Source organism: Zingiber officinale, chromosome 4B (genome assembly GCF_018446385.1).
Source record: "Zingiber officinale cultivar Zhangliang chromosome 4B, Zo_v1.1, whole genome shotgun sequence".
Lineage (NCBI taxonomy): Eukaryota > Viridiplantae > Streptophyta > Magnoliopsida > Zingiberales > Zingiberaceae > Zingiber > Zingiber officinale.
Window position 1 is genome coordinate 132228658 of NC_055993.1, and position 70050 is coordinate 132298707.

The window sequence follows — 70050 nt, forward strand, 5'->3', positions numbered from 1 at the left end:
AAGTAGAAAATGAATAATCTCATCCAATGTAATACTTTATAGCCATACATTGGTCTAACCTCACTAGCATACAGGTATGAGCCTAAATATCAATAAGGATATAGTAAAATACTCGATATTCTACACTAAAGTATAATCTTACTAACATATAAGCATAAGCATACATAACAAATAAAGGTCTATTAGGATACTCAATATCCTACACTAAAGTATGATCGTCCTAAAATAAGCACAAACTCAAATCATCAACCAAGGGTCTAGCAAAATATTTAACATTTTACACTATAGTATAGTAATATCATACATATATAACAAAATTAAACATGAAGAATAATGAGACTGCATAGATAGAAAATAGATCATTTATAAAGTCAAGCAACATAAGTATCAAACTCAAACAACGATATGAATAGAGTCAAGATCATAAAATTATTAATTAAATCATAACTCATGCACTAAGATCAAAGATCTAAAAAGACAAAGTAAAAAATACACGCCTCAAAATGAAGATTGTCTTGAACCATCTCTACATCGAAACACTTATCTCAAATTAGTATCCTTGATTAATAAAGATACTTTCCCCGATCCCTTTGGCATAATTAATCCCAACTATGCTCTAAGAACAATCTAGCTAATAGCAACCATCATTGGCATAGTGACAATATCTATTGACAAAGAGCTAACTAGTAAAGGACATATTACCTATTGTTTGACTCCTTCCTCTCCTGCCATGACCCATGGATGCCAGCCAAGTAGCTGAGAATTGGATCAAGCATAGACATCAGAAATCAACTAGCGATAGCTGCAACTGTCGCCTAAAATCCATCGGCATGAAAAGGCGACAAATCGACATTCCAACTCTATCTCTGGTATCTAGCAACTCCCCAATTCCAACCCACTGCATAGATGGAATGAAATTGGAAGTGGTCAGTGCCGCGGAGAGGGTGATATCAGACAAGAGACGAGAGAGATATATTGTGAGAGGGAGGGCATCGACGACTCTCACATTGTCGATCTGCGGTTAGATTGGGTGAAGAGGACACGGTAGAGTCGGAGTGGGGTGATTGTGGACCAATCCGAGAGAAGAGGTGGCATCCAGGATGGACCTGCGGTGGGGGGAACATGGGACACCGACAGTGATGGTCGCGGTAGTCAGCGCGATGACAACAGTGGAGATTAGCAGCTGTATACAATCGGGGAAAGAGGGATTAGTGCTTGCGGTATTGATGTTTAGCGTGAGGTGACCGTGAGAATTGACTGGAGGTGTTCGGCCCTCGTGGTCACCAGCATCGTCGCCCAGCAACCGACGGTCAACGGAGCACGCGAGACAATGCGAGCAATATCGACACGGAGGCAGTAGAGCTTAAGTAAGGTATTAAATCTAAGCTTTAATATTTATACTTAGGTTTTGATGTAATTAACTTAGGTTAAATGATTTCAACCATAGGTTAATTAATCCAATCAACTCCCAGGATATCTAAACAGGTTTTCTCTTAGCCGAATAGATCTATCCCCTCAAACATATCATACGGATTCCGTTTAAATCCTAAAAATATATATATAAATCTTCAAAAAAATTCAATAAGGTTATTTTTTAATAACACTTATTATTTAATTAATATTTATTATCGTATCTGACAATTACAAGGCTCAATATCCTTATTTTTGCCGAGCAAATATACAAGGCAAATCTCAAAAGAGACCCGACCAGAATTCTCGAGCTTAGATATCACTTCAGGGACAAGCCTCCCAATACAAAGATGATTAGCGAAAAGTACTGGTCGGGCCTCTCAGGGCTTATTTCCCCATTTTCTAGAGGCAACTATCCCTTCGTATGGTTGGTCAGTCGTAAAGTCATCCAGGCTTAGGGGACTTGATTCTTTATTCATAATCAGATCTCTAGTATTACACAACATATATTCGAGTAGTTTTAAGGATCAAAATGCCCTACCATACTCAATATTTTGCTTTTATGTATATATACCCAATCGACCAAATATTCGACCAGGATATCTTCGATGGACCATATTGTTAGAGAATCACAATAGTCTGTCAGAGATTAATAACCATTTGTTAGAGAATATTCTTTATTGTTATATGAGTATTAGATGGAACCGTTTTTGAAGGTGACTCTACGCTTTCTATCAGCCAACAGATTGTGATAGCATATTCCTTCAATCGTCGCATTTGATATAAGTTACAAAAAGAGTGCGCACGGATAACGAAAAATTCCTCAGTCGATGACTGTATGCCTCCCAGGCCATACATATTTTCTTACTTGACAACTTCTGACACTCAACATTCTCTATCATCTCATGATTGAGGAGGTTATTAGAAGTGGTATATAAAGGAGGTCCTCTCTGCTAGCAAAGTACGCATTTTATAGCAGTCTCATTTACGCTCAAGTCTTTATGATTCATCTATCCATTATTATGTTGGGTCACTACATTGACTTGAGCGTCGGAGGGTCTTTGTCAAATACGTCTTCCCTGATTTTTGGGCATTGACGTTCTATCTGTTCATTTGAGTGTGTGCAGAGAGGATCTCTACTCCCGTTCGCAACCTTTTCTCTGATTAGAAGTCTTCCTCCAATTAGCATCCGAGCCACCTGTCCAACACGCCATCTCTCTAGATTTCAGACAGAATCAGTCGACATATCATCTCTCTCTATATATATAGGGGTGTTATCTCGTATGAGCGGCTGAGCCTCCTCTTCCGCCGCAACACTTCGACAAGGATTCACGTTGGTAGAGCCTTTTGTTCTTGATCATCACACTATCTTCCTACCAACTCTTCAATGCTCCTCTATTTCCATCTTCGAGTACATGGGCTCCCAAACCAAGAGCCTAAATAGCCAAACTAACATCGGTGAGCGGGAGCCAGCGTGATTGATTTGCCCTTCCAATGTCTAACTGTCTAAGTCAGCGGTAAGTTGAAAGAGAAAGTTGCCTCCCGCAAAGAGAGCTTGCATTACAAAAGAAAAGCTTTCCATGGATGGGAGTCTTGGCCCACTATGGACTGTGGTGCCTTCCACCGAGGGAAGGACCTCAGTTGAAGTTCTTCCGATGAAGAGCAGAGAGGTGTTGTAGAATGTAGGAAGAAGGAGACGAAGGTGAAGATGATCCTCCTCTGTCCGAACTTTTGTCACCTTTTTGTAGAGGATGAAACCTCATGTCCTGTAGACCCCTTATCGGCGTCCTTTCACCGTTACGTAGCATGGGTCGCAGACCATTTCAAAGCCAGGTGTCGATACCCTGATATCAGAGACACGCCCTGACAAGTCTACTGCACCCTGTCGTCCACAATGAGGGAGCAACCCTTGAGTGCCATATAGCGGCCTGTCTTTTCTAGTGTTCCCGAATTGATCTCTCGATTGCTTTGGTAGTCCGTTTAGTAAAATCCACTAACGCCTAACGGGCTGCTAGTGAGCATGGCACGATGGAAAAAAATAGAAGAGGATAGCTGGAGGGGCGGGACCCAAGGGAGATACTTGCATGAGAGATATTCTCGTGGACCTGAGCAGTGGGCTAGGGATGCCCCTTGACAGGGACGCTCCTGGGCCGAGTATCTTTACCGTCAAATCGTTTGAGATATTTTCAACAAAATTATTTCTAATCTCTTTACTTTAAAATCCATGAGGACCCAGGTAACACCGGGGATATACCTAATGACATTGGACCCAAGCCACACCTAAGATGTACCCAACAGTTGTTGGGTTATTTCTTATATTTGGAGTCCATGAGTATCCAAGCCCACATCGGAGATGAACCCAATGAGATTATTCCCAATCTCTTTCCTTTAAAATCCATGCGTACCCAAACCACACACCAGGGCTGTATCCAATAAAATTATTCCCAATCTCTATCTTTAGAGTCCGAGGAAACCCGAGCACCAAACGAAATTACTTTCAATTTTTGGACTGTGCTATCATCTCCAAATCACGTGCACCGACAGCGTACAAGGACCCGTGTTGCGGCCTGCAAGGGCATCCATATATATTATAGTATTGACTAAAATTGTTTGATAGTACTTTTAATTATACAAAATAATAAAATTTTAACCCTAAAAAATTTAAAAAGAACTAAAAAATAACTTATCAAGTAATTTTGATCAAAATCACTCAAAGCCTGTTTGAATAAGATATAACTTTTTGTATGTAGACTTCACTCTCACCAGTCCAATGATATTCTTATCGTCCAAGTTGACAAAATGTTGCCCTTACGTTTCCATTTCCCCTCGTATTTAACTAAAATAGTTCCATAGTAGCAATTCTACTCTTCCATGCATATTCCCCTATGCCATGGATGTTACACGGATATAGTGTAGGCATATCTTACGGGAGAGCAGAGTATTCCCGAATACAACATCAGCCAATAACAATCAACTTTTATCCCACTAAATGGGCTCGGCTATTCCCAAATAAATTTTTTAAAAAAAAAAGATAGAAAACTAAAAACAAAACCTCAAATCACCTATGTAACCTGTGTCACTCTATCAAATAGTTATGGAACGCAATCATCCATTCGTTTATCTTCCGAAGTCGATGAATTCAAGGCATGGATTTTTTTTTTTTTTTTGTGGTGTGTGGTTCTGTTTCTCATCAGGAAGGCCACTTGTTGCCACAATCCTTCCTGCTGGAACCTGATATAAACACTTTCTCCAAAGATCGAGCTTCCAGAAAAATTTGATTGCTTTTGAGTTCACCTCTGGTGTTATCAAGCTAGGGTTGCCTTTTTGCCCTTTGCATCCCTTGTCTGTAGTAGGAAAAAAAATCAGTGAAAATTTTCTGCCATGAGTAGTCTTGAAAGTGACAATGGTGGAGGAAAATATTCTACAAACAGAACAAAGAAGTGGTAGTTTCTCAATCTTTAAATCTGACTGGTAGGATTAAATTTAACTTGTTTAAAGAGAGCACCAGTTTTAATTCATTATGCTAGTTAAACCAAACAATCAATTCACATGCAATATTGGCGGGGGAACCATAAGCCAGTGAAGTAAATTTGTCAGTTTGTCTGTACTGAAGCAAATCTGTATTATAAAAGCCAGATCGATAAAAACATTCTTCCCATACTAAAACTATGTACTCAAAATTTCTAATAACCATATCTACCAGTTAATTAGCCTCATATTTATGTGCATGCACTTCGAGAACAAGGTCAGAAAAAAACCTGTGCAGAAACAGATTTCTTCAACTCCAGGAACTGATTATAAATCCTGGATAGCCTGCGTTTCTCGTCTTCTGATACGGAAGGTCGAGCCTTTGAAGCAACAGACATCAGAAGCTGATTACTGATAACAGGTGTTTTCCCAGGCTTGTCACTGTTTTCACTATCCAGGAGCTCATGAACTGATGCAAGCTGAGCATCTGACAGGAGTGCTTGAAGATCTGCACCACTAAAGCCTTCGGTCATTGATGCTACCGTTTCCAGATCAATATTCTTTTCCAAAGGAAGCTAGGCCCATCAACACAAAATTGTTAGGGTTCTTCAAAACAATATGAGTAAGGCTAAACATAGTTGAGAGTATAACACATTCATTTCAGTTTTAAATAAAAAGACAACTGGAAAATGGAAATATTAAAAAAAAAAAACTAATCAAGCTAGTTAACAAAATTAGTCAGGCAGCTGAAGTTTGCTATTTTCGTACTCATGCTATGGCACTTGTCCAATTATTATCAAGTTTTAACTGATCCAATACTTAAACTACCAAACACTATTTCGGTATCAATCTATCTAGATGGCAAAAGAAAAGTAATCCTATTCCTACCCGCAATTTAGACCTCAGGTGTGGTTTCCTAAATAGTGGTTAGCTTTATCAGGAACAAATAACAAATCAGTTCATGTACAGGCTCCAGAAAACCCCATAGAATAAAATAAGCAATGTGACATGACTGTTTTTTTTGTTTATTCTGCTAATACAACAATAATTTTTTTTTTAATGACATGGTATAAAGCTAACCTTCTTAGACAGAACCTTAAGAATATCCAATCGCTCATGCCAGGATGGAAAATCACAGTAAAGAAGTCGATCAAGCCTTCCAGGTCGCAAAAGTGCAGCATCAAGTAGATCTGGCCGACTATTAGACCAAAATATATGAAAAAACTAAATAAATGAGACCATAATCACAATCAAATATGAAAAAAAAATAAGTCTACTGAATTTAAGAAATTACAAAGAATTTTTGAAATGATTGCTCCTCTCAAGGTGAGTTTGTAGCCAACTATCCACTGTTTCTACCGGATGATTACTATTTATTCATTTTTAACACTATATTAAGTTATATAGAATTATAATTTCCAAAAAACAACAAATAATTTTAGACCACTTATAGAGAAAATGCAACAACATTTCATCTAAACATTAACTTGAAGTGCCAACAAGTTCACGAAGAACATCATTCTTAACTGATAAAGACTTGCAGTTATAGGGGATGCAAAGTGTATAGACTACAATTAGTAATTTGACTATATTTAAGCTTGTCACTTTATCAAAAAATACATAGTTCAACTAATATTAAGATTGGCAAATAAGCATGAGTTCATGGCACATTGTGTTTGTTATCAGTAGTACACTTAAGCTATAGCTTGAGCTCAAAACATGCATGTCTAAAAAGAGTAATTTTAAACATTAAAATGGAGCAGATAAAATTCAATTCAGTAATTGAGCCATTGTTCAAACAGAAATTAGCCATGAAGGATCGACTTAGATAACAAGGAATCCATATGATCATAATGATACAAATGGCCACCCTTGATTAGAATGCCTGAGCTATAGATACCATTCAGTTCCATACTTCATGTTCCAGGTATCCAATGTATCAATAAGTCAGATACAATGACTCAGAGAAAGCAAATCTTAATTTTAACAATGTACTAAAGTGTATGAATTCCAAGGACTAAAAGAGAAAACAAAAAAACATGATCATAAGTTCCCATCAGCATTACTGAGGCATGAGAAAAACTAACACCAAATTGTCATTTGTATAAGAGAACTCACCTTTTTCCTCGAATAACATAGTTAACTTGGCAATTCAATATATCAATTCAAAGAACACTCACCTAGTAGCAGCAAACACAAACACCCCTGTCAATGCTTCCACGCCATCCAATTCAGTTAGCAACTGAAATTTATAAGACAAATATAGCCCAATAGTAACAAGTTCCCATTAAAAAGAATAACACATATTTAAGATAAGTGCTATTGAGAACGATGTTCAATCACCTGCTTGTATGCCTAAAACTAACCTGATTAACAACACGATCTGTCACTCCAGTATTATCATGCCCCCTCTTTGGTGCAATAGAGTCAAATTCATCAAAAAATAGAAGACAAGGAGAAGCAGCTGCTGCCTTGGAGAACAGATCGCGGACCTAAGAAACAATTAAGCATGTTCTTGAATTACCAAAAGAATACTGATGGAAAACATAATAGATGGGTACAAAAATCAATCAAGCTAATAAATAAAGAGTAGAATAACCATAGTAAAAATGCTACTGAATACAGAGTAGAATAATCATAGTAAAAATGGTATGTGTACATTCTTGCTAGCAACTTCTATAATTATCGCATACAAGATTGGTAAAAGAATATATTGACTATTTATGTCTTACAGCTTGCTCAGAAGCACCAATGTACTTATTCAGCAACTCAGGTCCCTTGACAGATATGAACCTCAAGGAGCAAGCTGCTGCTGCAGCACCGACAATGTGAGTTTTTCCACAACCAGGAGGCCCATACAAGAGGACATTTGACCTCAATCTTAATGGTGATTGAGAAAATATCCCAGGAAACTTTGAAGGTAATTCAATCATCTGGAGTATCATGAAAATAGATGATAACAATGTGAGGGCAACAAATCATTGAATTTTCTTGCTAGAATGAAAAAATATGTCTGATTACCTCGGAGCACAAATGAGGATGAAGGAATAAGACATACTATAATAAGATGATATCAATCATTCTCTCTCAAACATGCTAAATAACTTTAAAATACACACTAGAAATCAAGTTTGGAAGGAATTGAACACAAAATCCAAAATGAATTATGAAAAGTGTCATTCCAGCTCCCATATTAAAACTATATTCCTGCCCTGTAATGAAAATCCAAAAATAAAATTAAAAAAAAGACCAGACAGACCTCCTGAATAGCATTTCGGATATCTGCAAGTCCACCAACATCATCCCAACCACTGTGTCCGCCTTCAGAAGCAGCTTTTGTTAGACCACGCATTGCAATTGGAACAAACTCATGCATCGCCTGCGAGAAGTCTTCTTTCTGCAGAACAAGTTCTGTATCTTTATCAACCCTAGAAGGCAAAAAACGACTGACAGCAGCATGTACAGCCCTATCAACCAAAATTTCCTGCACATATTTCAATGGTTTAGCATAAGTATTCCAATACAGCATGTGCTGGTTAAGAATTAGTGGCAACAGAAAACATTGTGAAACTTTCAGATCTTGACAAAACAGTATGGGTAGTTACCTCATTAGTCATGAAAGGTTATCTCCAAACTTTGGCAGAAAAATAAAAAAACAAAATCCCCACAACTATCTCTAAGCAACCCCATCAAAATAAGGACATATAAATGAATAATGCTGTATTTATGGAAGAAAAATTGTTAGGATATTGATAGGAACGAGTAAAGAAATATATTAATTTGGAACAAGGATAGCCACTAATCAAACAAGTAGTATTTCGGCCCACCAGCACTTATATAACAAATAATTACTTAATTGATAAAGGAGAAGAACAATTTATTATGGTTGCTGTAACAGAAGGATGAAGCAATTTTTTTAAAAGAATTTTTTTTTGACTGATCAGTTTTGGGTACAAGTTGTTGGATATGGATCACGTAACTCTTGCATTGAAGTCCAGAAACATGCAACAGGACAAAACATAGGTAAAGAAAATTAATTCCATAAAAAAGAAATCAATACCAAGTCATAGGCATCATATCCATCACATTTTGAAGCAATTTCAGAGACTATGTCATCAGGACACAGTAAAGCACGTTTTTCAATTTCATGCTTTAATATTTGCCCACGTTCAGAGACAGCAGGAGAAACTAGTTGAACATGGAAGTCAAACCTCCCTGAGAAATATGATAATAGAAATGATGGTTCAATCAAACAAAACCAATACAAGGTTTTAAAAAATAAATAAGTAAATAAATTAGAATTCCAGAAATTATTGAACCTGAAGAACTCAAAGATGGGGGAATATTCTGGAGAGACTGCACAGAAGCAACAAAAGCAACAGGACCGTATCCACAAGAACTTCGGCTCCTATTCTATTCAAAATGGATTAATGCAACAAGGAAGAAGTAACAATAATTTAGCCTTGTAAGTCATACTATTTGGACTTGAAAACAACAATTAAATTGCTCAGTAAGATAATTGGACCATAGATCAAAACTTACCCCATATTCATCTACAATATCAATAACATAGTTAACCAAAGCAGTAGCTGAACTGGATGGTCGAGATCCCTCGTCCGAAGAAAATGAAATGATATTGTCTAGATCGTCAAAAATGACAATAGATGGTGAATAGGATAGAGCTTCAGATATATATTCAGAAATTGCTTGTTGCACAGTCAGACTCTTTTCAAGAGCAAGTTTTGAACAGCTTATGAAAATTCTGTATGTGACAACATTCAACACGGAAACCAGTGAAAACATTATTCAGTGAGTTCTCTAAATGTTTACATATTCGTGAGATACATTTCACTTCCAACAAGAATTAGAATAGCATTCAAAGAACAATACAAACTAAGCATGTTCATTCACTTACATGTGAGCTAAGATTTCTTCGTGCTCTTCAAAATGCCTAGCAACAGCCCTGGCTAATGTAGTTTTCCCAGACCCCTGAATCAAATGATACATATCTGAATTAAATAACAGTTATAATTAAGGCTTCACTTCCCATACAAGATTAAAGATTCAGTAGCCCAGAATAATAATCCATAAACATATTAAACAAGATAAGACACTTTTTATAGTGAATGGATTAATAAGTACAAACCCATTTTCAGTAAGGCAATGTCTTAGGCTCTTAGCTACCATTTTTAGATGGTGTTTGGTTGGTGGGTTTGGAAATGAGGGAATAGAATGATAGTAAAAATAGTGTTTGGATTGTGGGTTTGGGAATGATAATTTTGGAATGATTTCCAGATTTATAAGAATCAGCCAAACCCGGTTTCATTTTCATTTTCATTCTCATTCCACCTTACTATCAAACTCATACCCATAGTCATTCCAGTCATTTAACCAAACGCCGCCTTAGTCTAACATATTAGTTAGCATTATCTTCTAGAGTGATAGAATATGATCCTCCTTTCAAGAAAAGTTTCTTTTTAAACAATAAGCATACTATAAGTTTTTTCACCTTAGAATACGCACAAACATTTCCAAACTGTCAAGATTTCCAAATTTCATGAACAATCAATGAAGTTATCCAAAAAAAACATCAACCTACAGATTCAAAATAATAAAACCTAGTCATTTGTGAGTGACTGACCTACATGCCTAAACATGACAGAGGTCCTATTCTCTAGATGCACATAGACACTTGTTAAATTCAATCTTCACCACATATTATTTAAAATCTATGACATACTGAAAAGGTACAACTTTCATCTACCAAGGACCACCTATAAGTACCGTATTGACATTGCCTTTGACAATCAAAAGAAACTAAGCCTTTGAAGTTAAGCGAACCATTAAATAGTTATGCACTGATATATTCAGGAGCTCTGGTGCCTTTATCTAATCTCAACTTTCTTGTGGATTACAAAGGATGATAAACATGGAAAACATAGATTGGATCAACATGGCATGCTCATGCAGAAGAACTGCTACAGATCTAAGTCAATAGAAAGATACATAAGATGCCACCTAATGATGGCTCAATCAAAAACCATACATCCTTACAGGAGGTCCATAAATAAGTATGTGCCCAGGAGATGGAATATCATAAGCAGAAATCAAATTCATAGACTCTGGAGATAGAAGGATGAGCAATCCTGAAAAGAAATGAAAGTCAAAAAGAAAAATAATCTCCAACTTTTCTCTGCAAATATACTAATTTATTGCTGGTATAGTTTGAAATTACTTACTATCAGTGACATCAGAAATGGATGCCTTCAACCAACTTAAGGAAGATGCAGTTAGATGGAAGTTTCTTTTGAAAACACTCTCTGAAATAGAATCAAAGGATAGAGGTTCCCCAACTTCCAATTTTCCAAGCGCCAATTCCAAATCATGCAAATTGTCGCTGTTTTTGCTGCCAGCAGTGATGTCAAACTCAAAGCTAGCATCTACATCGCATTTTGATGAGTCAATATAATTGATTCTGAGTAGATAAAAAATCTCAATCTTGCGGTTCCCAACATTTCCCCTCTCATTAGTACCCTGCAAAGATAGCTCCTCTTTCTTTTTACCAAATTTATGATCTATGATTTCAATGTGAAGCAATGTTTCATTTGTTAAAACAACAGAGTTAACTTTCATCTGACTATTTTGAGATGCAATGGCCCCAATTTGTCCAATCATCCATAACTTTACAAGTAACTTATTCTCCAATTTTATACCAATACCAACATTGCTAGAATCCTCATTTAGAAGAGTTTCATAGGTCAAAGGAGAGAATGAGGATTCTTGAAGTGACCAGTCTAAGATACCTCCAGTGGAAGTATCTCCATCAGTTGCCATCCCCTCCTGCTTGAGAATTGTGTGGCTCTCAATAGTATTTCTTTTATCATCATTAACCTTACCATTTCCAACCAAATTAAATCGAAGAGGAGAAGCTGTCATTGAAAAAATGTCTTTCTTTGGACTTCGGAAGTGCTTTTTAATGAAAACCCCTGCGAGTAAATAACAGCTGCCTATTCAGCTAATGCTGTAGAAACTGTATTTTGTTGGCAGATGATCGTGCTATATATGTGACCTAATTTGTATTGTTACTAATTTTGGAATTCAAAATAAGGATTACAATTATGGAAATGATTAAACTGAATCAAATAGGTATGGATACTAGAAACCAACAAAAATTTGTTTGATATGAAAATATGTCTCAAATTAAACCAAACAAATCCATGTCCACCCCTAGTTTGGCATTGACCAAGAAGAGAGAAAAGAGGGTATGCCTGGTAGTTTGCACATAATGCTTCAAACCTGATATCAGAAACTCACATTCCTAGAATTCCCAATAACTGCATGATTCTTAATATATGAAACAAACAGAGCCATGGCATATTATTGATAAGGATAATGACATTCAGTGATAACACAAGAAAAATCTCTTTCCCAAGACAATTGAAATCGACATACACAAAAGGGCAGAGCAGAAGATTAAAAACAAGTTGTATTTAAAGGGTAGTGAAGGTTTGAGATCGCAGTATATTTCAATAAAATCAACAAAACAAGAAGCTTGATCATGTCCTTCATTTAGTATAAAAAAAAGGGCAGCCCGGTGCACGAAGCTCCCGTCCCGAGAAAGGATTCATTATACGTAGCCTTACCCTACTTTTTGCAAGAGACTGTTTCCATGATTCAAACCCGTGACCTTTGGTTACAAAGCAACAACTTTACTATTGTACCAAGGCTCCCATTCTAAAGGGGCAAGAAACAATAAAATAAAAAATAAAAAAATAAAAACTTAATCAACTACTCTTCTAAAACTATATGACAATCATTCAAATGATTCATTGATGTATTCATTTTCATTTGCATGAAGTATGGTAGACAGACAACACAAGCAAACAGAGGAGATTTATCAATTATTAACTGCTACCTAAAATGTAATTTTAAAACCTGACAAGCAACAATTGTCAAATTCGCATTGTGTTGCACATCAAATATATTAGTGTCAAACTTAACAATGCAAAAGAACTAACGACAAATTAGTAAGTAAACTAATCTTGTAAACTTCCACCAAACTAGGACTTAATAGCTTCTTTGAAAGAAAATTTAATGCTCCATGGATGCCCACAAGTGGAAAATGATTTAAAAAACAAATGTATACTAAAATCTGAAACAATAGCAGACTTGCAAAGGATGGGTTATAAGTTTGCCCCCTCAATTCAACAATTTTATATGTCATTCTTCTTAAGAATGCTCTTTTAGCCTTTGTTGTCTCACAAAACAATAAAAAGTAACCAAATTTCAGAAATTATAGAAACATATCAAGCTTGGTATGCTTACATGAATGCAAACCAGATCCTATGAAATGACGAAGAGATTGAGGAAGCATTACATGGCCTTTTGCTACTGCATCAGAATATATGATATGGACCACAGCATGTCTTGGCTTCACTTTACTAGTCGTAGGAAGCCCACTATTTCCTTGCATGTTGAAATGATTATCTCCTCTTCTCTCAGAAATAGCATTACTATTCTGTGAAATCTCCTTAAGCCATAATTTGGGTATAACTGTTGCTAATTGTAGATTTTCTAATGAAAACTTCTTAGCCGTTTCTGGATGTATAAATGCAATATAACTTAGAAACACCAAAACATCAATATCTTTGAACTCGATTTTATGCACATATTTCCTTTTTTCAGCCTGTACACGTAAGAGTGCCTTCATCCTTAGTTCTTTTCTTGAATTTTGCTTTTGAACACTCTGGTGTGTAAGCACTTCATTTTTCCGTCTCTTTGGTTCAACAACAACTTCTGTACCAGGCACAAGTTGAACTGAAAGGACACCAAGAAAAATTAGATACAAGAAAATAACTAGAGACACATAAACAATCAAGTGTAAAGTGAATGCATAGTAGTTATCATCTCCCAAAAATTATTCTAAGAGATGGCTCAAAAATGAAGTGTAGCCTTAAACTTGAATAGGCACACCTTTTATTTTAGAATCATGGATAAAAGACAGAAGTGTCATTTCAAGAGATATGAAGTGAAAATCATCTCAATCATATCAAAGAAAAAAATAAAATAAGGATTTTTTATTGGTGATTTTGCACACAGGAACAACAACAACAACAACCAAGTTTTACCCCACTAGGTGGAGTCGGCTATTTTGCACACAGGAAAATAGTCCAAATTGAAAAAATGCATTATCATGACACAAAAAAAGACATTTACCATGAGCATGCAATGGCTAGTTGATTGATAATGTTGAGTGAAAAAATACAAGAAACGGCAACATCAGAGGAACTTGAGAGAGATAAATCCATGGTGAAAAAAATATATCATAGTATAAACGGCACATCTAGAAGCCACCCTCATAAATTAACTCATTAACTTCTAGACCTCAACTGACTCAAAATGTTTAAACTCAAGTCAAAAGTAGCTCAAACACCTAAGCTTATGAACCCACTTATTAGCCCAAAACTTCTCACACTTTGATCTTGACATCCGCATTAACGCCCAATGTCCAAGTCATTCACTACAATCATTCCAATTTCTGAGAAATGAGGACCAATGGTGGCTCCATCATGGAGTAAAAATATTGTATCATGTCGATCGGCATGCGTAAAACATTTCATTCAACCAGCTGGCATGGGAAACAACTCAAGATCACAAATCTGATCGGAACCACTTTGCGACAGATGTGACACAAAAAAGATTTTGCTTGAACATCCTAACTTGATTCAGCAACAAAAGTGAAACAACAACCACTTTGTTTAAGGACCTTAACCTCCTCATTTACCAAAAAGGAGGAACCAAGGGCAAGCAAAATTGAAAAAGAGAAAAAGAATCAGGCAAAGCATGTGTTGCCTTCACTTTTTCACTTCCCTACCAAACCCTAACCTTCTTTGCTTCACATTTTTGAGTGTTCTACCTTCCCTTCTTCACTTCCTCAATCTTTTCCACAACACCCCAATGTTGCTCCCTTTCTTCTTTGTTGATTTTGTGGTGTGAGGTGGTAAGACTCAATCTTTGATCTTTTCCCTCTTCTTCTCTTCCCAAGTTATTCATCTCCTCCTCATTGCCTCTGGCACTGTGTCAGTATAGCCAGCATGGCACTAACACAATCTCATTTTGACCAGGGACCAAAACCATAGGTTGGAACAAGACTTCAAACCTTGAGCTCTATCATCATATGAGAATCCTTTTTAACACATAATCGCATCCTATTTAGTATGAGGTTTGATCTGATACCAATTGTCATGACCCATATATGTGTGATATTTGATCCACTACTTTGTTAGACTCAACCATTGGTTCAAAATACTTAAGTCAAGCTAAAATAACTTACTCATCTAAACTTATAAACACCCTTTAACCCACAACACATCCTGCAAAACTAAACTAGGGTGTCACATGTAGGGAAAAAAAAGGGTATCATCGTGCACGAATGATAGAAATTACAGAAAATAAATTTCAATGATTTTATCATGCGGATCTCATCAAGGTGGAATATTCTTAGGTTTGTTTTCAGTTTTACCCATTCATTAGCTATCATGTATGATAACGAAGTTCATTTATTCCGAATTCGAGGGGGTTAAATTTGTTTCTTTTACAAAAGAATCAAAGTTAACTAATCAAATAACTGAAGTCAAATCTAGGGTTGCAATCTAGGTGAAAAGAACCAAGCACAAAGGGTGAAGAGAAAAAGATGATAACAATAGACGAAGTCAAGAAGAAAAGATGCTAGAAAAATGATGTCAAACCAAGCACATGATACTCAAACTTGTTTAACTATCTTCATTTGGTAGAAATCCATAAAACTAGAGACATGGCATGGATATAGACTAGCACTAAGGGATGAAGAGAAAAAGAAATGATGACAAGAGCATGAAGTCAAGAAGAAAAGATACTAGAAAAAAAGATAAAGAGAAGACGAGAAAGGAGTTGAAAAGGGCAACCCGGTGCACGAAGCTGCCGCCAATATGGGTCTCGGGGGAGGATTTATTGTATGCAGCCTTAGCCTGCTTTACAAGAAGCTATTTCCGAGAGTAGAACCTGTGATCTCTAGGTCACACGAAAAAGAAAGGAGTTGAAGAGGTAGAAAACATGGGAGAACAAGACATGAGAACAATATACTAGTACTAAAAAAGATACCAATTTTAACCACTGACAGTGGTGGAAAACACAATGCAGAGATCAATATATAGGTCAGTTACTCAAAACTAAATCTAGGCTAAAGAATCATGCCAATGAAAGTAAGGTTTGAAATCCCGAGTAAAGTACAAGTTTTTGTCCCAAATCACTCATAATGTGTCGAGTGTATCGAGTGCCAGCACAAGAGGTATTGAATGTCAAAAGAGTAGAAGCATGAAGATAAGTCATAGAAAGAACCTACTCCACTTAGGTATGTTGAGGAGGAGGAAGAAGGGGGGAGGAGAGGAGAGGAGAGGAAGAATGGGGAAGGACAAAAGGAAGAAGACTCAGAGTCACACCAAGGGTTTCATCTGTCAAGGCACTCGGATTTCTTCATTGTGCAGAAGACTCAAAGTCTAGACTCAGCTTCTGACTATGGGTTCTCAACATCACAGCAAGGTTCACCTTTTTTGCTCACGAAAGACTCGTGAAGCCAACTGAGGATTTTATATGTTGCACTTATTGAGGGCACATAGACATTTCTTCTTGCTCAGTTTCAAACATTACAGTGAGGTTCACCAAAGGTTTCATGGTGTCGGGTTGTTTTGCATGTGGCATATCAGTTTGCAAGCGGAATGAAATGTTTTGCTGGTATAGAGTATAGACCCAAAACAAAATTGGAAACCTTGAACACAAAACTCAACTACAGTCAAAAAATGATCTAATTCAGCAGATGGAATCTAGATAGTAAACCAATAGTTTGAAATTGCAAGATGTGTGGTGGGTTATGTGATTCTGCTTGCCAGATCATGAGGTTAATTGGTTAATTTCAGCTCTCTAAGCAACTACAAGTTTTAGATTTCTAGTCACTTTTTAACCTAATTATGATAAGATTTTCAGTAACAATAAAATCTCGATCAAGAGACACTTCCTTTTATTTCATATCAGTTTTTATTGCAATCCCTGAGAAATCATTTGGTACTCCCTACTTAGACTACTTCTACCTCATTTACCTCTTCAACACACCTCAAGACGATGGCACCACCTGCTGTGAGAAGATTGGCAAATCTCCACTTCTTCTAATTGGTGGCAATTGGCGACAGTGGCACTAACAGTAAGGTGATTAGTAATGGAACCATCTTGTTCCATCTAGACATAAAAACTTTGGCATAGAACAAAACTTTAAACCTTTGGAAAGATTATTGCATTATTACCAAGTGATGGACAATTGCGTCCTAAAATGAACTTTTAACCTTCGAAATTAATATTACACTATTACTAGATGAACAACATTTGCTTGCTAACACAAAATGTACTTGATAGTTCATATAGCCAATATCTTATTTGCATAGGCACATTCCTTGATTATTATAAGAAAGCAATTAAAGAACTACCATAAAACTGATCATAAAACATTTCTTAACAAATTGAACCAAGAGACTGCAGGATTTTCTGGAACTAGCTCAAAGGGAGAGGCAGTTTAATATCTTGAGAAACCAGGCGAAGAGAATGTGCCTGGGAGCTGCTTTATGCTACATTCACAATACCAATGAAGGCATTGTAAATAGAGAGATGGAAGATTCATTTAACATGAAGTTTACTCCTGTCCCTAAATAGTCACCATGAAATTAGGGTTCTTAATTTGAATTCTCTCTACTAATAAGGTCATAAAATGAACAGATAAGATCGATGCAATTTCTTAGCGAGGTACTTATCGTCATAAATTATAAATCAGTCAAACTGAAACGTCTATTTCATTAAAAAAATGGGAATAGAATGCATGCTTTCCTTTTTCTTACCTACCGATTCCCTAGGAGAAGTAGAGACCACAACTAATTCCACCATAACATGGCCATGTAACCATAAAGGAAATTTCATCCCTTCATAGACAACGCCAACCTGCACTCATAAATAAACCATAAGTGGCAAAAAAGAAAGTGAATGACCAAATAGTTAAGTAGTCTAGGAAAATTCAAAACCAACATCTAGAGATTCTTGTCATCCATAGAAGCAATTTAAGCATGAGGAAAAAAAATAGACCTACGCACATATCCATGGGAAGATCTCAAATGATTTAGTACTATGATTTGACAAAATCCCAGGGTAGAGATACCTAAGTAGAAGATTGACTCAATTAAGGAAACATACTAAGTCTCCGTATTTGCATTGCATATTCTGATTACTTGTAGTTTTACTTGTTTCAAATTGTTTTATATGTGATTTACAGAACTAACTTAGTCGTGTTTTACTTGTACATTCTAAAATACTTGTATCACACATTAAAATTGTCATTTGTTAGTATTGTAATATCTATACTCTAGGTCAAGCATTCTCTATATCATTCTTGATTGTGCTTCTTCTTACATATATGCTTTGTGCAAGTTGTCATTAACATTGAATGAACGTACTTTCAACCTGTGTGTCATATTGATCCCTTCAAAGAGAACGCTAATTTGGAATCTCTAAAAACAAAGTAAAATATTACTTAGCAGAAAACAATCTCAATTCATTGCATAGATAACAGAACTTTATGAATGGGTCACTTGATAAAATAGAGATTTCTATACTAACAAAAATTCCAGAGTAACATAGAATAATCTTAAGGATGTTGAGTTAATGTTTAATCCAATGGAGTAAAACTCCACCATAAAACAGGTGAAGCTTGGTGCACCATGTTATGGTGACAAGAAAAGAACACTTTTGCAGGAAAATTTAGTACTTGTTTCAAAATAGCTTCTTCAGCAAGTTCTGAGTTTAGCTCCAAAATCTCCCAGTCATCCTCACTGCTTGGCTCTATATTGACAAAGTCAGCTTTTGGTAGGTTAGCAATGGCTTTGATCTGCACTCTAGTATGATCCGGTAAAGAAATGCATTCAGCCAATAGTTGATCGACCTGGAAGGCTCTATTTTTTTAATCATATGAAAGATATTAAATATAAAGAAGTGGAAAAAGGAAACAAGTCTCACAAACTGTGTCAAATATCTACATAAAAGTAGAACCAATACTAAACTTATGATCCATCAAATCGAGGCAACAACAAATTTAACAATATAGAGGTAGATACCATGAAAAATAATTATGCATTGGCATTATTTGTTCGTAGAATCACAGTATCCAAAAGTTCAACTACATGAATAAAACATCTAACTTTGACTGAGAAGAAAAATAAAAGTAGTAATCAAGTAATGGACTGACTGTCTCCGTTGACTTAAAGCATAAAGTATTTAACAAAAGTGTCCTGTAAAACGATTACGCAAAGAAACCTCAAATACGCGAATAAGAGGTTGAAATTTTCATCACTAAGCGTAGGCATGAGCGATCACAGTTGAAGAAACCCGAAAGGAGAAGAGGTCAGTGGAAAATTGTTCAGCTATTTTGAGAAAATTAAAAACAAAATTTATTTTTAAATAAAAAAAGGAGAAGAAAATAGGAAGCCTCACAAATTTGTAGTTGCAAAGTAGCACACAAGCGATTATGTGATGGGAAGTTGCACTGATCGGCTAAGTTATCAAGTAGAAACCTATAAGACTCGGACAAAAACAATAAAAAAGTTCTCCGAATATGATACTAGTAATCCCAAAATAAAGAACATTTCCTCTATACTCAAGGTAATATAGTAGAGATGGTTGGACAAGAAATTCGATTAAACGGAGAACTAAAAGAACAAATGAGCAATAGGTTACCTCGATTGCAGCGGTCTTGGAGGCGGAGCCGGACCATCCGACGTTCCAACAACCTCCTCCAGAGCAGGCTCGGAGTTGGAGAGCGAGCACCGGTGGAAGGAACCCGCCTCTCGTATTCTCGAGAGTTTGGATAAGAGAAAGAGGGAGCGAGACGAAGCAGCTCTCAATCCCGCCAACCGCCCGCACCTCGAATTCCATCGGATCGGATCGATTCCGCTCTCGCTCGCGTGCCTCCTTCTCCCTCGAACTCCCAATTGCGAGTCAATCTATCAGTGAAGGAAAGAGCCTCAGGAGGCGTGGAATCGTGGGCCTTATGAGCCTTCCTTCTGTTAATTCATTATAGGATCTAACGGGCCGAAATATCCCGGCCCAGAAGTGTAGATTTTTTCCTAATATCCTACTGCTGGGGAGGAGGTGAGGGAAGAGATCGAATTTGTTTGATAACGGATAAATAAATATTATATAAGATTTGGGATGATTAACTATGAAAATAATTTAAAATTTAAGACAAGTGAATTTGTTTAGGGGATAACAATAATAATAATTTGATAAATAATGAGGATATATATTATATTTAAGTTCTTGGAATTTTTACATATTTATTGATTTTTTGGGATTTTTTAACAAAGTTATAAATATTTCAAGGATGATTCAATTAGCCGTTGGATTTATCTATTTAAAAGGAGTTGAATAATTAAAGAAAACCCTAACTTCCATTGCCTTTCCGCCGACTCCTTGCCCCTTTTTTCCCCTCGCGATTCCGCCCGCCCGCCCGCCCGACGCCGTGCCTGTCTCCGCCGACGCTGCGCCTTCCTCGCCTTCCTCCGACCGACGCCGCTCCTTCCTCCGACCGACGCTGCGCCGCCCTCTGCCATCCCTCTCCAGCCCGGAAGGGGCTACGGCGGCTGCTGTGGGTCGTCACCGGGGAGCTGCGAAGTCGCCGAATACTCGAGCTGCTGCCCTCTTTCACGCCGGCGAGCCGCGAGCAGCAACTGCTGCTGCCACAGTGCAGTGCGTCCTCCGTCCTGCCTCGTCCGTACGCCCTCCGTCGACTTTGCGCCCTCCGTCGTCTTTGCGCCCGCGCTCCGTCTGTTGCAGGCAGCATGATGAAACGCAAGGCTGTAGAAATATTGGAGGAGCAAATGAATGCTAAGAAGTCGCGCACGCCCCAAGAGAATATGAAACTCAAAGCTATGAGAGCCATGGGAGCAGCTCTGGACGAAGGCGAAGCCCTTTTCGGTGCTGGCTCCGAAGTAACTCTGCATTCACAGGTATATATTATTTTATTTCACTATATCTTTTAATTAATTTATTTTTTCTATCAAATTCAAAATACATGTTCTTATGCTGTCAAACCTATTATTATTTCATCAAAAGTATGCATACTGAAGCACACTTTGTTTTTTCAGATGAAATTGTGGCATGATAAATACCGTACACAGAAGCCAGAATACCTCAATCTGATTCGTACAGGATTTGTCTGGAACAAGTACAATCGAACTCACTACGATCGGGACAATCCTCCTCCTAAGATGGTCCAAGGTTATAAGTTCAATGTATTTTTTCCGGACCTTATCGATAAGTCTAAAGTACCGCAGTATACATTCGAAAAGGATGGCACCAATAACGACACCTGCCTTCTCAGATTCTATAGTGGCCCACCCTACCAGGACATAGTAAGTATTTAAACTTAAATTTTCTAATAATATGTATGTTAATTAGAATAAACTCATGATCTAGATATTTTCTCTAATTGTGATATGATTACTTATGTGTCACCTATCGTTGCAGGCTTTTCGGATTGTAAATAAGGATCTGGAGTACTCTCCAAAGAAAGGCTTTATGTCTACTTTCGACAATGGGACTTTGCGATTGTATTTCAATTTCAAGCAGTATCCGTACCGACGATAGAAGACTGATCTATTCCTTCAGGAAGATTTAAGAGTCTGTACATGTATTTTTTTATTTTTTTGCATCTGTATAGTCGTCATGTAGTTACGGTGGAGTTTCTGTATCGAGGGTACTGATCTTGAAACTCGATAAGTCACTGATTCAACTACTTGATTTGAGAATGTCTACTAAATCAAAATCTTGACAAGTTCATTAGTACAAAATTACCTCCTTTTAAGATCCATTAGTTTAAAATTGAATGCTCGCAGAGGGTGGCATAGGTTCTTGTTTCTTTGATATGTTGTCCAAATATACAGATCTGATGCATATTTATATTTCAAATAATGAAATAGTTTACCACTATAAAATTAATTTTCACAGGAATTCCTTGATAACTAAGATTATCCGAAGCAACTTATTTTAAGCTGTTGATATTCCACGCTCTCAAAATGATGTAGACCTTTTTTAAAAAAATAGTTCATTACAATGATTTATAAAGTTGTATAGTCTGGTTGATCTGTTATGTATCACAGAATGTTCCTCTCACTAGGAGGTCAGTAGCTCTACATCTTTACATATATTATCTTGGAGGAGGATGTGATCTATATCATACTTCAGATCACTATCCTTGGGCGCCTGAAAATTAGGAGCAGAATTAGAAATGAGATTATTTGTACAACATCTAATATAATATATCAAGATGCAAAGCTGGAAAAGAGTAATTTGAAAGAAATAGAAACGAAAATACATCTAATATAATATATCAAGATACAAAGCTGGAAAAGAGTAATTTGAAAGAAATAGAAACCAGAAAATAGATGTGTTAAAGCATAGTAGATTTGGAAGTACAATATCTAAACCGAATCCTAACAACAAGTCCTTATCTATATATCCAATGAGTTTCTGGTTATTTATAAATCACCGTCTATTCACATTGAAGCTTTTGGCATTCATTCCTTGTTGGGGATCATCTTTTGAAGCGGTTTGATTCGTCTATAATCAAATTAAATGGATGTCATTCTTTTATATGGGATGATTCTCACTGTTTTAAGTAAGCACGTAATAATGGCTAAAAGAGATAAAATCTACAGGAAGTAATATGTTCAGTCAAAATAATATATGACCATCAAGGAGTGTTTCCTACTGAGATAAGAAAAACAAAGTAAAATATAATGCAAAAAGCTATTTTCTCACAAATCTTTCATATTAGGAAATAGAGAGGCTACTAATGGGCAAAATCATCTTATGCAGTATAAACTGAAATTTGAGGTTTATGCTCCGACTTCTGCAGCTGAAATTTGATATTGATACTTTTGTTCTACTCCTTGGTTTAGAGAAATATTCCTGGTGCAAGCAATATACTGCAATTAAGTGTACCAAGAAAAACAGGGCAGAACCTAGTTGCATGGTATCTTGTGCCCATCCACAAGCATACTCAGGAAGGAATTAGAGATTATAGTTGTTACTATAGTTCACAGCACATCAACAATCAATCGATACAATAGTTGAAGCTATCTGACATTTAAAGTCCTTTAAAGAATAAAAGTTTTCAGAAAAACACCTTGGTTTCACGATCAAATATGAAGTAATCAACAACTAATAAATTTTCAAAACCAACAAAGAATTCCTTGAGGATGCCTATAACATGATAATAAAAGATGAATCAATTGAGAAGCTAGTTGATTAGCCATATAAGATTGTATTTCTTGGCACAACACAAGTACCGGAGGGAAGAGGTTTAGATGTCTCAAGAAAGATTTTGAGATAATAATGGTCGCCTCATATATCATGGAAAATAGGACTTCACTATAACATGTAAGCAAACCAAGTTGTTATTTTCATAATATATATTCACACATAAAATACTTGCTACAATAGAACACTGACATCAATTTAGTTAAAGAAGGTTATGGATGCTAATTCAGTTTGGTAAAATTACAGTACGTGTCACCGCTAACAATAGCTTATAGTGCAATAACACATTTGATACAGCCACACAACTAGAGGCACAAGTCAGACAAAAATCATTTTCTGCACGGTCAGCTATCTTAGTCCAACATTCAGCATAACACATCATAATTACTAGGAGTTCTTATAAGGACATTCTGGTACGAAATTAGTTGCTACAAAACAAGTAAATCAGAGAGTCAAATAACGAAATATAATGACCAACTTGAGGAAAAAGAATTGAGCAGGATCTCTATTCTTTTGAAGAAGAGAGTTACCAATTTCACAGCCTGCTCGAAGCACTAAGTTGCCTTCTCAAGCAACCCAAAAAAACCTATTCGTTAGGGGTGGAGAACCCTTGCTGACTATGGCCATTCCCCAAGATCAATAGTGCTGCATGCCATTCAGGATCCAACTCCAAGGCTTGTTGCAGTTTCAATACGACTTCTGAAAAAAAAAAACCGGGGGATCATCAATCATAATAATATACAGAAACAAATTATCAAACTTCTAAAGCTGAGATTTTTTTATCAGTGTTGTCATCATGTATCAGAAATGCATAAATAAGAACCTTTCACCGTATCCTCGGGGTTTTTTCTGAATAGATAATAGACTCATAAGCGCAATCCCCTATCTTGTGAGATTCTAAAAGAACAGTCGAATCAGTTGTCGTCTTTAAGACCACAAAAAACATCATAAGAAAGAACACAAAGAACAAGGACTAATTAGTGATGCGATTATGACAGAAAGGAGAGAGGAGGTGCGGAACTCACATCGGCATCACGGGGGTTTGGCAGCGCAGGCCATCTCGGCCTTGGGCAAGGTACGGCGGGGGCGCTGGGGGCGAGCGTTATCGCCTTTTGCCCAATGTATAGCAACCAACTCCTTCGCGATCCTCCCCTTTCGCTTCCTCCACTGCTAGCGTCGTAGAGGGAGACCAGCCATCATAGGGTTTATAGAAGACGTAATGGGCTGGATCCGGACCGTGTCCAAGTAGGAATTTTTGGATTCAGGTTGGCTTGAGGATATTCAGATTCAAAATTTTTGGATTAAGTTTGGATTGGGTTCAAATTGACTCGGGTTGATCCGAATTTAGAATCTTGTGAATTTTTTTAGGGTTAAATTAAATTTTATTTTAAAAATTAAGATATAATAATAATGAAATATTAAGACAAAAGTGAAAAATTATAGAAATAATAGTAAAAAATATATTTTTAATTAAATTATTCGGGTCGGATTCGGATTGATCAAATTGATAAGGTTTGGATTCAGGTTCGAGTTTAAGAATTGAATTCGAGTTCGAATTGAAATTTTAAAAAAATATATCAATCCGATCCGAATCGGTTCGACTAATCCGAATTGACATCCTAAAAATAAATATACCCAAATAATTTTTTAAAATATTATTATTAAAACAAATTTCAGTTATTATTAATTTTCTCTTTTAAGATACCAACATTTAAAATAAATCATTAAATTTAATTTATTATTATTTTTCCTTTTAAATATTAAAAAAAAATAATTTAATTTAATAAAAATATGTGCGAGCGCACGACTTCTTTTTATTTTTATTTTAGAATTTTATCAATATAAAAATGATTAAAGGACGAATTATTCGTTAATGTTTATTAGATATTTATTTTAAAAAAAATATCAAAAAATATCAGAATGCATCATTATATGTGTATTCCTTAATAAAAAAGATATTTTTTAAAAAATGTGTATTCCTTAATAAATATCAAAATGCATCATTTGATAAATATTAAAGTATTATGTACCATAGGCATTTGAAAATTTCTGAAATATACACCTTGAAAAAAGGGCTGATCCTGACGGCCCGTAGCAGTTAGCTTTAAGAAGCAGGACAGGAGGGTGAGGGATCACCCTCGAGAAATTACACAAATGCATGCGTCATTAGCAAATCCGGCAACTAGAGAGTTGACCTTTACATTAGGAAATCTCTCTGCTTGCTTTTGATGATCAATAGCAAATTGGCCCGTCCCAGAATTGATATCTGCTTTCTAGTTGTCATGTCGGCCGGCACCTCCACGCCGCGTGCCAGATTCGCTGCCAGTACCCACCAACCTCGTTTACGTCGGTAAGTTAAGTAGCTGATACCCCGGGAGGCAAATTCGAGACCCATCACTAGTGGCCATTATATTAACAATAGCACCACAACTCAATTTGCTTCTATCTTCTTTTACTTCGAGCTAGCTGACATTCCATTTGCTTTAATTTCGAATCCCATTACGTGCTCGCTTTCCGTCTTTGATTACTTTCCTCACTTCCTCTGTCTTTCGACAACGCTGATGACAAAACCGACCATAGGTTTTGAGCCGCCGATTGTTTAGTCAGGAAAGGAGTAGAGGTAAAAAAGAAGGAAGAATATATTCTTCGACGTAAGATTAACCACTTTATCTTGTGCTTATCCTGTCTTTTTTCTCCTATAAATATGGATTCTCTGAAGGCAGAGGATAGCACAGCAAGTGAAGAAGAAGAAGAAGAAAATTGAAAGAAGCTGACAGATCAGTCGATCAAGATGAGCCGCGCCGAGTCACCTCACTGGAACGGTCTCATGCACGTAAGTTGTGTTTTTTCCTGTTCGATATACAAAATCGTTCTCCTGTGATCTAATTCCTCGTCCCGAACAGGAAAGGTGGGTGAGACGAGTTGCAGACACAATCTACATCTCGGCCAAAGCCATGCAAATAACTTGGGGCAAAGACGAAAGGTTCTGGAAGTGGCCTAGTCTCTCCAAAGACAAGCTCCCTAAAGATTTTGCCAAACACCAACTCAGGTACATCGACAAATGCAATGCTCCCTTAATTAGCTTGAACCCTACACTACATACAATGCGATCGTAATCGAGTTGCATGGCACAGCTTTGACAGCGCCGCAGAGCTCAACCAGGTGAAATGGCTTCAGGTAACAGGAACTCTGGATCTGACGAGGCACGATCGCCAGCTGAACCCGTCCAAGACTTACGAGATCATCTACCACGTTAAGTTCAAGGTGGACGCGTTTGGGTGGAGCAAAACCCCGGTGACCTTTCTGTGCGGGGCAAGCAGGATGAAGAAGAGGGGTAACGAGATGGTGGCGCTGCAGAGGAGCAGAGGAGTCGGCGAGTGGCTGCAAATCCACGGAGGGGAGTTCAAGCCGGGGAAATTCACCGCCGGGAAGGTTGAGTTTGGGATGCTCGACGTGGAGAGCGAATGGTGGAAGGGCGGCATGGCCATTGCAGGGGTCACCGTCAGGCCCAAAGGCACCAAGTAAAATACGTTTGAGTTTGTGTGTGTGACGTAATATTTTCTAATATTTCAAAATAATGGAAATAGAGTAACCATCAATTCCCTCTTTAATTATCATCCCCATGAATATGTTGACTTTTGACGGTCAATGACTATTTTAATAAATACCCAACACTAACTAACTTAACTTCCACCAAAAGAGGACAATCAACCACCACCGAATCTTTCATTCCCTCCATTATCTCGACGTCCTCCTCTCATCCTTTCCCATTGCCTTTCTCGATGGCTGGTCGTTCCATCTCCTACCTCCTCCTCCTCTTCCTCCTCCCCCTCGTTTCCGGCGATGGCGCATCCATTTCCCGACAGCAACTTCTTGGCCTTTCCGAGGGCGACAATGGCGACGATCTCCCAAAAGACTTTGCCTTCGATGTCGAGATGGCCACCGGCATTACCAACCTCCGGCTCCGTCGTGCCTACGTAGCCCTCCAGGCCTGGAAGCATGCCATGTACTCCGACCCCCACAACTTCACCGAGAACTGGCATGGCACCGATCTATGCTCCTACAAAGGCGTGTTCTGTGCTTCAGCGCTCGACGACTCCTCTGTCGATGTGATCGCCGGCATCGACCTCAATGGCGCCGGCATCGCCGGATATCTCCCTGCAGAGCTCGGCCTCCTCTTTGATGCCGCCATCTTCCACATCAATTCCAATCGCTTCTGCGGCATCATCCCCGAGAGCTTCTCCCGCCTCAAGCTCCTCTACGAGTTCGATGTCAGTAACAACCGCTTCGTCGGGAGATTTCCTAAAGTCCTCCTCCGCCTGCCGGCGCTCAAGTACCTCGATATGCGATTCAATGAGTTCGAGGGCGCTTTGCCTCCGTCCCTCTTTAACAAACACCTCGACGCCATTTTCGTGAACAACAATCATTTCACCTCTCCGATCCCGGACAATTTCGGTAACTCCACTGCCTCTGTCGTCGTGCTCGCCAACAACAAGCTCGGCGGGTGCATTCCGACGAGCATCGGGGAGATGGGGAACACGCTCAACGAGATCATCCTTCTCAACAATGATCTCGGCGGGTGCTTGCCGGCGGAGATCGGGTTGTTGAGCAATGCGACGGTGGTGGACGCGAGCTGGAACTCCCTCGTCGGAGCGTTGCCCAAGAGCCTGAGGAAGTTGAAGAAGCTCAAGAAAATGGATTTGTCGCACAATGTGCTCAACGGCAACATACCCAAAGGAGTGTGTCAGTTGCCGAGTTTAACTAACTTCGTCTTCTCCTACAACTACTTCAAATGGATGTCGAAAGAGTGTGCGGCGGCGGCGGCGTCGACGAAGCCCAATAATGTTTTGCTAGATGGAAAGAGGAACTGCCTCTCCCATTTTCCCGGCCAAAAGCCGTCGTGGATCTGCGGTGCAATGGCGACTCAATTTACCAATTGTAGTCGATTCAAGTGCGGGGCGTCGTCGACGGAGAAACCTACACCAAAGCCATCTCCTAAATCTCCAAAGCAGTCACATGAGTCTCCCCTGCCACCAACACCAAAACCTGTTATCTACTCTCCTCCAATGTCATCAAGTTCTTCTCTTCCAGTACAACCGCCGCCGCCGCCGCCGCCGCCGCAACCGCCAGTTGCGGTTCAGTCTCCACCTCCGTCGATCTATTCGCCAGTACCACCTTCAGTGCACTCTCCACCTACACCAAATGCCGAATCGCCAAAGAAGCCATTCGACTCTCCAAAACCTGTTATCTACTCTCCTCCAATGTCCTCAAGTTCTTCTCTTCCAGAACAACCGCCGCCGCCTCCTCCGGTTGCGGTTCAGTCTCCACCTCCGTCTTATTCGCCAGAACCGCCTTCACTGCACTCTCCACCTACACCAAATGCCGAATCGTCAAAGAAGCCATTCGACTCTCCAAAACCTGCTATCTACTCTCCTCCAATGCCCTCAAGTTCTTCTCTTCCAGTGCAACCACCGCCGCCGCCGGCGGTTGCGGTTCAGTCTCCACCTCCGACAATCTATTCGCCAGTGCCGCCTTCACTGCACTCTCCACCTACACCAAATGCCGAATCACCAGAGAAGCCATTCGACTCTCTAAAACCTGCGTACTCTCCTCCAATGTCCTCAAGTTCTTCTCTCCCAGTACAACCACCGCCGCCGCCGGCGGTTGCGGTTCAGTCTCCACCTCCGTCGATCAATTCGCCAGTACCACCTTCAGTGCACTCTCCACCTACACCAAATGCCGAATCACCAAAGAATCCATTCGACTCTCTAAAACCTGCCTACTCTCCTCCAATGCCCTCAAGTTCTTCTCTCCCAGTACAACCACCGTCGCCGCCGGTTGCGGTTCAGTCTCCACCTCCGTCGATCTATTCGCCACCACTTTCAGTGAACTCTCCGCCTACACCAAATGCCGAATCACCAAAGAAGTCATTCAGCTCTCCCCCTCATTCTCTACCGTCGCCGTTAGCCTACTCTCCTCCTATGCCCTCAACTTCTTTTTCATCGCCGCCTGAGCCACCAACGAATCTACTGCCTCCAATTGCTGAATTTAGCTATGCATCTCCACCACCACCGTTTTACCCCGGATACAAATAACCAAGCACCTCAATGATATTTTTCAGTTAATTAATCGGCAACCATTAAAACTAGTGGTCAAATAGAAGAGCAAAAAGAGTGGGAGAAGAAGAAGAAGAATCTTCTCTAAGAATGTCACTCTACATTTTGTATTCTAGTCTATGTAATTTATTATATTTCTATTTAAAATTTAGATGGATGACTTATAAAAATATCCAAATTAAAGATTGATTGTAATTTTATGAACTTTTCTGTGACGATAGAAATCAAAGAAAAGTTGCATAAAGTAGAGTTTAGATGCACCTCTCCCACAATTAAGGTGACCTAAGAAAAGTTGCACAATGAAAGTATATGGTGTTAATTAACTATTAGGTCCATAAAGTTTATTAATGCTTTATCAACCATCCTTGGCTATTGCATCCTAAGTTAGAAGAATCACACATGTGCATGTGATTCTAAATAATTAACTCATTTGATCTCACAACTCACAAGAAGACCATTCACACTAGGTTGGCCTTAAATAAGGCATTAAGCTTACTTGATGTTCTATAAGTGATTCCACAAAAGTCTTTCTATATAGCGTCAGTACCCTGTTAGTACAATCACAACAACATGTGAGCAAACAAATTATTTTCAGATGTTTGCAGTCAAATAGAAGGATTAATTTCAAACAAAATTGTTAGCTTTTAACGTATTGTCTAGTCATTTAAAGGTGGGTATAATAGAGTTGTTGTAGCACTTATTACATAACCCATTATACACTTAGACAACTATCCCGTAAAGGTTCAAATTAAAGTAAGCCTCACTTGATATTGTAAATGAACCAAACGTTCTTAGACGGATTCATATGAGGGCAGCCCTGATCCAGCCCTCATGTGATCCAAAGTAAATAAGCCCTACTTATTATTATCGGAGCTTATTGAGACCGTGAAAACAGAGGTAAAACTTCTGTTATCTTTTCCTTTCATTTTTGTAGTTGTTTTGTTGTTTATTTTTCTTTTCCCTGGGCCAATTCAAGTAAACCAGCAATAATTTTTATTATTTTGTTTGATTTATCCTTTAGTCTTTTGGTTTATTTTCCTTTTTTTAGTCTTCAGTCAAATGCCAATAGTCTGAAGAACAAGTCACCATAGGAGTTTTCCAGCCCAGAATAGGAAGCTCTAATTTTTATTTAATCCAGCCTCACTGTTCTTTGCACTAAGTCTAGCAAACAAGTAGCTTATTCAATAGTAATAAATATTGAATGGTAATTTAGAATATATAGTAACAGATTTTGAATGTCTCTTTCGGAGAAGACGAAAAGCAGTTGGTTATATCGGCCACAGTGGAGTGAGAAAGAGGAGGAGAGTAAGACGATGCGATGAAAATAAGTATTCCCATCAATTTTAATTCAAGCCTATCCCAATATAATTTCTGAATCTGTTCAAAGGTTTCATGAATAAATTTGTATCTAATTTAATAAAAATTTATTTATATTCATTCAATACACACAAGATCAATTAAATGAACACACTTGAATAATTTATTAAATTAAACGAATAAGTTTGAACACTTATATTCGACCCATTAATATTCATGAAAAATATTAATCTTATTATTTTATTATAAATCTCCCCTTTTTACTAACTAACTTTGGTGAAACCTAAAATACATTTACGTTAATGTCCTTTTTTCTATTTACACTAAAAATAATTCCAAGGTTTATTAGTAATTCCACAAGCGAAACAACCAATGATCTAGAGTTCGAGACTCAGCTACAGCGCATTAATTTTCTCTGATTGTTTTATATAAAAAAAATATAGTTTTTTTTAGTCTCATATCTTAGAATTGACAACACTATGATCAAAGAAGCTTCTATAAATATTTTAGGCCGGCGATATTAAAAAATATATTTTTCTTAGTTTTTTTTTACTAAGACAAGTATAATATTAAATTAAAATAATTTTTTCATATGGAAGCCCGTTAAGTAATTTGTTGGATTCTCTAGCGTCACTATTGTCAAATCTTGGTTTATAAGGGTGACACTAGAAAATCTAAACAATTCGGATTTTTAAATACCCAAATTATTTATATATTATTATATTACACACGCAACGCGTGTGCACGATCACACTAGTTCATCAATAAATATCTTATCAACATGTTAAATAAACAAATAAAATTTTAAAATGAATAATCAAATTTGTATAATTAAATTTAATAATCAATTAAATAAATTTAAAATGTAAAAATTTCAAACAATTAAAAGAATTTAAATTGAGAGTTTGATAATATTTAAATGAATTAAAATCAAGTCAAGATTGAACCAAGTTAATAAGCTTATAAAAAAGGAATAAAATTAAGCTTAGCAATCATTTTAACAACTTTAATTTAGATTTGGTTTGATTTAGCTAAATTACCTTAACAAACAAACCTAACCATTACAAACGTTAACTCGAGTTGGCTTATTTACGGTCCTATAGAAACCCACGTAAAAGAAGCTAAGAGAGATTAAAAGAGCTTGAGAAATAGAGGATCTATTATTTTTAAGAATGATTACAAACGAACAAGTGAGGTACTCCTCAATATACCAATGAGATCATTATGATCTTACAGTTGATATTAATATATTATATATTTAGAAATCTTCCATAAAACATTTAATTATTTTAATAATTATTTTTTTAAAAAAATATTTAGAATAATCGCAATAAAAGAAATGCCATGGGTAAGAGGGTGGTGACATTTACCCGGACTCGGCCCGTTTCACCACCGGCCCATTCTCCACAGTCCATACCGAGTTGATCGATATTGCTGGGTTTGGTTGGAATTCTTCCAATCGAGAGCGACGATGGAAGGCGGCGACGAAATTCGGCGACGCGCGCTGGAAGAGGCCTTTGGGGAGTCCTCCGACGATGACGGCGCTGGCGGTGGCGAGGAAGAAGAAGAATCGGATCCCTCCTCTTCCGCCTGCTCCCTTCTCCTGGTTTTCTCGCCCCTCACCCTCCTGCCATACTGGATTTCCTGTTTCTTGCTTTGGTTTCGCAAGCTAATGTTTTCGCCTATTCTGATCTTTCGTTAGCGCAGGAAGAGCGCTGCGGACGGCCTCTTAAATGGGAGATGGTCGATGGGGTTAAAGGTTTGTGGCTCTGCCGGGACTTTCTCTCAGCAGCTCAACAGTCATCCCTGCTATCCGCGATCCAACATGGTAGTGGAGATGCATCCGGGTTTTATTTTGTCTTTGATTGACAGTTTCCTATACATTTTATTGCTTGTGTTTTTTGTTTTTTTAGAAGGGTGGTTCGACGATGGTTGTCATAATCAGGTAAACTTAATTTCCGATCCACTTTATCCTTTCCGTCTTGTTTATTTCCACTTACACTTCTGAAAATGTGAATTGATTTTGAAGTTGTGTTTTATGTTAATTAGCAACGGAGATTGGTGACAAAAATGAACAAAGAGAATGGACCGAGTTAGTATAATCATACATTTGGATTCGTTTTGCTAGATGCTACGTGAGGTGGTGTTATCATTTCATGTCTCCTTGAGTTAAGATAACTTGCATTTGAGAAACTGGGAGATTGGTCTTTAGTTTTTGCTGCTTCTAGAATGTTACATTAATAGCGTGCAAATACGAATCTCTTGGATCAGAACATGTCAAGAAGTTTACTCCTTAAAAGCTACAAAAATTTTGATTTTCATGAACTTGTTTGTTAATAGAGTCGGCTGTATCAGTGTTCCTTTGTACTTACTAATGGTTTAGAAACTTAACACGGAAAACTGTTTGGACAAGCATTGCAAACTTTTGGATTTTGAACAATTGGGCATATAAATGAGATAACTGTCTTTATTTGAGCACGTATCTATCTCTTCTTTGCATTACTTAGAAGTTTCTTTGGCCTGTCTTCAGGTGTAGATGTAGATATCGGTTTCTGGATCTTTTCTAGTCCTTGATATTCTTTTTCTTCTTATTGTCATCAATTTGTAAATTTAGCATCGGGATTGTGCTTGAGGATGAATATCCAGTACTCGTCGTTGTGATAGTTTTAGTTGTTCAATTGTGCTGTTTAGATCTAACCTTGGGGGATGTTCCTGTTTCTCATGTATACTGACAACTGAGAGGCCCTTTATACTGATTTTTGACTACCAGTTTCCCTTGCCAGGTCTCAACTAGGTTTCAATATCTTGATACTTCTGTTTAAGCAATTTGATATAAGTACTTATATTTATATCTCTTATATATTATTTAGGCTATGAGATTTGGTGATCTTCCTGGATGGGCTACTAAACTTTCTAGATTAGTTTGTGAGGCAGTCTGGTTTAGTGAAGTATCTCCTGCAGCTGACACAGAATCAATTGTTGGAGATCAGTATGGAGAAGATTGTTGGCCTTTGCCACTAGATTTGTTGCAGAGGGAACCTCTTTTTGACCAACTAATTGCCAATGTCTACTATCCAGGGGAGGTGAGGGCTTAAGTTTAAATCTATTAAATTAATGATTCATTGCATGGACATTGATAATTATGGTGTTGCTTCCACTTCCGTCTGCCCAAACAATTATTTTTTTTTTCTCATATGAGCAGGGAATTTGTGCACATGTGGACCTAATGCGCTTTGATGATGGAATTGCGATAATCTCATTAGAATCAGCTTGTGTAATGCATTTCACTCAGTGTAAACAAGAAGATAACATTAACAAATCTCAAACAGAAGAGGGTATAAAGAGGATCCCTGTTTTCTTGAATGCTGGATCAGTGGTTCTTATGTCAGGGGAAGCTCGGTATTTGTGGAAACATGAAATAAACCGGAAACAAGGATTTCAGTTGTGGGAAGGAAGAGAATTAGCTCAACAGAGAAGGACCTCTGTGACTCTAAGGAAGTTATGCAAATCACACAATTGAAATTTAAGCAATTTTGTCATTTCTTCCATGCAAGTTTTACCCTGAGTCTTCCTTTCAGCTATTCAGTCAAATATTAATAGAGGAACATCCGTTTTGCTGCTGTTTTCAGTCTGAAGAAGTTGGTGATTTTTGCAGAAGAAATTGCCAACACGGACAGCCATGTATATATCCAACATCAATATTTTAAAATTGTTCTCATTTAGATCTACATCCTCCAAGGAGCCAGGTTTATTGTTCTTTAAAGTAGCTGACAGATTCAACTTAAAATGCTGAATTCATTGGTAAGGAGTTGTAATTATCTTGGATGGTTAATTGCCTGCTATAAATCTCTCTGATTTTCATTGCTTAGTCTTGCTCGTTCAATAAACAGTAGACTGCCAATTAGTCACACCTACCCACCACATTGTGTAATTCAGACAGTGAACATCTTTCTGTCGTATCGGAACGATCTAGTAACTAACGCATGAGATGAGATGTTATCATCATAAAATTTAGGGTTTGAATTTTAATATAACGGAGGTAAATATTTTCTTCATATATCTGTCACTATTCTAAAATTAGTAGTCATTTGATCCTGAGACGGGTTGATCCTGAGACGAGTTGACAAAGACACTGAGACGATCATAATCATCTTATATCACCAGATAGTGAACATCTTTCCAATGATTTCTTCTTTGTTATTTCTATTTTTATTTTTATTTTGACCATAAAAGAAGGTGCTATAACAGGATTCACCGTGGGAGCTCTGAAATCCACGGAGGTCCCTCCTTCATTGAATTCAATGAATAGGCTCCCAATTCAGGGAGCCGTTTGTTGTTATTTTTTAAATTAAATAATTTTTATATCTATTTAAATAAATAAAAATAATAAAATATTTTTTTTAAAAAAAAGGTTAGGTAACATTATTTCATTGTTAATTTGTGGATTTAAAATTAATTATATATAATTTAAATTATGAAAGAGATATAGAAAGTATATATAATGAGAAATGTGAGACCTATAAAGAAATTATTAAGATTTTTTTTTATAATAGAGATATATATATATTTTTTTATTTTTAACGAACAGTGGATGCTCTAACTGAACTCTTGCGACCTCAGATATCTTAGTGCTGTATATTAGTGTATTGCAAACACTAATAAATCTATTTATTATAGCTTCAGATAAGCTTTTCTGGTAGTACATTCAATGATATGACACATTGTCATCTTAATTTTAAAGTGCACTTAGGTGTCAAAGGATATTATAATACACAATTCTCAAGGTAGCCCCAACCTCTTATTTTCAAAACCAAAATTACAACTTTTTCCCGAAATTTTTAAAAAAAAAATCCAAGCTTTTGTTTTCTCCTTGATGAACCAGGAACAGCGAACTATCAACGACAAAGGAAATAAGCAACACGAGAGTGATCGGAGCACGGTTTTAGTGGCGTCATTAGAAATCGAATCCCCCGGCGTCGTCAAAGCCGGCGTCGTATCCCGCGTCGTACTCTGATGCATCCGACACCATTTCCCCTAAAAGTAGGCCGCCGATGGCGCCGCCTAGAAGACCTGCACCTAGCCCAGCCCCGAACTTGTTCTTCTTTGGCGGCGCGGCGGCCGCGTACCCATACTGAGGCACCGGTGGCGGAGGGTACCCGTACCCTGCCGGAGGAGGCGCATATCCGTACTGGGGCGGAGGTGGGTACCCGTACCCGGCAGGACGCCCCGAGTAGCCGTATTGCGGAGGAGCTCCGTAGGGAGGAGGGTAGGCTCCCGGTGCACCAGCAGGCGGGTAGGCGGTGGCGGGTTGTCCGACCTTAGAGTCATTTCCAGGAGCGGGGTAAGCGCTGGCGCTGCTCCCCGGCGCAGGGTAGGCGGTGACTGGCTCCCCGACCTTGTAATCCTTCCCCGGCGGAGGGTACGCAGTGGCACTGCTCCCCGGCGCAGGATAGCCTACGGGCGCAGGCGGCGCACTGTAGCCTGAGGGCGCAGGCGGCGCACTGGCAGCGTTTGCATTGTCGGCGGAGGCGGGAGGTTCACAAAATTTGTAGGAAAGGTTGAGAACGCCCTTGGGCTTTCCAGAGTTGGGCTTGCGAACCTGATAGCTAACGAATTGGGACGAACTCTTATCGCCCCCGTTGCCGACGAGCTCATTGAGAGGGATGTGCAACTCGCCGATGTCCCGATCCCCGAGGGAGCGTTCCGATCTGAGAGCGATGTGGACGACGAGGCGGGAGGCGGCGGCCACGTCTACGGGGATGGAGAAGCGGACGGTGGCGTTTTTCCAGGAGGGATTCTTGCCGCCATCTTTATCAGTGGGGGTGCGCTGCGCCGACCGGGGCTCGCCGGCGAGGGATACGATCGCGTAGACGTCCATCTTGCTGAAGAGATTAACTTCGTTGAGGTCCTTGGCGGAGATGAGCGTCACCTCCAACGTCCTGTAGGCAGCCATGGACGATCGATCGCAAATTCCTAGGGCTTAATCGTCTGAATCGATCGAGGAAAAGGGGATTTCTTTGTTCGAGAGGAATCGGGTGAAGCAGCTACGGGGCGATGTTTATATCGGGAAAGATAACCCATCCAACGGCGGAAACCTGCGCGAAGCTTCCGTTAAAAAGACGCGTTTAAGTGACGTGATTGCCGTCGACCCATATTTCATTCTGCACATGTGTCGATCTATCAACACTAGCTAGGTGGGCCCGATCGAAATCGTTGCCCGGAGAAACACTAGCTTAAGTAGGGCATGGAATTATTGATGGAGAAGTTGACCGAACGCGTTTATCACGCGGGGCAGGAATCACACGGCTAAGGATAATAAAACCTTTTATATATATATATACAAAAATTTGAAAATTTTGATTAGTGATTGTGAGATCTTACTGATTAAATAGATGGAAATTTATACTGTGGATCATATTTGATCTGTAATTTATGGATCAGAATTTAGGGATCAGAAGATCTATCCTTGTAGCGTGCCAGAGTATATGTATATATTACTATATTAAGATTTAATTAAAAATATAAATCTTTACTTATCAAATCTTAATTATTTTGATAAATTTAAAGTTAAATTATGTTAATATTTTTTCACATTAAAAATAATTTTAAAATTTATTAGTAATTTTTTTTTACCTTTTATCTTCCTAGAAATTAAGAAAAAGAAAAATCTAACTATATTATTTAATTTAAAATTGATAATTCAAAATATAGCGTATAAGGTCGTTATATAGTTTAGTTAAGAAACCTAAACTCTAAATATATAAAAAAAATCAAATTATTCTAAAAACTATAGATAAATAAATATATATAATCTAACATCCCCTCAAACTCACGATGCTACAGCTAGAAGTATTGAGAGTTTGTCAGATAAGAAATAAAAGTGTTAAGCAGAATATGACTTGTTAAACATATCAGCAATCTGTAGCTTTGAAGGAACAAAAGGCAATGCGATGGTGTCAGTCTGAAGATGGTGACGAGTAATGTGACAATCAATTTCAATATGTTTCATCCGCTCATGAAAAATTGAATTACGTGTAATTTGAATAGACTCTGATTATCATAATATAATGGAGTAAGTTGATGAACAGAGATACCCATATTCGCAAGCAACCAACGCAACCAAACTATCTCACAAGTAGTTGAGGTCATGACACGATATTCAGCTTTGGTGGAAGATTTAGAAATAACATCTTACTTCTTACTCTTCCAAGAAATGAGAGAATCATCAAGAAAAACATAGAAGCCAGTAGTAGATTTACGATTCGTAGGATTACCAACCCAATCTGCATCAGAGTACGCACGCAGTTCAAGAGATGAAGTAGAAAGAAATAAAAGGTTTTGAAATTGAATGCCTCGAAGATAACTGAGAATACGAAGAACAACAACTTAATAAACTGTAGTTGGTGCAGCGACAAATTAACTAACCACATGAACAACATACGCAATATCTGACCGAGTCACAGTGAGATAAACTAAGCTTCTAACAATAGTTCTGTATAAACTAGGGTTCGACAAAGGTGAGTCATCAAATGGAGAATATTGAGCATTAGTCTCAATAGGAGTATCAACGACTCTATTATCAGTAAGACGAGCACGCTCAAATAGATCAGATATATAATTTGATTGGGATAAAAGATAACATTTTGGGGAATAAGCAACCTTAATACCCAGAAAGTAGCGTAGCATACCTAAGTCTTTCATAGCAAAATGACGAGCCAACTCAGACTTTAGGGAATCAATTCTATCAGAATCATCACCAGTAATAATCATGTCATGAACATATAATGATAAAAGAATACGACCTGCATTTGTGCATCTAACAAACAATGCTAAATCATGATTACTAGGATGAAAATTAAGTAAAATAATCACTGTAGAGAACTTATCATACCAAGCACGAGGTGCTTGTTTGAGACCATAAAGCGCTTTACGAAACCTGTAAACTTCACCAGGTTGGTGTGAAATACTAGGAGGTGTTATATACACTTCTTCATGAAGATCACCATTTAGAAATGCATTCTTGACATCCATCTGAGATAATCTCCATCGACGAACAGAAGTAACAACAATCAGAGTATGAACAGTCGTCATTTTTGCAACTAGGGATGTAAATGAACCAAACGGTTCGCGAGCTATTCGAAGTTCGATTCGATAAAAAGCTCATTCAAGTTTGTTCATTTAGATTATCGCGCCAAGCTCGAGCTTAAGAATATTTAGCTCGTGAGCTCACGAACATGTTCGTTTATAAGCTTGCAAGCTTGAGCTCAAACTCGACTTGTTTAAAGGGCTTGAGCTCGGCTCATTTAAAAGGCTCGAGAACATTTTCATTTATAGGCTCGTGAACTCCGGCTCGAGCTCAGTTCGTTTAAAGGGCTCAAGACATGTTCGTTTATAAGCTCGTGAACTCAGGCTCGAGCTCGTCTTGATTAAAGGCTCACAAACATATTCAATAGTGTGTTGAGTTTGGAAGTTTAATGTGGTAGTTTGAGATGTTCAATGATGTGTTGAGTCTATATTATTTTAGTTGTTAGATTTGTCGAACATTTATTCAAATAAGTTTTCGAGCTCGTTAACAAGCCTACAAAACGAGCCCAAAAACGAGCCCGAAAATGAGCTTGAGCTCGCTTAATTTAGTTAGGCTCGTTAACTATGATAATCGAGCTAATAACAAGTCGAGCTCGAACTGTTCGCGAGCTTAGTAATTCCAAAATGAGTCAAACTCGAGCCTTGTGATAAAAGTTTGATTCGAGCTCGAGCCGAGCTTGAGCCCGAATATAACTTAAATGAGTCGAGCTTGTGCTTAATACTATTCAGCTCGGTTCAGCTCGTTTACATCCCTATTTGCAACATGAGAAAATGTTTTTTTATAATCCATATTGTTCCTGTCGGGAAGTTGAGAAGACGAACCTGCCGATGTGACATGTCTGGAATGTTGACCGCATCTCCATGACTCGGATGGTGAGCTGTCCTCTGTGTTGACCAAGTCATCAGAAGTCCTCCGATTAACGCTACTTGCAGCCATTGACCGGGTTGCCCCGGTCTCTGGTACCCCGACGCTCGAGGCGAGTCCCACGAATACATAAGCAACCGACTAGTAACAAGACAATAAAATAAGTACAAAATGAGTACTACGACATACCCTGGCCCTGGGGGGCACCCTCGGATGGGTCGATGAGTTAATCGCGGTACTGATCGAGTCGTTATGGCCCTGATGAGTAAATGGGCGTGAGCCAGCTGAGGAGCCGAATATGAGAGAGACGACATGGAATCCGGTGTAACATGGATCCAGAAGGCGGTTGTAGGCCGAGACATGGTAACAACACCTAGACTGGAATACCACAACGACTCGCAGGTCGACATACTGCACGCGGGCCGGATAATACCAATAACTCAGCGGCTCGATGGCCAGAACACAACACACAAAACATAATACAAACCATGGAAGTCGTAGGTCGGTCGGTGATGGATGTGGTAGTGGCGTGAAGCGCTAGTGGATGCTGGAGGCGGCGTCAGCAGTGAAGGCCGCTGGAGGGCGGCGAGGACGATCGCTGGAGGTGGTTGTGGTTGTCCCTGGAGATGATGGCAGAGATGGCCGCCCAAGGCGGCAAGGTGGTGACCGCCGGAGGCCACTGTAGTAGCCGCGGGAGGCGGCGGTGGCGGTAGCTGCCGGAGGCGGCTGCGATGGTGGTCGCCGGAGGTAGCAGCGATAACTGTTGGATGCGACCACACTCCTCGGCGCGTTAGAACCGGAGGGAAGGGGAGGAGACGAGAAAGAGGAGAAGAGGAGTTACGACGGCTGACTGTCGGAGGTGGGAGGCGACGGTAAGACATGTCCCGGTGGTCGGCTGCGATGGTAGCCGCAGGATGCTACGACGAACACTGTCTAGGAGAGGAGGAGAGGAGAGGCGGTGACCGGAAGAAGAAAAGGAGGGGATCAGAGCCATGGGCGGCCAGCCTCGTCGTCGGCGAGCACTCCGAGGAGGAAGAAGACCCTCCTCTTCTTGGCGGCGGAAACCACAACACGAGTTCACCCCCTCTTTGCTGGATGATGAACAATGCCCTTTTAATCATCAAACCCTACTCGGGCCCCAAAAGACCGAAATGCCCTCTCCTCTTTTTCTTAATTCCCTTTGGGCACCTCTCCATATATCCACATCACAAGTCTTCCTCTCAAGTCTAGTCGAAGGAGGTGCGAGCCCGACTGACTAGACAGTCTATCACAAAGGCTGACTCACTCTCGATAACCAAATCAAATCGCTTAACCCATCGTATAATGCCACACGAGCGGTCGCTATAGTACCAAGTCAATAGTCGGGCAAATGCCGAGCGGGCGGAAAAACGTCAAGCGAGCGACGAGTAAAATGATAGTCGACCGAGCGACACGCGGGATGACGAGCAGACCGAGCGGACGAGCGATGTCAAGCGCACGACCGCAAGGATGCCGACCGGACGATCGAAAGGATGTCGATTGTGGATAGAAGCCGGGCGGACGATGTCGAGCGCGCGACCGCGAAGATGCCGACCTGACGATCGAGCGGGCGATGCCGAACGGGTGACCGAGAAAATGTCGGTCAGTCGACCATAAGATGTTGACCAGACCCTCGAGAGAATGTCGAGCGTTCGACCGAATAGTCTAAGTGTATGGCTGAACGGACGACTGAGCGATACCGGTCGGACGACTACGAGAGTGCTAAATGAGTTGCTCGGAGAATGCCGACAAAGCGATCATAAAATGCCGATCAAATTACCGTAAAAATGCGACCGAGCGACCAAAGTGTCGATCGAGCGACAGAAAATAGGGTCGAGCGGCTACTAGGCAAGCTATCGGGCGAACACCGAATGGGCACCTGGACAACTACCGAGCAAGAAGCGAAGCAGCGCTGGGCAGGAGTGGAGCCCGACAACTGAGCGGGAGCATAGCTTGTGAAATCGAATGCGCACGGAGACGAAAGTCGTGAGCCTGAAGACTGCTCGACCCCGAACGGGGGAGATATATGCTTGTGAAGACTGTTTGACTCCGAACGAGGGAGATGAAATATCTGAAGCTAGTCCAAGACCAGGGAAGACCATTCGACCCCGAACGGGGGAGATAAAATATCTGAAGCTGGTCCGAGACCAGTGACGCTCTCTCGACCCTGAACAGGGGAGATAGAATAAGCTGGTTCGAGACCAGTGAAGATCACTCGACCCCTAACGGGGGAGATGAGAAATACGATGCGCTAATATGCTAGTTCGAGACTAGTGATAATCACTCGACCCTGAACGGGGGAGATAAGAAGTACGATGCGCTGATAAGCTGGTCCGAGATCAGTGATAATCACTCGAATCCGAACGGGGGAGATAAGAAGTACGATGCACTGATAAGCTGGTCCGAGACCAGTGATAATTACTCGCCTCCGAACGGGGGAGATAAGAAGTACGATACACTGATAAACTGGTCTGAGACTAGTGATAATCACTCGACCCCGAATGGGGGAGATAAGAAGTACGATGCGCTGATAAGCTGGTCCGAGACTAGTGATAATCACTCGACCCCGAATGGGGGAGATAAGTGCTCTGATAAGCTGGACAGTGGAGACACGAGTTTAAGGCCGACGCTCGACCACCGGTGGAGATCTGGTGTCGCCGCTCGACGGTCTTTAAGGCGGGATTTTTATAGTCGTCACTTCGACTCTTGAGTTTAACGTCGCCGCTCGATGGTATTCAAGGCGGGTTTTTATAGTCGCCGCTTCGACTCTGGGGTTTAATGTCACCGCTCGACGGTCTTCAAGGTGGGGTTTTTATAGTCGCCGCTTCGACTTTGGCGTTTGATGTCGCCGCTCGACGGTCTTCCAATATAACTCAAATCCGGCCGATCGGCACGGGAGTCTTTGACAACGAGCTCGTGGCTTTAATAAAATATAACTCAAACCCGATCGATCGGCACGGGGTCTTCGACATTGAGCCTGTGGCTCTAATATGATATATGTTGGTTGCTACTCGGAAAACCTAATGGTTCCTCTGTACAAAAATTTTGTACAAGATCTGAACCTTTCCTAGCTACCATGCGTTCTTTTAAATTAAACTTGGATCGTCTGCGGAACTTAACACGTTTGATCCCAAGTTTAATTTATATATTCTTTTAGGTTTAGATTTGGATCTCCTGCGGAACTTAACACGTTCAATCCAAATCACCTAGGTCACAAAGTTGATTAAATATTAATTTTTAAATTTGGCTTCCAGGACTGCATGGCGAGACACATGACCTTCTTGGATATGGGAACAACCACCACCGCCTAGACAAAGCCTTTTAAGGAAAGTTAATATTTAATTTCCTTAAATGACTCTAGGTTAACCAAAAAGAATAATCGAAGCACAAGTTCGAAAAGAAAACAAAAGAACACAACATCGAAAACTAATTCGAAATCTAGAATCACATGCCTCTTGTATTTGGTATTTTTACAAAGAAATAAAACTAGTATGATGCGGAAAATAATTACTAGTTATACCTTTCTTTGTGAACTTGCAATGACCTCTTGATCTTATACCGTATTCCTCTTATAACCTCGGACATTGTGTGAGCAATGATCTTCCGAGATGAGAACCACCAAGGCACCTTCTTCTTCCTTCCTTCAAGTTTCGGCCAAGCAAAAACTTCCAAAGGATGAAGAACTTTTTCCACTAACCAAGCTCCAAGGGATGCAAGAAACAAGCCTCCTTTCTCTCCTTTTCTCCAAGCTAGATCCGGCCACTTCTATGTCTCCAAGAGGTGATGAAGTCTCGGCCACAAGAAGGAGAAGAGAGAAGGGGAAACTCTAGGGGCCGGCCACACCTAGGAAGAAAAGAGAGGAAGAAAAAGAATAGAGTCGTTCACCATGAAGACACCTCTACCCCCTCTTTTATAATCCTTGGTCTTGGCAAATAAAGAAATTTAAATAAAAATTTCCTTAATTCCTTTGCCATGAAAAAGAAAAATTATTTTAATTAAAATAATTTTCTTTTTTCAATTACAATGGCCGGCCACCTCTTTCCCCAAAACAAGGAAAGTTTTAATTAAAACAAAAATTAAAACTTCTTAATTTGTTTCCAGAAACTTATAAAAAATTTCTCCAATAATTTTTATCCCTTCATGATTGGTTAATAAAAAAAAAATTATAAATTAAAATCTTTCTTTTAAACATGTGGATAATTTCAAAAAATGAAAGTTATCTCTAAAAATTAAAATCTCCTTTCAATTTACAAATAAGGAAAGATATTAAATCCTTTCTTAATCTTTTGTAGAAACTAATAAAAGAGAATTTTTAATTTTTAAACTTTCTTTTAATTCATGAACATGATTAAAAGGAAAGTTTTTACCAAAATTAAAATCAACTTTTTAATCTACAAATAAGGAAAGAGATTTAGCTCTTCTCTTAATCTTTTGTAGAATCTTATAAAAGGAAAGATTAAAATTTTTAAACTCTCTTTTAAATCATGTTATCCACATAAGAAGAATTTTTAAAATTAAAATTCTTTTTTATTTTAATAGGGCCGGCCACCTAAGCTTGAGTTCAAGCTAGGGTCGGCCACATGAATTCACCCATGAACCAAGTCATGGGCGACCCTAGCTTGGTATCCAAGCTAGCTTGGCCGGCCCCTATAGGATTGGTAAGAAGGTGGGTATAAGTGGGTATAGTACTCTATAATTAAGAGGCTACGATAGGGACCGAGAGGAAGAATTGGTTTTGGTCTCCCGATAAAATTAAGCATCCCGTGTTCGCCCCGAACATACAACTTAATTTTATCAATAATAATTCATTCCACTAGAGAACTATTATTGAACTACCGCACCAATCCCAAATTACATTTTTGGGCTCCTTCTTATTATGAGTGTATTAGTCTCCCTGTGTTTAAGATAATGAATGTCCACTAATTAAATGAATTACTGACAACTCACTTAATTAATATCTTAGTCCAAGAGTAGTACCACTCAACCTTATTATCATGTCGGACTAAGTCCACCTGCAGGGTTTAACATGACAATCCTTATGAGCTCCTCTTGGGGACATTCTCAACCTAGATCACTAGGACACAGTTTCCTTCTATAATCAACAACACACACTATGAGTGATATCATTTCCCAACTTATCGGGTTTATTGATTTATCGAACTAAATCTCACCCATTGATAAATTAAAGAAATAAATATCAAATATATGTGCTTGTTATTATATTAGGATTAAGAGCACACACTTCCATAATAACTGATGTCTTTGTTCCTTTATAAAGTCAGTATAAAAGAAACGACCTCTAATGGTCCTACTCAATACACTCTAAGTGTACTAGTGTAATTATATAGTTAAGATAAACTAATACCTAATTACACTATGACCTTCCAATGGTTTGTTCCTTTCCATCTTGGTCGTGAGCTACTGTTTATAATTTATAAGGTACTGATAACATAATCCTCTGTGTGTGACACCACACACCATATTATCTACAATATAAATTAATTGAACAACTACATTTATCATAAATGTAGACATTTGACCAATGTGATTCTTATTTCTAGATAAATGTTTAAACCAAAAGTTAGACTTTTAGTATACATCCTAACAATATAAACCCGGTCGATCAACACGGGGTCTTCGACAGTGAGCCTGTGGCTCTGATATAATATAAATCCGGCCGATCGGCACGAGGTCATCGATAGTGAGTCTGTGACTCTGATATAATATAATCCCGTCCGATTGGCACGGGGTCTTCGACAGTGAGCCTGTGGCTCTGATATAATATAATCCCAGCCGATCGGCTTAGGAGTCTTCGCAAATATAATCCCGGCCGATCGGCGCGGGAGTCTTCGCAATTATAATCCCGACTGATCGGCTCGGGAGTCTTCGCAAATATAATCCCGACCAATCGGTGTGGGAGTTTTCAAGATCGAGCCGATGGTTCTAATGTAGGACAAGCCCGACCGATCGACACGGGAGTATTCGACCGGAGAACTATGGCAGATCCTATGATTGAAAGAGAAAATACAACGGAAAAACTGACCTGCCGTCCAACAGAGGATCTGACTCAATTCCTCGACTCCCGAATACCCGTGGAGTGAGGAGAATATGATATAATCGTCGAAATCCATCAAGGTCATGAGTATGGCAGAATTTTCTGGCATCGTCCATCTTCACATTCCATATCAGGTGTGTTCCCACAGACGGCGCCAATTATGTTCTTGTCGGGAAGTTGAGAAGACGAATCTGCCGGTGTGACGTGTCTGGAATGTTGACCACATCTCCAAGACCCGGATGGTGAGTTGTCCTCTGTGTTGACCAAGTCATCAGAAGTCCTCCGGTCAACGCTACCTGCAGCCATCAACCGGGTTGCCTCGGTCTTTGGTACCCCGACGCTCGAGGCGAGTCCCACGAATACATAAGCAGCTGACTAGTAACAAGACAATAAAATAAGTACAAAATGAGTACGACGACGTACCCTGGCCCCAGGGGGCGCCCTCGGATGGGTCGGTGAGCTGATCATGGTGCGGATTGAGTCATCGCGACCCTGATGGGTAGATGGGCATGAGCCAGCTGAGGAGCCGGATCTGAGAGAGACGACATGGAATCCGGTGCAACATGGATCCAGAAGGCGGCCCATAGGCCGAGACATGGTAACGACACCTAGACTGGAATACCACAACGGCTCGCAGGCCGGTATGCGGTATGCAGGCTGGATAATACCAATAACTCAGCAGGTCGATGACCGGAACACAACACACAAAACATAATACAAATCATGGAAGTCGTAGGTCGACCAGTGATGGAGGTGGCAGCGGCGTGAAGCGCTGGTGGATGTTGGAGGCGGCGTCGGCAGTGAAGGCCGTTGGAGACGGTGAGGACGACTGCTAGAGGTGGCTGTGGTTGTTCCTAGTGATGAAGGCAGAGATGGCTGCCAAAGGCGGCGAGGTGGTGACCACCGGAGGCGACTGTAGTAGCTGCGAGAGGTGACGGTGGCGGTGGTTGCCGGAGGCGGCTGCGATGGTGGTCGCCGGAGGCAGCAGCAATAACTGCTGGATGCGACCACGCTCCTCGGCGACGTCAGCACCGGAGGGAAGGGGAGGAGACAAGAAAGAGGAGAAGAGGAGGTACAACGGCTGGTTGTTGGAGGTGGGAGGCGACGGTAAGACATGTCCCGATGGTCGCCTACGATGGTAGCCGCCGGATGCTTCGACGAACACTGTCTAGGAGAGGAGGAGAGGAGAGACGGTGACCGGAAGAAGAAAAGGAGGGGATCGGAGCCATGAGCGACCAGCCTCGTCGTCGGCGAGCACTCTGAGGAGGAAGAAGACCCTCCTCTTCTTGGCGGCGGAAACCACAACACGAGCTCGCCCCCTCTCTGTTGGATGATGAACAGTGCCCTTTTGATCACCAAACCCTACTCAGGCCCCAAAAGATCAAAATGGCCTCTCCTCTTTTTCTTAATTCCCTTTGGGCCCCTCTCCATATATCCGCATCACATACCATACTCCTGAGAATAACCTTTAGCAACAAGACGAGCTTTGTATCGCTCAATAAATCCATCAGATTTAGTTTTGATCTTATATACACAATGAGAACGAATAGTGTGTTTTCCTAGTGGCAACGGAACCAAATCCCATGTATGAGTCTGATGCAAAGTAGTTAGTTCCTCAGCCATAGCACTCTGCCAAAGTGGGTTACAAATAACTTCTCTATAGGACACGGGCTCAGAAAGACAATGACTAGATGCAACAAATAAAGCAAAAGAAAGAGAATAACAAGAGTAAGTAAAATCTGACAGTTTAGTACACTTACAAACATGAGTGGATTGACAATGGTCGAGAGAAGGATCATCCGCAACCTCAGGAGATGATTGGGTGTGGCAAAAGGAAAAGCATGTAGAGCGGATATCTCAGGAACCAAAGTACCAGATTCAGTTGATCTACTAGTAGGAGCTGTGGGTGAAATTTCCTCAGTGTTGGTATTGAAAGGAACAATATAAAGTAGATTTGACTTTGTCATATTATGCAAACTAGATGGAATAGAAAAGAATAAAATATGCTCAAAAAACACAACATGACAAGAAGCATACAATTTTTTACTAACGGGATCAAAGTAATGATATCCTTTTTGAGTAACACTATAACCCAAAAAGACACAAAGAGCAGACCGAGAGACTAATTTATTATGCTCGACATGTGGACGAAAGACAAAGCAAGTTCAACCAAAAACACGCAAAGAGGAATAGAGAGGAGCATACCCATATAATTTTTCAAAAGGTGATAAGCCTAAATTGTGTGAGGTTGGAATTCTATTAATCACGTGAGAAGTGGTAAGGATTGCTTTCCCCCCAAAAGGTACTAGGAATACATGCAGACAATAAAAATGAACAGCCTGTTTCAACAATATGCCTATGTTTTCGTTTAGCCACACCATTTGTTCATAAGTATATGTACAAGAGGTTTGATGAATAGTACCATCAGAAGCAAGTAATTGTGAAAAATGATTCAAAGTATATTCGCTCCCAAATCACAACTAAAAACACTTTATGATACTAGAATGTTGAGTTTCACAAGAGCTCTGAAGTTATTGAAAATGGCAAGATAATCAGACCTGTGTTTCATAAGATGGACCTAAATATAACGTGCTCAATCATTAATAAATAAAACATAATATCTTGACCCCCCCCCCCCTTTTGTAGGAATAGGAGAGAGTCCCCACCCATTAAAATGAATAAGATCAAATAGAGCAAAAGAAAAAGAAAGACTTTTAGAAAATGGTAAGGTAGAAATTTAGTCAGTTTACAACCACTACAATCAGAAATATTAAAAAATTTTAAAGTTCCTAATACTCTTGTAGAAGCTAAAAACTGCAAACGAGAAGCTGAAACATGACTTAAACGAGAGTGCCACAAATAAAAATCAGAAAATGAATGATTCAGATAAAAAGATGATAAATCTACATTCGAAGCTACAACTTCTGGTACTTTGAGTTGATCTAAAACATAGAGTCCTCCTTTCCTACGACCTGTCTCAATCAACCTCTGAGATTGTGAGTCCTGAACATAACAATTAGATGAAGAAAAAGAGATTAGGTATCCAGACTTACATAATTGACTAACAGAAACAAGATTTAAAGTAAGATTTGGAATATAATAAATATCAGTAAAAGATAAACAAGATATAACAATTGAACCGACACCTACTAATGACATATGAGTACCATCAATTGTCACAATAGATATAGATGAATGGGGAGAAAAAAGAAACAAAAAATGATAAATTAGATGACATATAATGGGAGACATCAGAGTCTAAAATCCATAAGAATGAAGATATACCTGAAATATCAGACGATGACAAACCTATATGAGAGGAAACTGACATGGCAAAGGGCTGTGAAGCAAGGAACTATTGCAACTACTCCAACATATACGGATCAGATTTCCATTAAGCATATGCACGACCAGGCATGATGACAGAACGAATAATGCTCAAAATAATCAAACTATAAGGATACACATCTGTACGATCCGTAAAAATTGGTGTCAGGATGACCTACGGTTACAGAGAATTCGAGGCAGAAAATGATGTCAAACGTAGAAATCGGCAGCATAGGGCGTCGGTGTTGAAATCAATAGAAAAGAATGTCAATGCCAAAATCGGTAACATAGGTCGTCGGCACCGAAATCGACAGAAAAGAGCATCGGTGTCGAAATTGGCAGGATAAGTCGTCGGTATCGAAATTGGTAGGACAGGACATCAACGTCGAAATTGGTAGCAGCAATAGGAGACAGCAGCGACAACAGGAAGCAATAACAGGGGGCGATAGAAAAAATTAGGTCAAAGAAAACGAGCCTCGCTCTGAAACCATGTAGAAATTAAGAAAAAAAAAACTAGCTATATTATTGAATCCAAAATTGATAATCAGAAATACAGAGTATAAGGTATTTATATAGTTTAGTTAAAAAACCCTAAACTCTAAATATAAAAGGAAAAAAGACCAAATTGCCCTAAAAACTATAAACAAATAAATATATATAATCTAATACTCAAATCACAAATGCGTAATCTAATTTCTATCGATTCTTCTCACCTTTACAATTCTCATTAATTCTTCATCGTTCTCTCTTCCCCTCTCCATCTCTAATTTTTACTATAGTTTTCTACTTTTATCCTTTTGATATCAAAACACATCAATTTATCTGTTTTGACTCATCCATATATCGATACAGCCACATCAATACATATGTATCTCATCGATTCTTCGAGAAAAATCATAACCACATTTATCCATCTCTATATCTTACCAGCTATCTCATCAGTTCTTTGAGCGATATAAGACATTCTAAGTACATAATTTGAGGTATGATTAATAACTTAATATCTACTTTATTTTTGAATAAAGATTTTTATAGAATAAAGCATATTACATTGAATAATGTTATTTAATTACTTGACAGTATATATTCATTTTATATAATTTATATGTATTTATATATTATATTACACACAATACATGTGTGCAATGGTTAATATATATTAAATTTATGTACATTAAATCATTTTAAAAATTTAAAATAAAATTAATAAAGTGAAGAAGAAAATTACTTTATTCAAAGAAAAACTCTCATAAAAAAAATAAAATTACAAATTGAAAGGCAAGTAATAAAATTATAAATTGAAAGGCAAGTAAAATACAATACTTAAAGATTTTTTTTATTAACTTGACTTAATGATAAATATTTAAAATAAAAAAACTAATCTTAATAGGATTATAATTATTCTCTATTTATTATCAAAATAAAAAATATTAATTATTAAATAATAAAAATTAAGTCTTTAATTTATTATAGATCTATCAATCTTGAATGTTTTTTTATTTTTAGTTTTTTTTTAGATATAGAAATCTATCAAACTTTATAAACGGGCCACATTCTTGAGCTTTAAACAACCAAGTCGTTCTTCTCTCTGATTCAGCATTTGGTCCATTACTATAATTTGACTTTCAGTTGGAGTACAAATGAGTAGGGTGATGAAGGTTGGCTTCATAGAGGGTGTTAGGACACTTTAGAAGTTAGAGGGAAGTAATTAGCTCCAGTTGTTTCGTCGATGATTTGTTACAACGAAAACTCGAAGTAATCACAAACACTCGGAATTATTTGGTATTCACCTCCTTGAGGTAAGTAATCTAAAAATCTACACAGTGTACAGACTTCAGTCCTTCACTATATAAAACACTTATTCTTATAAATAATCCGGAGGTGGAGAAATTTTGTACGCACTCAAATACAAGAAATGCAAACTTGGTTATAAAGAAATCGAAAACTATTTTACAACATGAGCCTTTGCTTAGCTTGTTTTCTTCTAGCTTGGAATAGTCTTGGTGGTGGAAAATACAGTAGTACTTGTTCTCCCAAACTCTAAAAAACCGACGACTAAGATATGTGTAAGTGTTGCCTTCAAATCTTTGTGAAAACCCTTTTCTAGGGTTCACTCGACGCCTCCCCATCGATTCAACTTTTTTTTAATCGATTGTCACGTCATCCGACAGTTCGAACACCTACAGAATAACTCTTTTTTCGAACCCTAATCGATTAATGAGACATCCCAATCGATTTAGAAGGCTTTAATTTATTCCCAACCTCCCTATTTTATCATGAAATGTCTTAATCGATTAGCTCAATCAATTAACACTACAAGAAAACAGGACTTTAGAGACGAAAAATTCTGTTTCTGAAAGCCTTTTTTCTGTCTCTAAACAATATTTGAAACAGAATATTTCGTCTCAACATTCCGTTATTAAAAGCTCCGTAGCTAATTTTGAGACGGAACTATTCTGTCTCTAATTTCATAAACGGATTGAAAAATCGTTTATATATCTGTTTTTAATTTAACCAAATGAAATTATTTTTGAAAACAAATTTTGTCTCTAATTTTGTTTTAAATCTGTCATTAGTCTGTCATAAATTATATATTAAATATAATTTTAATTTGTTTATAAATCCGTTTACAATCATATTTATAAATTCGTATATAAATTTCATCTCTAATTTTATTTTAAATTTGTTATTAATCTGTCTCAAATAACATATCAAAAATATTTTAATTTGTTTATAAATCTATTTACAAAATTCATATTTAAATTTATCAATAATTTTTTATTATATTATTTTTTTCTCATCTACCTATTATTTTAACAGAAACAATCACACATTTCAAATAAATAAAAATATTTGAAATAATTAATGTTTAATTCAAAAATATCACATCATCTAAATATTCATAGTATCTAAATAAATCTAATTTTTATTTCGTTTATCACGACGCTCACGAGGACCAGATCCTCGTTGATACAAATGATTTGTATATCCCGCCTCTTGAATCATCTTACGAACCATCTCCTTAAGATTTTCTTCTCTTTGTCTACCTTCCTCCATAAGTTTTTCTTCCCTTTGTCTACTTTCCTCGATGAGTTTATTTTCTCTTTTCTTACCTATACTTCATTTGGTATGTTGTAAAGTTCAGGCATTGTATCATGTTGCCTACATATATCATCATTAAAGTAAATATTATGTAACTCAATGTTTTATTCAAATTTGTATACCATTAATAAAAAAATATATACATTACATACTCATCTTGTATTCTAAGAGATTGCCATCTACTTCGACCTCTCCCCCTTGATCTTCCTTTACTAGAACTAATATCTTTTGTCCCTCTATTTGACATCCTGCATCACATAAATAAAAAATTCAACAAAAGAGAATACAAGAAAAAGTTCAACAAAACATAATTATAGTAAAGAACAAATAAAAATCAGTATATAAAATTTCTGAAGTGAACAACAAATTTCTTAAGTGAACGACAATAAATACTATGCAGTACAGATTACACTATGTAAATAATTTTTTTTTATAGAAAACAGCAAACATGATAAATTTATGTAAATAAAATAAAATTTAGTAAACAATACAGTAACACACCTGGAAGTTAGTTATAGTTATCCTGTGGCTTTACCTTAAATCAAACGTGACAAATTCCTTTTCTTTCTCTAAGTCTATTCTTTCTCTATATTATAGTTATCCTAGGCTTTACCTTAAATCAATTCTTACTCAAGGTTATAACTATTTCTATACCTAACTGACTTCCTGGTGCATACTATTGTATTTATCTATACCTAACTAACTTCCAGGTGTATATTCTGCTATACTCCTTTCAAATCAAACCTTGTAGTGCACTATGATAGCAGTAACACAATATCTGCATTAAACACGTTTTCTGCAGAAACTCACGATAGAAATAATACAATTTATGCAGTAAACACAACTGCAGTAAACACAATTTCTGCAGCAAACACAATTTCTGTAGAAACTCACGATAAAAAAAAACTCACTAGCAGTAATCTTATTCACTGATAACAGCATTTGTGAACAACAGTACACCAAAAACTCACGATAGAAAAAATCTATATTCACTACTAACAGCAGTACATATTACAATATGCAAAATACTAGTAGTAAACTCTAGCAGTAAACATTATGCTGTAAACACTAGCAGTAAACATTATGCTGTAAACACTAGCAATAATACAAACAGCAGTAGCAATAGCAGTAACAGAGTGTAAACACAATTTCTGCAGTAACAATAGCAGAATTCAGCAAAGGCAATAGCAGTAACACAATTTCTGCAGTAAACACAATTTCTCTAGAATTCAGCAAAGACAATAGCAGTAACAAATCTACTGCTGCTTACTATAATGGCAGTAAATAGCAATACATATTACAAAAACTGACAACAGTAATCTTATTCACTACTAACAGCATTTGTGAACAACAGTACAGCAAAAACTCATAATAGAAAAAATTTATATTTACTACTAACAGCAGTAAACAACAGTAAAAGGTAGTAAGCCAAAAATTGAATCAATTTATCTCTAAGATCAAACACAGAATCAAGTTTAACTCTTTGCAAAAAATTGACAAAAACAATAGTACACTACAAACCAAGTCATCTTATTACACTTTGTTCGAAACAAAGATCAAAATCAACACAATAAAATTGAAACAAAGATCAATCCACATGGTATAAGCAATATTATAATCTACATGCTCCAGTATATATTGAAAGGTTTCTAGTATTCTTTTAACATGGTCGAGTTCATACATGTGGTGAAAACTTGAAAGGTTTTTGATTACTATGAGGAAGCATTGCAAAAAGACTTCATAAGAGGAAGCAGTGCAAAAAAACTTCATAAGAGAAGTGCAGTAATTCAAATCTGAAGTGTAAACCTTTCAAGCAAAGAAACTATCCTATCAATTAGCAATCTCACAAATTAGAAATTAATTTGTGAGGCAATCTCACAAATTTGTGAGGAACAATGTAGGATAGCAATCCGCATGCCTCTCTGCCTCATGCTCGGTTTTTCCCTAAACAACAGTAATCTCACAAATTTTTGCAAATTTGGTCGCTGAGCGTCTAACATTGTTGCTGTCTCTAGTAATTATCTGGTGGCACACGCGTCTGTGGCAGTGGCCGCCGACAAAAGCAAGGATGTGCGGCGTGGCAGTCTCACACAACAAGAGGAAGAAGAAGAAATTAGGGATTACCTTTTGAGAGAGAGCAACAGACGAAGTCGGCGAGATTGACCAAGCCGGTGAGATACAATCGGCGAGATAATAGCAGAAAGTCAGCGAAAAAGCGTTCGCGAACGAGAATAAGTATGCAGAGGAGTCGGCGAGATAAGAGGAGAAGAAGAAAGCAAGTCGGAAAGACATGGAGAATATGTAAGTCGGCGAGGGATTTAGTATAGGGTTTTGTAAAAATAAAATAAAATAAAATAATAATAATTTAATACATTTCTTTACAATTTATATAAATTAAAAACAGAATTTATTTTTGTTTAAAAATATATAAACGGATTTGTTGACAAATAAAATTTTGTATTAAATTTTATTTCAAATCTGTATTTATTTTTGTTTATAAATATTTATTTTATAAATTTGTTTTGGGTTTGTTTTAAATTCTGTCTCAAATATTTTTTTATATATTATATTTTATTTAAATATAATAGATTAGTAATTCCGTATTAAATTCGTTTTTAATTTACTAAAATTTAAAACAGATTTTAATTCTGTTTTAAAAATCCATTTTTGAAGCCCTGTTTTCTTGTAGTGTAAGAAGCCTCAATCGATTCCCTCTCTTACGACAAACACAACTCTTAATCGATTAGCATGGTCGGAATCGATTTTGCCACCTTTTGTTCTCACGATAAAAACCTCCCTAATCAATTGGACCAATCGGTTAGAGTCTGTTTAATCAATTATCCTAATCGATTAGGGTAGGGCTAATCGATTACCCAATCGATTGTCCAACTCTAACTCTTTTAATCCAAGTGTAGGGTTCCATTTACCCAACATCTGATCAACTATGACCTGTTGAAACTTCTTCACCAAGTGTTCGGTCAACCTTTGACCCACTTAGAATTGTCATCACATGCCAATTTTCCGTTGAACTTTCGATCACCAAGTACGGTCCTCCTTGATCCATTTGGATTTTCCTCTTGCCTAACTGTAGTTAGGACTCTCCTTTTGCCAATATGTTGTTCTCCCAGACTCACTTGGACTTTCCTTTGTCAACGTGTGGTCCTCCTTAACCCACTTGAACTTTCTTTTACCTAACTACAATTAGGACTTCCCTTTGCTATCATACAATCCTCCTTAAGCCACTTGAACTTTCCCTTATCTAACCACAGTTAGGTCTTTGCCTTGTCTAACCTCCAGTTAGGACTTTACCATTGCCTAACCCTCAAGTTAAGTCTTTCCCTTGTTTAACCTTCAGCTAGGACTTTACCCTTGTCTAACACTTGAGTTAGGTCTTTGTCTTTCCTAACCTCTAGTTAAAAATTTTCCAGTCAAGTATATGGTCTTTCTTGATCTACTTGTCCTCTCTATCACAAATTGTCAAGTATCCGATCAACCTTGATCTACTCGACCACTTCTTACATATTGTCCAAACAGCAAAACTCAAACTCAAATCCACTCGAGCTTAGTTAAATTGGTCAATCTTGACTCGAGAACGATTGCATCAACAATCTCCCATTAGAGGGCTATGGTGATCTTTAGCCACAGCTCATGTTGCATGTGGCACACCATCAAGAGACTCTTGTGAGATCTGTGAGTGAGCCCATGGCCGTGTGGTTTGTGATCTCGACGAGGAATTGAAAGGTAGGGTCCTTGCCAAGCTTCTCGATCGGCCACAGCCCACCCGTGCCGACAGTGTTTGTAGGATTGACTGATAGGATAATGTCCCTTCACTTTAATTTGGAGGCAAGCTCACTCCTTAGCTTAAGGAGGTAGAAGCTCTATGGATTTGATCATATATCTTAGAAATGTTCTACATTTTGTGTGTGTACGCACGCACAGGAGAGAGGCTCTTGGCCATCACATCTATATCAAAATTTTTAAACTCAATCTTGGTGCAAACATAATTATAAAAATAGGATGAAATACTAAATTGTAGAAGGTGATTCTACTAATCTAAGAGAATGAGAGAAATAATGTTTTCATCCTTGACTATATTTACACTACCCTAAGTCTTTTCCTTTTACTATGGACAGTTGTTTTCTTACATTTTTAATACTAAATATTGGCAAAGATGAGGATCTAGATATATTATGCCATTTGTTGGGGAAATGTTTTTCTTTGTCGTGTTTTTTTTATTGATAATATGGTTTAAGTTCCATTTTACTAGTGTTTTTGATATATGCATCATGTGCAAAGACTTGAAATAATGTACATGGAGCTCATGGAACTTATTGATTTGAAAAGATCGAGTTTAATTTTGCTCAATGGTTCGGTGTCCACAAATGAATGATGGAGCTTCTAAGGAGGTTAGAGGATTCTAAGTCATTGATCATTGGGTGGTTTAATTTTCATCTAACCCCTATGCAAAGGGTCACTGTTGTGTTGGATGAAATTCTTCGTAATTTACCTCCCTTCTAGATTACATAAGACATTCTTGGAGAGGTCTGCGAAGTGAGGGTTATCATCTTTTATTGTAATTAGGTGGTCGGAGTATGATCATGGAGGTCATGTGCTTAATGTTTGGAACTAATGGAGTTTGGAGGTCCGATGCAAGAAATTTTGAGTTGAGAACTCAAAATTATAAAAGATCAACTGAAAGCATGAGGTTAGGGAGGATTCATTTGTTGGACAATATGTTGTCGAAGATATTGGAGAAAATTACTGAATTAAAATTATACAAAATCAATTCTAACTTATATGTTGAGATGATCTGAGCGGATAATCTCAAGCTGTCAGCGGGACTGGTTCTACCAAGTTTTCGGTGGTCCGAGTTATGGAGTTAATGTGGTGAGTAGAAGAATCGGGAGTCGATCGCCAAATCAGGAAAAGAATTCACTAACTAAGATACTGAAACCTATGTTCAATGTAATTTCCTTGAAACTGATTCGTCACACCTCTGGTTGTGCTTCGAGGTTCTCTTGGATTGTCTGTTTGCTAGGATACAATGACAAAACCATGCACGCAACTAAACATTGGTTGTTCGTGGTGAACTGAGGAATGCACCCGAGTGCTATCACCAGTAGCTCAGTCGAACAGATGCACGACTAAGAGAGTTTTGTGGGAGAACACGGGTGAACAGAGGTTCGCTTCCTACTCTTCCTCTTGCTTTCTCTTTCACTTATCTTCCGTTTCTCTCTATCCTTTGCTTAAGATCCAACCTCCTTATATAGGAGTCCTCACTTTGCCTTCAATGAATGATCAAATTATGATAATTTAATGCTAAATTTAATATCACCATTAATGGGTTTAATGTCTTCATTAATGCCGAGACGTTACGGAATCATTATTAATGGGTTTAATGTCGCGATTAATCCCAAGATGTAACGAAGTCGTCATTAATGAGTTTAATGTCGCCATTAATATCAAGACGTTACGGAATCACCATTAATTTCATATTGATGCTTCCGTTACCCTCTTGAGCATGTAGCAAAAAGAAATTCAATGACAAAATGTTAGTTTGTTCACTTGGACAAATCTTGCCTCGACCGGTCCGACATTTGACTTTTGCAGGTCGTGCTCGCGCACTAGTCAATTTTGGTTCAGTGCAATATAGGCCCTGGATTTGCACTCACCCCTGCGCACTCACGCGTAAGAGAATATCTCTCCATGCATGCATATGTTTACAACATTACTGCATGTGTCATAATTTAAACCAACACTAAAATCAAGAGACTTATAACGTGAGACTAAGAGCATCCACATCAGTTTCTCTATTACTATATCTAAAATTTAGGGTAAATGTCCCACTTTATTAAATTTAGATTATCATTTTTCACTACACACTACATCAAATACCTTAAAATTTCCATGATCCTTATTTTTTTTATTATTTTATTCTCTTTCTTCTATTTTTTATTATTATATTTATTGAATGAGTGGAATGAGAGAGATTAAAAAGAAATATTATTTTATTTTTAGGGTAGAGGTTTCATTCCCTAAATTTAGATAATCACTATTCATCAAATCTAAATTTAGAGAATGGATAGGGTAACTGATGCAGAGAATTTTTAGTTATCCTATCTAAAATTTAGGGTAAAATCGTTAGATAAGGTAACTGATGTAGATGCTCTAACAACTCATGTATAATGGAGTCTCTTCGTCTCCAACTCTTTATTCCATTCACATTTCCAACATCATTAATGGCTCCAACGACATGAAATAAGGTGAACTCAATGGTGCGGAGCATTGAATGAATAACACAAAGTGAGCTTAAAGAAACTTGTGGATTCAATTGTTGAGCAACCTAGATCGAGATTGAAGACCTAGAGGTATAAGGATATGAAAGATTAATTAAGTGAATGTAATGTTGGGTCTTTTGTCTTAAGTAACCTCATTAATGTAAATGATATGTAATATGTTTGCAGGAGTTGACTATCTAGTAGCTTGGTTGGAAAGCCTTAAAGCATGAGACTTATGTCCTAAGTTCAGTGTTGATATATATATATATACACTAGTATTTTTAAGTTTGTTGTCTCAGTGGAGGAAAATTCAGAAGCATGCCGTAATTAAAATTTGAATTTTAGTTGTCTGATTAACTATTTAGAAGGTCTAATCACTGCATCATAATCTCGAAGGTAAATTTGATCCTTAACTCGTTTCGAATCATTATGTACACATGGTGCTTACAAGCCATGTAAAAGTGAAAAATTACTCAGGTCTAATCTACTGTGTAACAAATTGAGTGTAAATTGGGTAAGTAATCGATTGGATATAATTTCATCCATTTAGAGGCTTAAACAATCTATTAAAGATGAATCCAATTGACCAGTAATACAATCATTGCCTTCCAATGATTATCTAATCATCCAGTTGATTATAATAAAGGTGTTAAAGTTGTTATTATATAAACTTTTGAAGAACATATGCTCAAAGTGCTCAAAGGTCTAAAAAAAACTTAAAACTTGAAGATCTTAACTTAAACTTCGATCACTTGACTCATTATGTCTAATTCTTCAACTCCACACGATTGTTCTCTCTGACACTTTTTTAAAAATAAATATCGTCAATTGATTAACAAGGGGCAATCTAGGCCTGTTGTGGCCGAATCTAATCTAACGAACTGCCGCTCCACGAGAATACCACTAATATCTCAATGGTCATTGACTTCCTTTCAAGTCAACGGCCGTAGTTCCCGATTTCTTTCAACCTAATTCTTTCCATCTCCACTGCATTAATGCCACCACCGAATTTAGTGTCGATTCCAAACGCGTAAGCGCTGCTATTTGAGACTTTGACTTTGGCCAGACTCAATTAATCTAGTTAGATTGCTTCTGTTACACTCCAGTTGACTTTGAAACCCTCTTAATTGGATATCTATCCTCTTCACGTACGTGGACTCGACTTCTATTTTCACCAGCCAAAATAAAGAAAAGAAACACATGACATCACTCACCTAATCAAACAAGGGCAAAAGAAAGAATTAATTATATTACAATTACAGTACATTCAGAACGTACCAATGCCTAATTTTCCAAATCCCACTCATTCTTCAACGTAACTACCATTCAATTCATTGTTTCCTACTGCTGGAGGACAAAGTCCGGTCCAGACTATGAGCTGTAAGCCTGTAACGTATTCTCCACTCACTCTGTTTTATAGCGTCCTTTCCCAATCCGTCCTCCAATTTGAAAAAAAGATAAATCATAGATCAATTTATAATTCATCATCAAATAACTAGAGGAGGAGTTTGACAAGTTTTTTTTTTTTTTTTTTTTTTTTTTTTTTTTTGAAGAGAGGTAAAGGAATCGAATCGAGTTGAACAATATTAAACTCGAGTTCAATTTATTTAAGTTATATTCAGGCTCGAGCTCGGGATCGGCTCGGGCTTGAATCGAACTTTATCACAAGGCTCGATTTCGGCTTGTTTTAGAATTATCAAACTCGTGAATAGTTCAAACTCGATTTGTTATTAACTCGATTATCATAGTTAACGAGTCTAACTCGTTAAACGAGCTTAAGCTCATTTTTAGACTCGTTTTAGAACTCATTTTTTTTTTAACTTGTTTTAAGACTCATTTTACAGGCTCGTTAAGTGAACTTGAAAACTCATTTGAATGAATATTCAATAAACCTAACAACTAAAATAATAAAAACTCAACACATGTTCGAGAGTCGAGCTCATTTTAAGCCGAGCTCAAGATCTTTAAACGAGACGAGCTCGAGCCTGAGCTCGTGAGCCTCTAAATGAATATGTTCGCGAGTTTACCAGTCGAATATCCTTAAGCTTGAGCTCGGCTCGATAAAACTATCGAGCTCGAAATCGAGCTCGAACTTGACTCAGTAAAATAAACGAACGAACTCAAACGAGCTTCCTCGATTTTCTCTGATCGATAGTAAAATTCTATGAAATTCTATGAAATTCAATGAAGTTAATTGAGTGAAAGTATAATTAATTAATTAGTTGATGATATTAATATATACATTAATTGACCGAGTATTGCTGTTTTATTAATTTGTCAATGGACCGTACACGGAAATACTTTTATAAATTGTATAGCAGCCTCGAGGACAAATCAAAACATCAATAAGTTTATTATCTTACCCCTTTCCTTTACAGATGGAGTCCCAGTTCAGGCCTGGCTTCGATGTGGCACAAGGAGCGCCTCCCGCCGGCCGGCCATACGCCTCCGGCGCACCGCCGCCGAGCTCGGCGCGCTTGCTGCCCAACATCCTCCGCGTCGCCGCGATTGTTCTGACCTTCATCTCTGCCGTCGTCATGGGCGCCGCCCGGCAAACCACCACGGTCGTCATCAACGATCCCATCACCGGTGTCTTCACGAGCCTCTCCGTGCATACCAAGTCCACCTACTCGGCGGCCTATGTGTACGTGCATGAAACAAAACGGCGTATATTAGCGATAATATCTAATTTAAAAAGATAATTAATTAATTAGATTTTATGTAACTGCAGCTACTTTGTGGTGGTCAACGTGCTTGTGTTCTGTTACTCGGTGGTCAACCTCGCGTTGACCTTGATGATGAGCAACAAAGCGGGCGGCGGGGTGTCCTCCATGTCGCTGCCCTTCTCCGTCGCCGACCTGGCGGCGGTGGTGCTCCTCTTCTCCGGCAACGGCGCGGCGGCCGCCATCAGCGTGGTGGCGGAGCAAGGGCAGCAGAGGTTGGCCGGATGGGAGAAGATCTGCGACATCGGCGGCGGCTTCTGCGCGCGAGTCAACGCCGCCATCGTCCTGTCGATGTTTGCGGCTGTAGCTTACGTGGCGCTGGTGGTGCTGGCCATGGCCGGCGCTCGTAGACTTTAATTAGTAGATTGGATCTGGCCGGGTTTGTTATTTATTATAGTTAAGTCTCTGGTATAGATTTATCAGTATTTGGGGAAATTGTCGTGGAAGATTGAATTGTTGAATTAATTACTGGAATAATTACTTTTTGATGATTCGGAACAAAATGCACTCGCCAACTAAAGATAAATTTGAGTATGGCTATAAACAAGTCAAATCGAGTTGAGCTGAGTTTTTGAGTATTTAAATTTATTTGATAAGGTAATCGAACCGAGCTGAGCTTAAAATAAATCAAGTTTTTGAAATGAGTGTTCAAGCTTGACTTAATTTATTTTTTATGAGCTTGAGTTTGTTTGAAACTTGGCTTAAGCTTGATTCGTTTAAATGTTATAAAACTCTCAATTTAAACTGGGCTTGAGCTTGATTTGAATTTGGTTCGTTTAGATGTTATCAAGCTCTCAATTCAAGTTTATTTGATTGTTTGAAATTTTTAGTTGTTTAATTGACTATTGAGCTTGATAATTTAAATTTATTTATTTTATTTTATTTTATTTTATTATTTATTTAGCATTTTAAAAAGAGTTTTATTAATGAATATGGTTCGTGAACGTTGTTTACGAACGTTAACGAGCTGAACACATATGTGTTCAAGCTTGTTTATTTAGCTTAACGACTTGTTCAAGCTTGTTTGTTTAATTAATCTTATGTATATTGAACGAACATAAACAAGCTCTTACTAAGCCGAACATCAAATTTGTTCACAAACACTTGATTCATTTACAATCTTAAATTTGAACAGCGAACAACTATTTCAAACTTAATTTGATTATTTTATCAAACAAATTTGTGCAAACATAAAATTTGACTTGTTTTACAAAAGATAATTGCTAACACATTAGAATAAAAAAAAAAACTAAATAAAAAAATAAAACCGTCACCTTAACTATTCCTTCAAAATAGAAGACATTTATCCTAACTTAATGATCTTTTATATGGAGGAGAACGAAATATTTTTACACCCTTTTAAAATTGATCCCAAAATTTATTAAAATAATTATCCATACAAGTACCAATTCGTACCAATTCGTGAAGACTTATAATTGCTAATGCATAATTAAAGATCACGTAACCTTAGTTGAGTTATATTTATCCCAAGCATTATTGAACGTCTCAATGTTATAATATAGTACCCAGCACAAGAAGGGAATGACAAATCCCATTAAAACAATTAATCAAACACCCAGTCAATTCCTAATTGGTACACATTGCAAATTAATTTCTTTCAGAAAGTCTATTCCTAACTGCCCTGAGATGCTGACCGCTACCTCCAGGATTAATCGATTCCAAAAGCCGGACACATGGATTAACAAAAACAGAAAGAAAAAAAAACAACAATCTTGCTACCCAAACAATAAGTAGCTCAATTAATATGTTGCAGGAAAGGTACATTAGGGGACATTTTTCAGGAATAAAACTTGTCGCCTGAATCTCTCTCGTAATAAAGTAACTACAATATGAATCGACAATAGCAAATTCCTTATTAAGAATTGAAAAGGAATGGGTAAAGAAAAACAACTCCAGCAATCAGAGGCGATCCCGAAGAATGCTGGAATAAATTCTTTCAGCCATTTGTGATCCAAGTCACCAGCTGCGCTGCGTTGATTGCAAATAATTAGCCTGCTGTATAGCAACTCAGTGGCACGGCATGCCCCACCTTTCGCTATCTTTGGAAAAGAAGTCGCTGGCATGAGAAATTCATCACTCTGATGTAGCATTGTTTATCCATGAGAAATCTGTTTTGAAAGAATTGCACCATTGAAGTTCATGCCCATAAGAGACCATCGAATCCAATCTCATAGTTCGACACAGGGCTGTCGCCAATATCTTGATTTGGTATTCCATCATCTTTTTCGGAGTCTATATAAGGCTCCAACAAATCAGATGACCTTTTGCCGGGAATCCCATAAGCTTGCAGAATCAATGGCCCAGCAGTTGATGCAGCTTCTCGATCCAAAACAGCTAGGAAATTGTCCTCGAATTCAAATATCAAGTATTTGTCTTTGCAAGCTTGATAGTACAAAAATGAAAGGGTAAACAAAATGTGTAAGTATAAGGTGGTAAATGAATAGGCGAGACAGCAGACTGACTAGGCTATATATAAAATGAACAAAGATACATACAGTCCACTAGATGAGCGAGATGTCGAATATTTTTTATTGGAGTGCCATTGAATTTCACCACCTACAGGAGGCTTAGTTTGAGTTCTGCAATATGGAAGTGATAATCAATCAGCAAAGGTAGGAGATTTACTTGTTGATTCCCCATATCCTCGTACCCAATATTCACTTCGTTGGCCAAAACCTATGCAGAAAAGAATACATGAATCATAGAGATTTTTTTCACAAAAGGAACATTAAGATCTTATACGACCAAGGATTAAGGCCAGTATGACACCGGGTGATATTACAGTGACAGTGTTGACTTAATACAGAAGCAGCTGACAAAGTAGAATTCGATCTAATAAGAGTATGGTCAAATCAAAATATAATGACTTCAAAAAGAAGCACCAGACTCGTAAAAATTCCTTATTCTCGTGCTTACGTGAAAAGAGTAAGTTCCTCCGATGGTAGAAAGTCCCTGATGGACTCCAATCCATCTGGTTTACTTTCCAATAACAACAAAGAATGTAATCTTAACTAATGGCACCATGTGTCAACAAACCTGAGACAGTATCACAATTTCTTCACCTTTAAACCTTGCCAAAGAATATCGAGCCTTTGCCAGCAATTTAAGCTGACAAAAAAATAATTACCTTCAAGTTTAACAGGGTAAGATTAACAAGTATGAATAAGCAACAAGTAGTTTGTTAGGTTACCCCAATGGAGTCTTCGCACTCCTCTCTGCCATGTAAAATTAGATGTGAATACCAAGCAACCAACAAAAAACGTATAGATGACCAACTGAAGAAATATCAAAATGGGAAGCTTACTCTATCAAAGGCTCTGAGAGAGGAGTGAATACAAGGCCTGCAACAATTAGATATGAAGGTTGACCTCCCTCGATGTGAAATGGCACCTATAGTGCAAAAGTCATCTCAGTCTGAATTTGACCATGGTCTATGAATTATGGAACATCCACTTAATTATGTAGGTAACAATAAAAGTTCTGCTGCTTACTAAATGCACCCGAGTCTCCAAAACAGTCTGAACTCTCATGTAGGTCCCATCTCGGATGATCCCAAGCTCTGCAACATCACCAGAAAATCTGATACACAAAAGAACATCAATTACGAACAACTAATTAGGCTGTATCAGAAAAAAGTATCCTGATTATACAATAGTCAGATACAAGTCATGAAAATCATGTATAATATTGAGTCAGTGTGTGTTGAGAATTGAATTGTTAGGTATACCAACAAATTGGAGGGTGTCACAAATTTGTTTAAATGAACTGGAAAAGGGCAAGTTATAAAACAGACTAAAATAACAGAATTCAATGTTAGTGGTCATCTACGGTTAAAACACATGAAGAACCTGTCTTTACTTTTGACTAATCAGATAGCGAAAGGCAATCCGCTCTGTTGAACGGAATGGAACAGTTCCTTCTGACCCTACTTGAACGCCATCAAAGCTTACAATCACATCACCCTATAAACACATCTGTTTTATGTTATGATCATGATAATTCAGAATAATATCTGGAAAGAAGGATTTCTTTAATCTTATGTTAGCACAAGCACAATACTCGTGTTGGTGAGCAGAGTATACCTCCTTGAGAACATCGTTAGCTGGCGAAGTGGGTTCAACTCTTCGAACCAATACGCCCTTCAAGATACAAGGAAACAATGTACAGTAGTAGCAACATGACAAGGCATAAATATGTTGTAGAATTACACCTTCAGCACATGGATGAAACAATCAAAGACAAAAAAAATCAAACATCACAGTTTGTTGCCAGTGGGAATGGAGAATGGATGAACTATTACCGGATAAGGTTTTGTAAGAGATGGTTAAGAAGAGGGGAATCAGCAGTTCCATGACGGTCAAAAGAAAATTGTACAAAATGAGTAGGTAGCTGTAGTTTATGGATAGACAAACAAGGCAATCAGAATGACATATAGAAAGAGCTACAGTTGCTGAGAGAAGGATGTGATGATGGACTATATGCTCCAGTTCCACAGATCAAGTTTATATTTGAAATAATTACAATATAGACCATGAAGGAAATATGTCGAAATGAAACCTATAGAACCTTCATTTGGATGAAGTAAAAAAGTTAGGAATTAAGATACTGGTTGAGAAAGACAACGGGAACCATAATGACATTATAAGAAATGAAATAGGATTTACCTATTCTAGACTCTAGCTGAATCACTTATTGTTCTAACTTCTAACTATGGCTCATTTCTGAAAATAGATATTAATGTAATGTGTTTTTTTTTAAATATTATTATGATGTAGATACAAATAATTGGCATAATGTGCTTTTAGAAAATACTATTCTGATATTCTGATGATGTATAAAGGAATTAAATGGACCAAAGGAACAAGTGTAATCAAATATAATTTTTTTTTAAGCAATAGGATAGTGTTTAACTATGAGGCTTTGAAGACTTCTAGAAAATCAACATAAATACCTCATTAGAAGGTACTTTTAAGCATGCCCGCAATGCTGGATTCTCCAATTTCTGAAGTAATACCCCAAGAGAAGGAAATCCTAATTTTGCCAAAAAAAAAAAAAGCTGTCATTTATAAAAAAAAATATGATACACACACACACATGCGCATCAATACTAGAGGTGCAAACGAATCAAGCCAATTTGCGAGCTTTTCAAGCTAGCTCAAAAAATATTTGATTCGTATTCGAAATTATTGAATTCGAGCCGAACTCGAACATGTTCAATAATTTTTTCGGGCCGAATTAGAACCCATAATATTTTGTTAGATTGTTCACGAGCCGCTCGCGAGCCGAACTCGAATTGAATTCTAATTATTTTTACATAATTTTAACTTAAATATATTCAAATTAAGATTCGAATAATTCGAACCAAATTCGAATTTAAGTCATTTCGAATATGCTCAAATCAAGGTTCGATCAATTCAAATCGAACTCAAGCTCGAATTTTATTTCGAATCAAGCTCGAGACAAAATTATTTGTATTTTCGAGCTTCGAATATCATATATATTCTTTGAGCTTGAACTCAAATATCAATATTTTCATATTATTCGGCTCGATTTGATTCATTTGCACCCCTAATCTATACATGCATTTATTAAAGTGAATAACTCCAATATGATGTGAGAAGCAAAAAAAAAACCTATATTACCATAAATAACATACAAAGAATTAATTCAACAACCAAACTGACAAAGGTATAAATTTAAATCTTTATGAAGACGCAAGTCATAGACACGTGAAGTGGACCTAGGTAGTCTAACTAGCATACTTACAGATTAATCAGAATAGCCATAAGTATCAGAGGTATTGCATTCTCTATATCAATTAGCTAGGAACTCCAATCAAACTAGTGGAAAACATTAGATAATTAGATCTAACAATCATTCTGAACTAGATCTATCAAAATAGAATCTTTCAGATGTCAGCTTACCAGTATACTTCCCATTTCTTTCATAATCATCAAGAAAATGAGAAACCACAGTGGTTGGAATAACATATCCAATATTTTCAGTGTCTTCGGATCTGAAAACCTAAATGAAATATCTAGTGAGATATGAAAGAAGGTAGAATGCTAATTTAGGTGCAAAAGCAGTACTCAGATGCATTTCCATTAAACATTATTCTGGGACAAAGTTAATCTATAAAAGATTTTTGAAAAGTTTGGAATAGATAAAGTAGGGAAAATAAAAGGCAGATTTAGCAGAAGGAATACCTGGAATGCCACACCAATACACTCACCACGATCATTGAAGGCAGGACCACCACTGTTTCCTGCAAAACAAGTACGTTTCTTTTGACAACATTAATATGCTTTTACAAGAATATATCTGTACCTTGCCAGAGAAAGTGGTGCAATAACATCCAACTATCTAAAAAATAAAATGCTATCTTTCTAGCAAGGAAACTAGGTTGAGTTACCAACCAGGGTTTATTGCAGCATCAATCTGAATACCAAGCAGATCAGAGGATCCATGAGCATACGACGTAACCTGAAACAGAAGCAAAAAAAAAGTGATTAATATTAAAAAACTCATTTGGACACCATGTTCTAAAATTTTCAACCAACTTAAAATTGATAACACTAAGTCAGCAATTTATCATCTATAAAACAATCTCAGCAAGAATATAAAATTCACCAAAAAAATACTAAAAGCTTATGATCACAATTTCATGAAATCAAACCTCAATTCGTGATACCACACCCTTTGTCACAGAGATTGTATCTCCACCAAGTGGATATCCTACAACAGTTACTGAATCCTGTGTATCATATAACTTGTTAGTTTGATGAATTATGGAAGAACAACTAGATTAAATAACCCTATAGAAAAGAGAGCCTTAGAAAATGTCAACTGTTGCAACAACTGAACTTCTACTTGATCACACTTTATCACATAAAGATTTGACAACAAATACAGACTTGGCATACCAAAAGTACATATTACCACTGATAAAATTCAAGTGTGGATAATCAATATCTTTATTGTTTCAAAAGAAAACATGCTGCAAGTGGCAAAGCATAAATTCACTTGGAGAAACATGGAGTACGTTGCCTTATGCAAGAACATTATAGATTATATTATAATAGCCCATCACCTACCAGTGATTCAAAATGGAACATAAAATTTCCTCACTTTCTTCACATTGGATAAATACCTAACCACTATGTGACAAGAACCACAAGCAATCTATCAAACTTGGTAACTGGAGTTTGCTTTGATGAACAAAAAGGCTAATTATGGCATTTTGATACACTTAATTCATCAAAATTACAGATATAGAAGGGTAGGCCAGTTATTTACAATTTTCCAGCTCTTCATTATCCTGCAAGTCAGGGATTAAAAAAACAGTCATATGTTGTATCATTGAAGCAAAATGCTTATAGGAATTAAAAAATAATTAAGCCAATTCAATGAACAACTGGAGAAGGGCTAATACCCAGTTCCATCAAAAGAAACACAAAGTACTTATGGAAAATTTGCTTATCATGAAGGAAGAGCAACATTTTTGCAATTCATGAACAACAGCAACCTGAAGGCATGGCAATTGACCAAAACGAAGTGGTTCAGCACCTTTCCAGAATTCTTCACTCTCAACTGCAAGTAATGCAATGTCACACTCTATGCCTCTAGCTAAGACCTGTAAATCAGGTTACTGAGAAATTTGGTAACCAAAGATTGAGAAGTCAAGTTCAGAAAATAGTAAGAAGAACTAATGCTTTTAAAGGAAAGGAGGTATATAGAAAATCAATACCAGCTATGCTAAAATATTACCAATAGTTCTCAAAAAGATTACAGAACATACTGCAAACACATTCATAAAAACCTGGAATAAGTATTTAACAGAAGATTTTAAGATGCTATTTGCAAATATAAATGAAGAAAAAGACTGATGATTTCCAATTGCAAGCTCTATCACAATATAATTCTCACAAAGCACGGACCTAAGAATTTCCCACTGTGCTTTGTAACAGTTAAGAGTATTCAAGTTATTAGAGTATTTTGAGTCATGTAATGGAGTTTAATCCCACATTAGGTACTTTAGGTTTATATATTGACTCTAATGCACATGAGGTGCATATAATATCACAGTTATACCATGCACCAGCAGGCAAATATGTTATGAAAGATCAACAACACAAGTGCACAAGGATATATACGGAGTAACATTGTGCAAGCATCACACTAAAATATTACCATATCAACACTGATAGGCACTGCCAGTATCACAGAACTTTTTGAATTGTTGATCATGTGTACATGTGAATTAAAGTCAATTAAAATCAATCTAAACCATCCATAGAACAGATAATAGCCATAATGGAGGTGCTGATCATGCTGATTCTCATATCATCTTGCACTCACATATGCCATCTTAGAAGGTTCAACACAGATGAAGAAGTACCTTGGCCACATACTTAGTGTCATCCCCCCTTCTCTTCACTTTGACCTGTTGAGAGCATAAACCTTAATAGTAACTATAATAGGGAAACATTAGCTGCAGTTCTAAGAAATACAAAACAAAGGTGAAAACCAATTTTATAGTAAAAAATTTCCATTCCAAAATAAGAAACATATATAAGTCATAGTTCTTAATATGCACATCCTGATAAACTCATGTACTTGACAAGTAAATGGTTTCAATACTGTTGAACATAAATCAATAATGCCTAAGTCTCATAAGCTGGATGGTGGAGTTGCTTGGCTTGCTCAAGATTTCTTTTTAGTGATATGCTCTTAAGCAGTGGATGGCATTGTATTTTTGGTCTTTAACAGCTAAACCAAAAACTAGCAAGAAATAATCTCATGAAATAAGAATCTATAGATGACTCACATTGCTCAAGGTAAACTACTGATAGTATTTAAAAATTTTAAGAGCTGTAAA

At 37.7% G+C, this 70050-nt stretch overlaps 8 protein-coding genes and 2 long non-coding RNA genes across 13 annotated transcripts in view; 5 read left to right on the top strand and 5 right to left on the bottom strand.

Moving 5' to 3' along the window:
- Positions 1–4218: 4218 nt before the first annotated feature.
- On the bottom strand, positions 4219–19965 carry LOC121976806 (peroxisome biogenesis protein 1-like). 2 transcript variants are annotated; one of them, XM_042529163.1, is made up of 17 exons: positions 19681–19965; positions 18716–18889; positions 17796–17895; positions 13204–13695; positions 11118–11864; positions 10933–11024; positions 9794–9867; positions 9421–9640; positions 9198–9291; positions 8939–9093; positions 8138–8362; positions 7611–7811; positions 7245–7370; positions 7059–7120; positions 5959–6076; positions 5169–5453; positions 4219–4754 (listed from the first exon to the last, which is right to left on the bottom strand). In XM_042529163.1, exons 1-17 carry the CDS (start codon positions 19876–19878, stop codon positions 4716–4718), a joined length of 3402 nt encoding a protein of 1133 aa, XP_042385097.1. In that variant the 5' UTR covers positions 19879–19965; the 3' UTR covers positions 4219–4715. The 2 variants fall into 2 exon arrangements, with proteins under 2 accessions (XP_042385097.1, XP_042385098.1); XM_042529164.1 differs by lacking the exons at positions 18716–18889; positions 19681–19965 and having other exon boundaries at positions 17800–17895.
- A 485-nt stretch (positions 19966–20450) lies between these two features.
- On the top strand, positions 20451–21739 carry LOC121976808 (cactin-like). Its single transcript, XM_042529167.1, has 3 exons — positions 20451–20951; positions 21090–21356; positions 21472–21739. The coding sequence occupies exons 1-3, from the start codon at positions 20784–20786 to the stop codon at positions 21589–21591; spliced, it is 555 nt and encodes a 184-aa protein (XP_042385101.1). The 5' UTR covers positions 20451–20783; the 3' UTR covers positions 21592–21739.
- Positions 21740–22004: 265 nt separating this feature from the next.
- On the bottom strand, positions 22005–24439 carry LOC121976809. Its single transcript, XR_006110688.1, has 4 exons — positions 24291–24439; positions 24089–24162; positions 23796–23964; positions 22005–22206 (listed from the first exon to the last, which is right to left on the bottom strand). It is a non-coding gene; the product is annotated as an uncharacterized LOC121976809 (long non-coding RNA).
- A 1546-nt stretch (positions 24440–25985) lies between these two features.
- Positions 25986–26876, top strand: LOC121976807 (uncharacterized protein PHLOEM PROTEIN 2-LIKE A4-like). Its single transcript, XM_042529165.1, has 3 exons — positions 25986–26098; positions 26169–26314; positions 26400–26876. Exons 1-3 carry the CDS (start codon positions 26057–26059, stop codon positions 26788–26790), a joined length of 579 nt encoding a protein of 192 aa, XP_042385099.1. The 5' UTR covers positions 25986–26056; the 3' UTR covers positions 26791–26876.
- Positions 26877–27047: 171 nt separating this feature from the next.
- Positions 27048–29360, top strand: LOC121978708 (leucine-rich repeat extensin-like protein 4). The gene has a single exon (XM_042531010.1). It carries the CDS (start codon positions 27048–27050, stop codon positions 29358–29360), a length of 2313 nt encoding a protein of 770 aa, XP_042386944.1.
- Positions 29361–32133: 2773 nt separating this feature from the next.
- On the top strand, positions 32134–34566 carry LOC121976810 (alkylated DNA repair protein alkB homolog 8). Of its 3 annotated transcripts, XM_042529170.1 has the most exons (5): positions 32134–32304; positions 32406–32526; positions 32612–32643; positions 33569–33781; positions 33901–34566. In XM_042529170.1, the coding sequence occupies exons 1-5, from the start codon at positions 32170–32172 to the stop codon at positions 34216–34218; spliced, it is 819 nt and encodes a 272-aa protein (XP_042385104.1). In that variant the 5' UTR covers positions 32134–32169; the 3' UTR covers positions 34219–34566. The 3 variants fall into 3 exon arrangements, with proteins under 3 accessions (XP_042385104.1, XP_042385102.1, XP_042385103.1); XM_042529168.1 differs by having other exon boundaries at positions 32401–32643; XM_042529169.1 differs by having other exon boundaries at positions 32138–32304; positions 32406–32643.
- Positions 34567–35461: 895 nt separating this feature from the next.
- LOC121976811 (protein SRC2-like) lies at positions 35462–36761 on the bottom strand. The gene has a single exon (XM_042529171.1). The coding sequence runs from the start codon at positions 36649–36651 to the stop codon at positions 35653–35655; it is 999 nt and encodes a 332-aa protein (XP_042385105.1). The 5' UTR covers positions 36652–36761; the 3' UTR covers positions 35462–35652.
- Positions 36762–52157: 15396 nt separating this feature from the next.
- Positions 52158–54450, bottom strand: LOC121977982. Its single transcript, XR_006111098.1, has 3 exons — positions 54275–54450; positions 52303–52398; positions 52158–52210 (listed from the first exon to the last, which is right to left on the bottom strand). It is a non-coding gene; the product is annotated as an uncharacterized LOC121977982 (long non-coding RNA).
- Positions 54451–60778: 6328 nt separating this feature from the next.
- LOC121977984 (CASP-like protein 1E1) lies at positions 60779–61640 on the top strand. The gene is made up of 2 exons (XM_042530380.1): positions 60779–61072; positions 61160–61640. The coding sequence occupies exons 1-2, from the start codon at positions 60807–60809 to the stop codon at positions 61506–61508; spliced, it is 615 nt and encodes a 204-aa protein (XP_042386314.1). The 5' UTR covers positions 60779–60806; the 3' UTR covers positions 61509–61640.
- Positions 61641–62779: 1139 nt separating this feature from the next.
- The window catches only part of LOC121976812 (protease Do-like 2, chloroplastic), a 12625-nt gene continuing 5354 nt past the window's right edge, over positions 62780–70050 (bottom strand). The window contains exons 6-21 of the mRNA XM_042529172.1: positions 69571–69615; positions 68698–68805; positions 67849–67926; positions 67589–67655; positions 67379–67437; positions 67097–67196; positions 66124–66203; positions 65255–65311; positions 65031–65134; positions 64664–64751; positions 64477–64562; positions 64363–64387; positions 64209–64280; positions 63798–63848; positions 63668–63728; positions 62780–63554 (exon numbers count right to left, since the gene is read on the bottom strand). Of these exons, the coding sequence (XP_042385106.1) occupies positions 63310–63554; positions 63668–63728; positions 63798–63848; positions 64209–64280; positions 64363–64387; positions 64477–64562; positions 64664–64751; positions 65031–65134; positions 65255–65311; positions 66124–66203; positions 67097–67196; positions 67379–67437; positions 67589–67655; positions 67849–67926; positions 68698–68805; positions 69571–69615 (1326 nt within the window). The 3' untranslated portion in view covers positions 62780–63309. The remainder of the gene's footprint in view (positions 63555–63667; positions 63729–63797; positions 63849–64208; positions 64281–64362; positions 64388–64476; positions 64563–64663; positions 64752–65030; positions 65135–65254; positions 65312–66123; positions 66204–67096; positions 67197–67378; positions 67438–67588; positions 67656–67848; positions 67927–68697; positions 68806–69570; positions 69616–70050) is intronic.

Excerpts from the sequence above, each read along its gene's own strand:
- LOC121976807 (XM_042529165.1), top strand. The coding sequence starts at position 26,057 with ATGAGCCGCGCCGAGTCACCTCACTGGAACGGTCTCATGCAC. Across the intron at positions 26,099-26,168 it reads ACTGGAACGGTCTCATGCAC|GAAAGGTGGGTGAGACGAGT; the intron begins GTAAGTTGTGTT and ends CGTCCCGAACAG. Across the intron at positions 26,315-26,399 it reads TTTGCCAAACACCAACTCAG|CTTTGACAGCGCCGCAGAGC; the intron begins GTACATCGACAA and ends TGCATGGCACAG.
- LOC121976811 (XM_042529171.1), bottom strand. The coding sequence starts at position 36,651 with ATGGCTGCCTACAGGACGTTGGAGGTGACGCTCATCTCCGCCAAGGAC.
- LOC121977984 (XM_042530380.1), top strand. The coding sequence starts at position 60,807 with ATGGAGTCCCAGTTCAGGCCTGGCTTCGATGTGGCACAAGGAGCGCCT. Across the intron at positions 61,073-61,159 it reads ACCTACTCGGCGGCCTATGT|CTACTTTGTGGTGGTCAACG; the intron begins GTACGTGCATGA and ends ATGTAACTGCAG.
- LOC121976808 (XM_042529167.1), top strand. The coding sequence starts at position 20,784 with ATGATGAAACGCAAGGCTGTAGAAATATTGGAGGAGCAAATGAATGCT. Across the intron at positions 20,952-21,089 it reads AAGTAACTCTGCATTCACAG|ATGAAATTGTGGCATGATAA; the intron begins GTATATATTATT and ends TTGTTTTTTCAG. Across the intron at positions 21,357-21,471 it reads GCCCACCCTACCAGGACATA|GCTTTTCGGATTGTAAATAA; the intron begins GTAAGTATTTAA and ends CTATCGTTGCAG.
- LOC121978708 (XM_042531010.1), top strand. The coding sequence starts at position 27,048 with ATGGCTGGTCGTTCCATCTCCTACCTCCTCCTCCTCTTCCTCCTCCCC.
- LOC121976806 (XM_042529163.1), bottom strand. The coding sequence starts at position 19,878 with ATGGAATTCGAGGTGCGGGCGGTTGGCGGGATTGAGAGCTGCTTCGTC. Across the intron at positions 17,896-18,715 it reads AAGAAGCTATTTTGAAACAA|GTTGGCGTTGTCTATGAAGG; the intron begins GTACTAAATTTT and ends TTATGAGTGCAG. Across the intron at positions 9,641-9,793 it reads GAAGAAATCTTAGCTCACAT|AATTTTCATAAGCTGTTCAA; the intron begins GTAAGTGAATGA and ends TGTCACATACAG.
- LOC121976810 (XM_042529168.1), top strand. The coding sequence starts at position 32,170 with ATGGAAGGCGGCGACGAAATTCGGCGACGCGCGCTGGAAGAGGCCTTT. Across the intron at positions 32,305-32,400 it reads CCGCCTGCTCCCTTCTCCTG|CGCAGGAAGAGCGCTGCGGA; the intron begins GTTTTCTCGCCC and ends ATCTTTCGTTAG. Across the intron at positions 32,644-33,568 it reads ACGATGGTTGTCATAATCAG|GCTATGAGATTTGGTGATCT; the intron begins GTAAACTTAATT and ends TATATTATTTAG.